General features: G+C 31.2%; 2 protein-coding genes and 1 long non-coding RNA gene across 6 annotated transcripts; 1 reads left to right on the plus strand and 2 right to left on the minus strand.

The window, feature by feature from the left end:
* The first annotated feature begins 43,072 nt into the window (after positions 1 to 43,072).
* LOC139898186 (uncharacterized) lies at positions 43,073 to 46,946 on the plus strand. The gene is made up of 5 exons (XM_071880912.1): positions 43,073 to 43,160; positions 44,305 to 44,641; positions 45,043 to 45,147; positions 45,548 to 45,595; positions 46,490 to 46,946. The coding sequence occupies exons 2-5, from the start codon at positions 44,378 to 44,380 to the stop codon at positions 46,727 to 46,729; spliced, it is 657 nt and encodes a 218-aa protein (XP_071737013.1). The 5' UTR covers positions 43,073 to 43,160; positions 44,305 to 44,377; the 3' UTR covers positions 46,730 to 46,946.
* Positions 46,947 to 51,521: 4,575 nt separating this feature from the next.
* On the minus strand, positions 51,522 to 54,344 carry LOC139898188 (uncharacterized). Of its 2 annotated transcripts, XM_071880913.1 has the most exons (7): positions 54,209 to 54,344; positions 53,777 to 53,888; positions 53,488 to 53,601; positions 52,729 to 53,007; positions 52,518 to 52,631; positions 52,100 to 52,172; positions 51,522 to 51,870 (listed from the first exon to the last, which is right to left on the minus strand). In XM_071880913.1, exons 2-7 carry the CDS (start codon positions 53,837 to 53,839, stop codon positions 51,833 to 51,835), a joined length of 681 nt encoding a protein of 226 aa, XP_071737014.1. In that variant the 5' UTR covers positions 53,840 to 53,888; positions 54,209 to 54,344; the 3' UTR covers positions 51,522 to 51,832. The 2 variants fall into 2 exon arrangements, with proteins under 2 accessions (XP_071737014.1, XP_071737015.1); XM_071880914.1 differs by lacking the exon at positions 53,488 to 53,601.
* A 366-nt stretch (positions 54,345 to 54,710) lies between these two features.
* LOC139898189 (uncharacterized) lies at positions 54,711 to 57,166 on the minus strand. 3 transcript variants are annotated; one of them, XR_011776910.1, is made up of 7 exons: positions 56,728 to 57,166; positions 56,556 to 56,617; positions 56,362 to 56,448; positions 56,152 to 56,227; positions 55,427 to 55,494; positions 55,195 to 55,252; positions 54,711 to 54,946 (listed from the first exon to the last, which is right to left on the minus strand). It is a non-coding gene; the product is annotated as an uncharacterized lncRNA (long non-coding RNA). The 3 variants fall into 3 exon arrangements; XR_011776909.1 differs by having other exon boundaries at positions 55,195 to 55,268; XR_011776908.1 differs by having other exon boundaries at positions 55,195 to 55,272.
* Positions 57,167 to 72,089: the final 14,923 nt, after the last annotated feature.

A 72,089-nucleotide genomic window follows, 5' to 3' on the forward strand; every position in this document is an offset into this window, starting at 1 on the left:
GGAAAACCAATTAAACCGACTATCTTATGAATGGGATAGATCATATAACTAAGAAATCTATTTCACAGGTATGTCTGTACAGTTTTTATTTTTATTTTTATTTTTAACCTTTTGATAATAAACGCTAATTTGTTCGCTAAAAAGTATTAAATTGGTATTGAATAAAATTAGGTTTGGCGACCGAAATTATTGATATCATTCAAAAATTTATTACATCACTGCTAAATTTAACGTTTATTCTTAAGGTATAAATATCTTTAAACAATCAACCCAAAATATTTCAAAAATTCGTCATGAGTTAAATTAGGTTTTGGAACCGAAATTACTTTACCGAAAAGAGGGGCGCATATTTTTGATAATATTTGATTGATTAAAGTGGGATAAAAAGCCAAAAAGATTTTTAATTTTATTTTTACCATGTTTTTAAAATTAATATTTAAATCTTAAATTAATATTGTAAACTTTGTAAAAACAATATATTTAAAATTGTAAATATTTGAAAAATTAATATAAGTTTGGTGTGAATTTATAATATGAATGTTTAAATTAAGTTTGTTGTGAATTTTTAATTTTTAAAATATGAATTTTTAATTTTATGCATTTCAAATTTTAAGTTTGGTGTGAATTTTTTAATATTAATTTTGAATTTTATATTTAAGTTGTGTGAATTTAAAAACAAAAATTTACTTTATCTCATTAAGTTAAAAATATGATTTTTAAAATTCGTCGTAAGTTGAAGACTAGGTCTTTGAACCGAAATTGCTTTACCCAAGGGAGGGACGAGAACTTTTATTATCATTATTTTTAATCTTATTGAATTAAAGTATGCCAAAAACATTAAAAAACCAAAAATCTTAGCTTTTAAAACAATCGCTACAAAAAGACAAATTTTAAAATTTTGTAGGACATCGATCCGAAACGACCTCGTCCTCAATAATAAGGAAAACAAAATTTTAAAAATTATTTACTTAATTATTTTATAAGTTAAAGATTATAAAAAAAAATATATATATACCAAACTTTGCGACTCGCGGAGTTTGGAGCTTTAATCTCCGCGACTCGCGGAGGAGTCGGATTACAGAAAAAAAAAATAACAGCTGAAACAGCTCAGTCCACAAAACCCACAGAAAAAAAAACTGCGAACATACTCCACAAAAAACCCGAAAAATACACCCCAATTTCACAATTTTTAACCGTTAATCACCAAATTTTTTACTAAAATCATGTTGAGAAGGATGCTATCTAGGAATTACTCAAGAAAAACGGTAAATTTCTACACCTAAACACCATTTAATCCGAAATTTGGTGTTCTTGAGCAATTTTTTCCCCAATTTGATTTTGATGCTTTTTAGTGTAATTAGGCTTAAATTGTTTATGTATTATGCTTGTATAACCTAGATTGATGCTGTTTAATATGATTAGAAGCCTTAAACTTCAAATTTTGAGTAATCTAGGGTTTGTGTTCTTGAGCAAATTTGGGGCTTTTTGATATAAACAGGTTATGGCCGATTTTTGTCATGAATTGTTGCTAAATTAAGTAGTGTAACATGTTTAGGTAGTTAAATGATCCAAACTTTGAGCCTAAACATGATTTTGAGAATTAAAGTGGATTTTTTCAAAGTCTAAAATTCATGAACTTGATTTTTAAGAGATAATGCCATTTGAGACTTGTTTAATTGCTAGTAATGATTATTTTGACATGTTATTTGAGTTGAATGCTTATGAACTTGGCGAACATTTTCGTATATGCTTATTTGAAAAAGTGTAGATTTGATAAAAATGTGAAAATGAGCTTAAGTTTGATATAAATTGATCATGTCATTGTAATTGTTTTGATTGATGATTTTGCTGACACTAATGCATATTTGGATGCACAAAAATTGTGTTTGATGTGTTTTGCAGACTGAAAGGGGTGAATCTTCATCCCAAGCCCGCAATGCTCCTGCTGAGAATGCAGAACAACAGGAGGTGGATAACTACTACAAGCAGGATATACCGCATCCAGTCATGACCTTTTCTGATATGCACTTGGAAGAGTTGCACCCGAACCTGAGATTTGACAGACTTTGGATAGATTATCCAAAATATCAAAGGGGTTTGCATACTCTTCATTCTAAGGTTGTTGAGGTACCGAGGGTCATAGAATGGGGACCCTTAGAAGCTGTAGAATTGGCCGGGCCAATTAGGGAATTACTTGTACAGAGGTATGGTAATTCTACTTTTAATGACTGGGTACGTTTATTCACCATGCGTAGACCTGTATATAAAGTATGGTGTGAAGAATTGTTATGTAGTATAGAGTTGAATGATCGGGTAGCTAGTTTAACCGATCGTTCTTTTATTAGATTTTTGTTAGGCGGTTCGATGTGCCACATGTCTTTACTGGACATGGCTCAGGCTTTACGTATATATACGCCTGAGGAGTTAGCATCTGCCGATTGTAGAGGGTTGATACTAAACGGTAGAAAGATAGATGAAAATTTTGATACACACGGTGTGTGGAGTCAAATGACAAGCCATCACCGTTTCAAAGGAGGAAATTACTCTTATTTGGATATAGATAGAGCCGAATTAAGAGTGATTCATAGGTTTTTAGCTAATTCGATTACACAAAGGGGTAAAAACAAGGAAAAGGTAAATGAACAGGATTTGTTTTACCATATGTGTATTCGAGACCCACAAAGCGCTGTAATATACCATATTGTGTGGGTTATTATTTATCAGCTATGGTTCGGGGGATGCGACAGCATAGCATAATAGGAGGTGGTATTTTTATTACTTTGATTGGTGAATATCTCGGTGTGGATATAAGTCGGGGGGGATTATTAGTAGAAGAACCAGAACCCCGCGATACTATAGGTTTAAATGTATACCATGGTGCGAAAATTTTGAAAAGGCGAAATAACACCGCAGTACCATACCATGGTAGACATCCACAGGTTGAGAGAAACCAACAGCAAGGTAATGTAGGAGGGGGGAATGAGATGCAAGAAATGCAAAGGTTTATAGCTTCTCAGGAGTACGAAAATGCTAGACAGAGAGCATTTGAAGATTGGCAAGTTCATCAGAACCAAATTATAGCTCATTGCCAACATATAGGTAGAAACTATATTCCTACACCGAAACCCATCTTCCCTCCCTGGTCTATAGAGATGCAGCCACCGTATCCTACGTATGACCCTGCCGAAGCATTCTATAGCACCTATGGTTATGCCTGGAACCCCTATTGGTACCAGTATCATCCCTAGTATACTTAGTTTTATTTATTTTGTAATTTGTAATGATTGATACGTTTAATACTTTTGTTAATATTGTAATAGTTTTTATAATTGTCTAACTTTTATTCTTAGATTTTAATAATTTTTGAATGTGGGGTAAATTACCAAACTTCAAAAATATGTATATATGTTTGCAGTTTATCTTATGTACACAACAGGGTAAAACAACGCATTTTCAAAGACTGGCATTAAGTTCAGCAAAAGCAACTAATTTTGACGACAAGATGCAAAATATATGTGAAATAACAACAAGACGGAATGAACAAATGATGTGCACCATTTATCATTCAGCAAACAAACGCCAATATATTTGGAAACTTTGGTAAAAATTTAATCATTTTCACACTAATCACCCTCAATAATTTAAATTGTTACTGATTTCTTGCAAATGAGGGCATTGCAAGATCTTAAGTGTGGGAAGGGGTTAAATTCTTTCGGATTTTAAAATTTTTATCTTAAACACTTGGTTACCATTAAAAATACTAGTAAAGCAGTAGTTGTATTAGAATCTACTGCTCTCTGATAAAAAAGAACAGCCCTAGTCTTATATACTAACTACCCATTTCTAGTAAAAATTTTCAAAATTTTCAATTAAATGAACTCAAAATCATGTTTATACATATTTATGAACGATAAAACTAGGTTTTAACACAGAAATTATTGTTACCTCGGAAAGGACATAAATTGAGAAACAAACTAAAATGTTAAAATTCATTTAAAATGTAATAGAGGACGATAAAAAGGAAAATAAAAGCCAAGTGTGGGAAAATTTACCAAGTTATCTTAAACATATGTCACATATATCTGTAACAAATAACTGAAAATACTTTTGCTTTGGACTAAACTAAACTATTTTACCCGATGAAAGAAAAGAAAAGGTGGATCTACAAGATGAATCAATTCCATCATTAAAAGGAAGTAAAGTCTTCCGAAAAAGACACGCGCTTCTTGATTTAGGTTATGAAGTTGTCGTCCAGACCAGCTGTAGGTTGACGAAAAATCTAGAAAAGTCATCACTAAAATCAGCAGGAAATCCACGGACCTCAGCATTAAACAGGGTCGCCAAGTGGTCAAATTTATCCTAACCATGAGAAGGATTTATCTTGTACAATGGGGGGGCACCATGCAAATTAGCTGGATAAGACTAATGAATCAGATCCCCAGAAAGGATAATCTCCTTAAAAATTAAAAATCAGCTTTTAAGACTGATATCACTCAATCCTTGAGATTGACCTTAAAGATTGAGAATTACAAACTCATGGAATTCAATGATATCTAAACTCGACCTTGAACGAGAAAATATTTTGATCAAAATTACAAACCGATTTGTTTTCTGAAAACCCTATTTTCAATGCGTTCATTACCATTGAACGTAAAATCCTAGAAATTCACCTGGAATTCATTAGGTCACCTGAACCAAATCGGGTGTCAACCGTAAGAACGGTGGTTGCATAGTGGTCAAAGACAGGACCTTGTGCCATACCGAAAAATCATAAGGGTGAGCTTTACTATTGATCCTACCAAGGATAGTAATTGAGTCCGACACGTTATAGACCATAATTAAAAGCATGTCAGGGGACATTGCCTTAACAGTTGCTTGTTCAACGCTTTCCTTTACAACCGGACGGTAGTTTACCGAAAGGTAATATACGGGACAAGTAAACTGGACGTGTTACTTTCCAAATACAAGGTTAGCAAGTGGGTGACACAAAACCGCAAGTTTTGAGCTAAAATTTTCAAATCTGAAACCCACCAAACCCACAAAAATATTTTGCAAACACCGGTAAAGGGTTATTCCGGAAAACTTATCTAGGGTAAAAACTAGATTTAATTTTCAAAAGATCAAATGTTTTCATAAAGATCCAATTTCCTTAATGGATCTAAATTTTTATAGTCATGTGGAACTGTAAACCATATCGTTACTACCATTGTTTATACCGCCGTATAGAAATCACTGATGTACAAAGTGTGAAGAATAAAGAAGTGATTCTAGTATTTCAAGACGATATTGCTTGAGGACAAGCAACGCTCAAGTGTGGGAATATTTGATAATGCTAAAAACGAACATATATTTCATAGCATTATTCCTCAAGAAAGACAAGCTTTTAGTTGCAATTGTTCTATTTACAAGTGATATTCGTTTAAATAATAAAAGGTGAAGACAAAAGACAGATTCGACGAATTGAAGACGCAAACGACCAAAAAGCTCAAAAGTACAAAAGACAATCAAAGAGGTTCCAATTATTGATAAGAAACGTCTCGAAATTACAAGAGTACAAGATTCAAAATGCAAAGTACAAAATATAAAATTGTACGCAAGGACGTTCGAAAATCCGGAACCGGGACCAGAGTCAACTCTCAACGCTCGACGCAACGGACTAAAAATTACAAGTTAACTATGTATATAAATATAATATAATATATAATTAATTATATTAATTATATATATATATATTATATTTATAAATAAAAACCGTCGGCAGAGAAAGACTCCAAAGTTGTGAGCTGTAATTTCAATCTCCGCGACTCGCGGAGTTTGAAGGCAAAAATGCCGAGAGTCGCGGAGCCCCAATTTCAGAAAATCCCTATAAAGCTCGCGCATTCTGATCGTAATCATCATCTTTTTTCTTCTTCTCCTCATACGTAAAATATATATATATATATTTATAATTTATATTTTAATTTTAATTATAATTCTAATAATAAGGGTATGTTAGCGAATGTTGTAAGGGTGTAAGTCGAAATTCTGTCCGTGTAACGCTACGCTATTTTTAATCATTGTAAGTTATGTTCAACCTTTTTACATTAATGTCTCGTAGCTAAGTTATTATTATGCTTATTTAAAATGAAGTAATCATGATGTTGGGCTAATTACTAAAATTGGGTAATTGGGCTTTGTACCATAATTAGGGTTTGGACAAAAGAACGACACTTGTGGAAATTAGACTATGGGCTATTAATGGGCTTTATATTTGTTTAACTAAATGATAGTTTGTTAATGTTAATATAAAGATTTACAATTGGGCGTCCCTATAAATTACCATATACACTCAATCGGACACGATGGGCGGGGTATTTATATGTACGAATAATCGTTCATCTAACCGGACACGGGAATGGATTAATAGCCACTAGAATAATTAAAACAGGGGTGAAATTATGTACAAGGACACTTGGTATAATTGATAACAAAATATTAAAACCTTGGGTTACACTCAGTCGACATCCTGGTGTAATTATTAAACAAAGTATTAAAATCTTGTTACAGTTAAAGTCCCCAATTAGTTGGAATATTTAACTTCAGGTATAAGAATAATTTGACGAGGACACTCGCACTTTATATTTATGACTGATGGACTGTTATGGACAAAAACCAGACGGACATATTAAATAATCCAGGACAAAGGACAATTAACCCATGGGCATAAAACTAAAATCAACACGTCAAACATCATGATTACGGAAGTTTAAATAAGCATAATTCTTTTATTTCATATTTAATTTTCTTTATTTAATATTTAATTGCACTTCTAATTATCGCACTTTTATTTATTGTTATTTAATTGCACTTTTAATTATCGTCCTTTTTAATTATCGCAAGTTTATTTTATCGCACTTTTATTATTCGCAATTTCATTATCGTTATTTACTTTACGCTTAAAATTAAGTCTTGTATTTATTTATTATTTTACATTTGGTTTTAACTGCGACTAAAGTTTTAAAATCGACAAACCGGTCATTAAACGGTAAAAACCCCCCTTTATAATAATAATATTACTTATATATATGTTTGTATTTTTATAAAAGTAAACTAATATAGCGTTGAGCTTTGTTTAAAAAAGATCCCCTGTGGAACGAACCGGACTTACTAAAAACTACACTACTGTACGATTAGGTACACTGCCTATAAGTGTTGTAGCAAGGTTTAAGTATATCCATTCTATAAATAAATAAATATCTTGTGTAAAATTGTATCGTATTTAATAGTATTTCCTGCAAAAATTTAATAACTATTTTATACCACTCCGCTACCACATCACCATCCAAGGATCCGTTGAAGCTAGATCCATTTTTCTCTTTTCCATTAGATTTATCCAAGGAACTTAAGGTAGTAATGATGTTCATAACATCATTCGATTCATACATATAAAGCTATCTTATTCGAAGGTTTAAACTTGTAATCACTAGAACATAGTTTAGTTAATTCTAAACTTGTTCGCAAACAAAAGTTAATCCTTCTAACTTAACTTTTAAAATCAACTAAACACATGTTCTATATCTATATGATATGCTAACTTAATGATTTAAAACCTGGAAACACGAAAAACACCGTAAAACCGGATTTACGCCGTCGTAGTAACACCGCGGGCTGTTTTGGGTTAGTTAATTAAAAACTATGATAAACTTTGATTTAAAAGTTGTTATTCTGAGAAAATGATTGTTATTATGAACATGAAACTATATCCAAAAATTATGGTTAAACTCAAAGTGGAAGTATGTTTTCTAAAATGATCATCTAGACGTCGTTCTTTCGACTGAAATGACTACCTTTACAAAAACGACTTGTAACTTATTTTTCCGACTATAAACCTATACTTTTTCTGTTTAGATTCATAAAATATAGTTCAATATGAAACCATAGCAATTTGATTCACTCAAAACGGATTTAAAATGAAGAAGTTATGGGTAAAACACGATTGGATAATTTTTCTCATTTTAGCTACGTGAAAATTGGTAACAAATCTATTCCAACCATAACTTAATCAACTTGTATTGTATATTATGTAATCTTGAGATACCATAGACACGTATACAATGTTTCGACCTATCATGTCGACACATCTATATATATTTCGGAACAACCATAGACACTCTATATGTGAATGTTGGAGTTAGCTATACAGGGTTGAGGTTGATTCCAAAATATATATAGTTTGAGTTGTGATCAATACTGAGATACGTATACACTGGGTCGTGGATTGATTCAAGATAATATTTATCGATTTATTTCTGTACATCTAACTGTGGACAACTAGTTGTAGGTTACTAACGAGGACAGCTGACTTAATAAACTTAAAACATCAAAATATATTAAAAGCGTTGTAAATATATTTTGAACATACTTTGATATATATGTATATATTGTTATAGGTTCGTGAATCAACCAGTGGCCAAGTCTTACTTCCCGACGAAGTAAAAATCTGTGAAAGTGAGTTATAGTCCCACTTTTAAAATCTAATATTTTTGGGATGAGAATACATGCAGGTTTTATAAATGATTTACAAAATAGACACAAGTACATGAAACTACATTCTATGGTTGAATTATCGAAATCGAATATGCCCCTTTTTATTAAGTCTGGTAATCTAAGAATTAGGGAACAGACACCCTAATTGACGCGAATCCTAAAGATAGATCTATTGGGCCTAACAAACCCCATCCAAAGTACCGGATGCTTTAGTACTTCGAAATTTATATCATATCCGAAGGGTGTCCCTGAATGATGGGGATATTCTTATATATGCATCTTGTTAATGTCGGTTACCAGGTGTTCACCATATGAATGATTTTTATCTCTATGTATGGGATGTATATTGAAATATGAAATCTTGTGGTCTATTGTTACGATTTGATATATATAGGTTAAACCTATAACTCACCAACATTTTTGTTGACGTTTAAAGCATGTTTATCCTCAGGTGAATACTAAGAGCTTCCGCTGTTGCATACTAAAATAAGGACAAGATTTGGAGTCCATGTTTGTATGATACTGTGTAAAAACTGCATTTAAGAAACTAATTTCGATGTAACATATTTGTATTGTAAACCATTATGTAATGGTCGTGTGTAAACAGGATATTTTAGATTATCATTATTTGATAATCTACGTAAAGCTTTTTAAACCTTTATTTATGAAATAAAGGTTATGGTTTGTTTTAAAAATGAATGCAGTCTTTGAAAAATGTCTCATATAGAGGTCAAAACCTCGCAACGAAATCAATTAATATGGAACGTTTTTAATCAATAAGAACGGGACATTTCATATATACATGTTAACTTAAGAGTTATTGCATTGTTAAACGTTAACATATATATATCGTTTCGATATTCTTAAGTTAGTAGTCTCATTTTATGTATATAATTTATTGTTAATATACTTAATGAGATACTTAAATATCATTTTATCAAGTTAGATATATATATATATATATATATATATATATATATATATATATATATATATATATACACCATTATATAACTATTACAAGTTATGATGTTCGTGAATCGTCAGACAAACTGGGTGGTCAAACGTTTATATAAAAACTCGTTTCAAATATTCAAGTCTTAACAAGTTTGATTGCTTAACATGTTGGAAACATTTATTTATGTAAATATTAATCTCATACATATCTATGAAAAATTTCGGGTCGTTACAGTTTTCAACTATTATAATCCGGTCATTTTATCTGTACGCCGTGGTCCGCTTATTAAAAAAAAGTATTGGCAGAACGTTGAGTTGATGCTACCCAAAATTCGATCATTAGCGATTCGCAAACAAGCACATCTTTTTATAGAATCGTACAAGAAACTTACAATAAATGTGGATACAGCATGCGGTTCGAACCAAATACGTGGCAAAATGGTCCAAACTTCAAAGTTAAGTTAAACTTTTTGCATTATTTATAACAATTTCAAAAAAAAAAATGGTCAAGTGGTTAATCGGGTGTCGACATCATAGCAGCAGCTCGTTCGGGATATAAGGACCAAACTTCACAAGAATTTGTTCACGAAGGTGTTTGACAAGTAAATTAAAGAAATCCTAAAGCTTTTGCGCCATAAGGTGTAATGGGATAATCATGAAGACGACTTGCACAAGAAACTTGCATAAGAAATTGCCCCGACCCTGTTGATGAAGAAGTACCAATTATTAATCTAGACCTCAATGATAATCGAATTTGGAGCATATATTAATGGATGATACCATACGTCATCCACCAGGTCGTGCATCTAGTCGCAAGAGCCAATGTAGTTCCAAATCATTTGATGTTACTTCCTCTCCTCTCGATGTTTGTCCGAAGATGTTGGTGTAGAAATAAAAAAAAAAATTGCTAGTACCATAATCAAAATATTTCATACCATTTAAGATGAAATTAATGTTTAGGACATTCAAACATACTCAAGCTCCAATTAATCCACATGTATCGATAAAATGGCAAATTTCGTTTAGGGCTATATGGTAAAATTCTAGTAGTGCAAGAAACTACGCCGTATATGTCTACTTGCCTAATTTAAGTCGGGACCACATCCTTCTTTGACAAAAATGGTCTAAAGAACCCAAAAAAGTCTAATCTATCTATTCTCATCTAATGAAAGTGTGCTTCGAGGGCTAATATTGTGAAGGTAGCCGAGTTGTTTGGTGGCTATAAACATACATATATTTCGACGCAATATCAGTTACATTTTATATACTTTTATCGCTTACGAAGGCATTCTATTCATATTTCACGAGAAAAACGAAGAAAGTATGCACAAGTAAAGAAAAGATGATAAAAGGATGATTTGAACCGAATATATATATATCAAGAATCGTTTATTTGGAATCGGGAAATGAAATTGCAAAAAAAAAAAGAAAAAATACAATTCGTGTATTCTCAAAATTCAGGGGTTAAAATTGAAAATAAGGAAATAGTTGAGGTGTCAAAGTTGAAAAATAGCAAAGAGAATCTTGCAATATAAAAGTCAAATTACACGAATCGTGTAATTATTTGTGTGCAAGAAGATAAATTACGCGAATAGTGTAATTAAGATAAGGAATACGCGAATTGTGTGACTAGCTACGGGAAACACATATGTACCTACGCGGAACGCGTAGTTCTCATACCAAAATTAGATTCTGGAGAACATGGGTCGGTCAAATTTTATGTATAATACTATTTCTTTTCAGCTGGATTAATTCTTTACAGAGATCTAGATCCACTTTTTAATTAAAAATGAAGATTCAGATCAAGGGAGATGCTATTTAATCAGTAACAGAAGTTAATATATGGAGTAGCTAGTGAGGACAGTAGAGTAGAGTAGGATAGTAAAAATTTTAAGATACATACTGTCCATTTTCCAACTCATTCTCATATGCTCCGTATCATTTATATTTATTTTCATTCCATACGATTATTGTTTCCAAGTTCAATTAGGATAGTTTCAATATTGTAAGGGTGGTATTGTTCGTGTGCACGGGTGCTGTCATTTCCATTTCTTACCATTTGCAATCAATAAATTGAAGTCTTTTGTAAGTTGTTCTATTTAATTTTTTCATTATTGTTATTATCATTTTTATTATCATTGTTGTTATAAGTATTATTAGTGTAGAATTATTTTTGTTATTATTATTATTAGAACCATTATCATTGTTATTATTGTTATCATGGTTGTTATTGTATATTTATATTTTTACTCCCGTCCTATTATTATGATTAGCTAGTTTACTCCTGTGTTTGCTTAGATGTAGAACCCCTCGATTATTGATTGTTATCATTTAGAACATTAAATTGTAACTTTGATTATTTCTAACATTGTGCCTAGCTAAAAGAACCATTGTTATACAATTAGATATTTAATCCTTATCACTTAATTTGTTAGATATAAATAGCGAAGGTTATTTCTATTAATATAGATTAAGCTTTAACACTAAAAGTGGTTTAGACGAACTTATGGATAAATTATTAACACCAATTTAGAAATAAGATTCGGTGGTTTGGATAATATTATAGTTCATATAATCGTGAAATTGTAAAAGGGAAACCGTTATGATTTAAGTTTTTGGCGAAAGTCAAAACTTGGCTACGTCACAATTTAAATAATCGTAGTATAGTTTGACTCGCTAAAATAAGATTTAATGAAAGTTAGATTTAATTTTAGTTAGTTAAGATTTTATATAAATTCGAAAGAAAATATATATAAAGTAAATATTTTAAGAATTACAATTGTTATTTTAGTCATTTTAGATATTGTGTTCAATCAAAAGATCCATTATTATGTAAATTTAATACTTAATCCCCGTCACATAGTTTATTGAATCATTTTGTTAAAGTTAAATTGGTGATATATAAAATATGCTTCAACACATTTTGTGATCTAGACAAAACGTAGGATTATATTCCTGACAAAAATATAAGAATACGGATTTGGTGATTTGGTGGTATTAAGATTTATATAGTCATGAAATTATAAGAAGGGAAACCATTTTAGTTTAGGTTTTAATGAAAGTTAAAACTAGGTTGAATCACAATTCGAATGATCAGGTATAGTTGATTTGTTAAAATGAGATTAGCGAAAGTTAAGTTGAATTTTAGTAAATCGTGACTTTATGAAATCGAAAGGTTATCACGAAGTTATATACTATATAATATTGTAACCGGACTTAACAACAATCCATAGTATAATGATTATGAATTGTCTATGATTCATATCAACGAGGGGGACGAAATCTAAGTAAATACATTTTCTTATATTTTTATTTCTTGTAATTTTTATTATTATTTTAATTAATTATATCCAAAACCAAAAACCAATTAAAACCCATTTTCTAGTATAATTAATTGTCGTTAAGTTCTTGAATACGCTTCTCCCTGTGGAACGAACTTGACTTGCCAATATCTATTACTGCACGATCGGGACCAGTTGCCCGTAGTGTGATAATATTTATTAAGCTAGTTTAGTTGTAAAATTTAAAGGTCGGTTTTATCACATCAACTTTTTGGCGCCGCTGCCGGGGAGAAATTGTTCATTCAGGAATTTAATTACTTTTAGTTATTTGATCCTTTCGTCGGGATTTATTTTCCTACGAAAGTTCTGTTTTATTTTTCTCTTTGTTCTTTTTAAATTTCAACTAGGTTCCAGTCATACTGTAATATGGATGATTTTGAGAATATGACCATGGAAAATCTTTTTAATGCCCAACAATTTAATCAATACTCTCAAATAAGCTTTGATGATAATTGGTGCGATTCATCTATTTTTAATAGGGTTGAAACTACATATATTTGTGAAAATTATGAAAGTTACCATTTGACTTGGGAATATGATTATCATATTTCCATGGATCAAATGGAGAGTTATGAATCCATGAACTATATATGGAATGAATATCAAGAGAATAACTCGAATCCAGATTTTTATTATCCAAACCAACCTTATTACGATTTCCCACAAAATTATCAACAATACCAATTTTCTAACCAAATGCCACAAAATTTTCAACAAACTCAAAATGAAGAAAATTACTCGTATGATTTTCAAAATATTATGATGAGTTTTATTGAACAAACTGAAACTAGGGAATTACTAAATCAACAATGGCAACAAAATCAAACATCTATTCAAAATCTAGAAAGAGAAATGGAGCATTTGTTTACTATTCTTTCGAAAAGACAATCAGACGATTCATCGTTTGAGTCTTCATATTGTTATCCTAACCCTATTTTACAGGTTCCAAATGAACAAACAGTTGAGGACAAGGTGCAAATTGAAATTGTAAATATAAATTCACAGGAACCTCTTGAATTAAAAGAATATGAAACCTCTATGATATATATAAATAGGATAAGTCAAAATGAATATGTAGTGAATGGAAAGAATAATGATGAGGATTCTAATTCCGAGGTCGAAGTGGTAGAACCGGTTATTCATACACCTGAGAACTTTTCAGTTTATAATAATTCACTCGGGTATAATTGTGATAATGAGGAGGTCGAGTTGATGAAATCATCAGGGATCATTAAGGATGAGGAGTTTAATATATTAAAATCACTTGAGGAGTCACCTTCTCATGTTGAATTCGTATATCCTCAAGAGGTTAACACTTGGAATACCTTGAAAGATGATCCATTTGGGCAGGATCCACCTAGGAGAATAAAATTTTTATTGCAACCCACACTTAGAGAAGAGTTGTGCATTGACTCTCGGGTTGAGTCATCCTTTTTCGGTCAACTGAAAAAAGATTTATCTGATATATTATATACCACCCGAGATGAAAATGAATGGCTCACTCTTCTAATTCGTGGAACTTTCTCCACTAATTTTACATGTCGTTCGATAAATATAGAGAAATTTGACCCCGCTAGGCAATAAAGTGTGGGGTCGAGTCGAGAAAACGACTTGTTGAAAAAAATCATGTTTTGTGTGCCTTTTATTCATTATGTGATTTATAATATTAAAAGTAAAAAAAATAGAGTGCATTTAATTCTTATTAAATTTGTGTGATTTTTAAAAATCTAAAAAAATAATATTTAATTTTTTTTTTATACATTAAATTTTAAAAATTGAATTTTAAAATTTATGAACGGATAAAGATTAGGCATAATAGCCGAAATTTCCGTTACCTAAAAGAAACATAAATTTTATAAATGATATTTTAAAATTCTAATTACTTACAGTTATATAAAAATAATAATTATAATTTTTTTATGGTGTGTTTTTAATTTATTATGCTTTTGTTTAAAAAAGACACAAAAATTTTAAGTGTGGGGTAAAATTTTTGTACTATTGAAGTACAACTCCATCTTGTGTGTGATTAACATGTTTGTTGACAGGTACTTATGATGATGATGCAATCGACATAACGAAACACCAGATTTATATTGTGATAAAGAGATTGGATATATTCATATGATAAGCATTTTACGATCTCCAATTGCTTAACAAAGGAAGTTCTAAATACTTTACATTTTTTGCCCTCTCAAATTTATACATTTTATCTGATTTTATGTAATGAGGGCATTACATAATCTTAAGTGTGGGGTGGGGATATATAAATTCTCGAGAACTTATAACTTGGTCATTTTTACGAAAATTTTGAAAAATTTTAAACAAATATACATAAGTTATTTGATTAAAACATCTAAAAAGAAAACCAAGTATAACAGAATTTATAAACCCATATGTTTAGAACCATTTATCACGTGTTTCTATAAAGTTTATTGCAGATATCATTGCTTTGGAATGTATAAACCTGTGATGACCCGAAAATTTTTGACCAAATTTAAACTTAATTTTTGTATGATTAACATTTTCGACATGATAAGCAAAGTCTGTAAAACTGAATCTCAAAATTTTTGAACTACTTTTATATATTTAAATACCCTTCGGTTGTTTTCGACGATTCGCGAACAATTATATGTAAATAGATACATATATACTATAACTTGAAAAGGTAACAATGTATTAATTGTTTGATACCGTACATTAAACTTATTGGTTTAAATATCTATTTGAATATATATGATAAGTTGAAATATTTATTATTAAAATTTATTTATAGATAACTTTCAAGGTGTATTTAAAAACTGATTTATATATTAAAAAGATATATACATATATATAATTTCAAGTTATTTAGTAAACGATAGTAACATTCATTTATTGATTCGATTGATATTTAGATAAGTTAACTAAAGCATTTAAGATGAACCAGTAAAACACTAATTTGCTACAGTATTTTCAAATTGCTACAGTACCCAAAAATGCTACAGTGTTTTCAAAAATCACTATTTGCTACAGTGAAATTGACTTTGCTACAGTGAATTGCTACAGTGTTTACATATACATATACATATATATATTTTATTTATTTATTTTGAAATAGTGTTTACTGTAGCAAAGTTACTGTAGCAAAGTAACTTTGCTACAGTAAACACTATTTCAAAATAAATAAATAAAATATATATATGTATATGTATATACTGCGAGACGATGATTTATAGAAGCAAATAACCAAAACACTTAATTGATTAAAGCTACACTTAGAGTGACATAGTTATCAATGATTAAATTTAATTTTTGATAAAGGTACACGTCACGTAACGAAAATTGCTAGTTTTCTAAGCGTACGTAAGGACGTTCGAAAAACCGGAACCGGGACATAAGTCGAGTGACGATGTACGACTTATCGAAACAAAAATTACAAGTTAACTATGCACGTAAATTTAATATAATATATAATTAATTATATAAATTAAATATATTATATTTATATTTATATTAAATAATTATGTCGACAAACAAAAAGTTAAAAGTTTGTGAGCTGTCATACCTTCCCATGCGATCGCATGGGAAATGGCTTGGGAAGCCATGTAATCGCATGGCACCCTTTTGCTGGCCACATCTATAAATTCGCGATTTCTGCTTCTGATTCAATTCATTATTTTTACTCCGTATTTATTATATTATTTATTATTATTATTATTATTATTATTATTATTATTATTATTATTATTATTATTATTATTATTAAGATTATTATTAATCTTATTATTTTTATTATTAGTGTTATTATTTTTGCGATACAAAAATAATAATGTACATAAAAAATTACGACGGTGTGCTGTCCTAGTAATTTTCAAAACAAGTTTCCAAGTGAGCTAGAGCCAAGGAAAATATGGGTTATTGCCAAGGAAATTATGGGTAATGTTCGGGCGTATTTTTGTGAATCAAACCTCGTGTTTATCATCTCCGATGCGTCTACGTGCTTTCCTGCAATATTGTATATCAATATTAGACAGTGAGTTTCATATGATCCCTTTTACTCTCTACATTTTTGGGCTGAGAATACATGCAAATGCTTTATTAACCGATATACAATATTTATATGGGTGAGTTATAGTCTCCCTTTTTAAATGCTTTAAATATTTTTGGGCTGAGAATACATGCAATTTATTTTAAACGCAATATGACACAATGATAATGCTAAAAACGAACATATATTTCATAGCATTATTCCTCAAGAAAGACAAGCTTTTAGTTGCAATTGTTCTATTTACAAGTGATATTCGTTTAAATAATAAAAGGTGAAGACAAAAGACAGATTCGACGAATTGAAGACGCAAACGACCAAAAAGCTCAAAAGTACAAAAGACAATCAAAAAGGTTCCAATTATTGATAAGAAACGTCTCGAAATTACAAGAGTACAAGATTCAAAACGCAAAGTACAAAATATAAAATTGTACGCAAGGACGTTCGAAAATCCGGAACCGGGACCAGAGTCAACTCTCAACGCTCGACGCAACGGACTAAAAATTACAAGTTAACTATGTATATAAATATAATATAATATATAATTAATTATATTAATCATATATATATATTATATATTATAAAACCGTCGGCAGAGAAAGACTCCAAAAGATGTGAGCTGTAATTTTAATCTCCGCGACTCGCGGAGTTTGAATAGGATTTCACCGCGAGTCGCGGAGCCCCAATTTCAGAAACTTCCTATAAAAGCAAACGAATTCTGATCGAAAAAACCACCAAATATATCCATCTCTCTATCTATACGATATATATATATATATATATAATTTATATTTTAATTTTAATTTTAATTATAATTCTAATAATAAGGGTATGTTAGCGAATGTTGTAAGGGTGAAAGTCGAAATTCTGTCCGTGTAACGCTACGCTATTTTTAATCATTGTAAGTTATGTTCAACCTTTTTATATTAATGTCTCGTAGCTAAGTAATTATTATGCTTATTTAAAACAAAGTAATCATGATGTTGGGCTAATTACTAAAATTGGGTAATTGGGCTTTGTACCATAATTGGGGTTTGGACAAAAGAACGACACTTGTGGAAATTAGACTATGGGCTATTAATGGGCTTTATATTTGTTTAACTAAATGAAAGTTTGTTAATGTTAATATAAAGATTTACAATTGGGCGTCCCTATAAATTACCATATACACTCGATCGGACACGATGGGCGGGGTATTTATATGTACGAATAATCGTTCATTTAACCGGACACGGGAATGAATTAATAGCCACTAGAATAATTAAAACAGGGGTGAAATTACATTCAAGGGTAATTGGTGTAATTGTTAACAAAGTAGTAAAACCTTGGTTTACACGCAGTCGATAACCTGGTGTATTTATTAAACAAAGTATTAAAACCTTGTTACAATTCGAATCCCCAATTAGTTGGAATATTTAACTTCAGGTATAATAATAATTTGACGAGGACACTCGCACTTTATATTTATGACTGATGGACTGTTATGGACGAAAACCAGACGGACATATTAAATAATCCAGGACAAAGGACAATTAACCCATGGGCATAAAACTAAAATCAACACGTCAAACATCATGATTACGGAAGTTTAAATAAGCATAATTCTTTTATTTCATATTTAATTTCCTTTATTTTATATTTAATTGCACTTCTAATTATCGCACTTTTATTATTCGCAATTTCATTATCGTTATTTACTTTACGCTTTAATTTAAGTCTTGTATTTATTTTATATTTTACATTAGGTTTTAACTGCGACTAAAGTCTTAAAATCGACAAACCGGTCATTAAACGGTAAAAACCCCCTTTATAATAATAATATTACTTATATATATGTTTGTATTTTTATAAAAGTAAACTAATATAGCGTTGAGCTTTGTTTAAAGATTTCCCTGTGGAACGAACCGGACTTACTAAAAACTACACTACTGTACGATTAGGTACACTGCCTATAAGTGTTGTAGCAAGGTTTAAGTATATCCATTCTATAAATAAATAAATATCTTGTGTAAAATTGTATCGTATTTAATAGTGTTTCCTTGCAAAAATTAATAGTATTTTATACCCCTCTACTTTGACATCAAGTATTTTTTGGCGCCGCTGCCGGGGAGAACTATCTTAAAAGCCGGAAGCGCAACGCTAATATAAAAAAAAATAGATTTTTAGTTAACTTTTATTAAAATTCGTTTTTGTAAAAATACGTGTTAATTATTCAAAAATATAAAAAGAAAAACAAAAATATAAGTATTTTTAAGATTTTGTTAAATATTTAAGTTTTATAAGTTTCTTTATTTTTATTTTAATTTATAAAAATATAACTTTTATTAAATATCTTTTATATATAGAAAAAAACAGAAAACAGAAAATAAAAAAAAAATAAATAAAGAAAAAACGCGTCGAATATTCAAACCTGTCAGCTGAATTCTGGAAACCCCGCGACTCGCGGGGTTTGATGCTTTAATTGCCGCGACTCGCGGAGCCTTTCTGACAGGCGACAAAAAACCCTAATTCAGCATTAATTACGGGTATTAATTAATTATTATTATTATTTTACCCTAATTATTATTATTATTATTATTAGTTTTATTTTAAGATTTACTTTTTATTTAATTTGTTTTATTTTGTTTAAATTAGTTTTATTAAATTGTAAAATTAGTAGTTTTATTAAATAAATAATATAAAAATAATATTTTTATAAAAATTGTACTTTTTACAACTTTTTGTATATTTTTATATTTTGTCCCTTTTTAATCGTTGTAGCATAATATTTGTATTTTTCTCTCATTTTTAATTTTAAACTTAGTTTTTGCCATAGTTATTTTTACTCCTAGATTTTTAGGCTTTGCCGTAGAATTCCTTAAGTGCTTTTTCTTTAGACTAAGATTTAGGTGCTTTAGAATTTTGCGACGCCTTTTTAAGTTTTAGTTTCTTTTTAAGTTATTTCCATTTGGGATTTAGTTTTTCCTGTAAGCTTTAATATTTTTAGACACCTTTTACTATGTATCAATTATCATTCCAATTAGTAATTTCAATTTGCGATTATAATTTTAAGTTAGTTGTAGTAATAAGATTAGGTTAGTTAAGTATTTTTAAGTTTTTATAAGTTTCTTTTATTTTTCCGTCACCTTTTATTTTTCAACCATTTTTTTTTCTTTTTCGACCTTTTGCGACGAACTCTTTTTCTTTCTTATTTCTCGCCATCCTAGTTTTTAGGACTTAGAATTTTTATTCTACTTCTTATCTAAATTTCTTAAAATTACGAAAATTTATTTTGAGTGATTAAATTGATAGACATCAAAATTTTCTGGTTCGTAGTAATAGTTGGATTTGTACGTGGACCGGGTTATTGGAGCCAAACAGTCCTCAATTATATTGAGACCAAACGAATCATGCCCCTCTGCTGCATCTTTTGGCTATTCGAAACGTGGGCAAAATCAGAAAAGTCTATTGATTGGATAACTTATTATAATTTTTCTTTCCTTTTAAAAACTAATAGGATATTCAGTGAATGCACCGAGCAAGACGTTCATCACCTTTTGTACGTTCACCACCTGTAACTAGATCAAGACATTTAGCAAATATAACCGCCGTTGATTTTTCTTTAGAATCGTCATCCAGTAGACCAAGTACTTCAGTTCAAATTTCCGATAATCCATTTTTTGAACCCGACCTCACAATTGAGAATCCGGAAAATATTCAGGAACGGTTCGTAGATCCTGAACCATTAAACTTTCCTCCGGAACCACCAATCATTCAAACAGAGATTGTTGAGGAACGAACTATTAAATCAGAATCATCTAGTGATACCGATTCAACAAATTCAATTATGGAGAATCTGGAACCTTTAAGTATGGAAGACCGAATGAGAGCTAAACGCACTGGCCAAGGTCACGCAATTACTCATCCAGACATTAATGCGCCAGATTATGAAATCAAAGGACAAATTCTACACATGGTGACTAATCAATGCCAATTTAGTGGTGCGCCGAAGGAAGATCCAAATGAACATCTACGTACCTTTAATAGGATCTGCACACTATTCAAAATCCGAGAAGTGGAGGATGAACAGATATATCTCATGTTATTTCCCTGGACTTTAAAGGGAGAAGCCAAAGATTGGTTGGAATCGTTACCTGAAGGGGCGATCGATACATGGGACGTTTTAGTTGACAAATTTCTTAAACAATTCTTTCCTGCATCTAAAGCCGTAAGACTTCAAGCAGAAATTGTTACGTTCACACAGAAACCAAATGAAACTCTATATGAGGCGTGGACAAGATATGGAAAGTTGTTAAGAGGATGTCCGCAACATGGTTTAGACACCTGTCAAATAGTACAAATATTCTACCAAGGATGCGACATCACTACAAGGAAAGACATAGATATAGCAGCTGGTGGTTCTATTATGAAGAAAACCGAAACTGATGCTTACAAAATTATTGATAATACTGCTTCCCACTCACATGAGTGGCACCAAGAAAAAGATATCATTAGATCATCTAAAGCAGCTAGAGCCGATTCTAGCCATGACTTAGATTCCATTTCCGCAAAGATAGATGCTGTGGAGAGACGAATGGAAAAGATGACTAAAGATATTCACTCAATACGAATTAGTTGTGAGCAGTGTGGAGGACCACATTTGACAAAAGATTTTCTCAGTATTGAATTAACAATGGAACAAAGAGAGAATATTTTATACATAAACCAAAGGCCTGGAAATAATTATCAGAATAATTATCAACCGCCAAGACCGATTTACAATCAAAACCAGAATTATAACCGAAATATTCCATACAACAACCAACAAGGTCCTAGCAATCAACAAGTATCCAATAATACTTACAATCAGCAAAGACCTAATTTTCAAAACAAACCACCACAACAAACCGATGATAAAAAGCCGAATTTAGAAGATATGATGACGAAGCTAGTTGAAACTCAAACGCAGTTTTTCACATCTCAAAAACAAACTAATGAACAAAATGCTCAAGCATTTAGAAATCAACAAGCTTCTATTCAAAATCTGGAACAAGAAGTAAGTAACCTAGCAAGGTTAATAGGTGAAAGAAAACCGGGAAGTCTACCTAGTGATACAAATGCTAACCCCCGGAATGAAACAGCTAAAGCTATTACCACAAGAAGTGGTACAACACTTAAACCACCTGAAATACCTGTAATTTCTGATGAAACTATTCCTACTCCACAAGAACCACAACCTGATCAAGATAAGGAAAAAGAACCGGTAGTTGAAAAGGTTAATGAAGATAACACAGTTAAGGATAAACCTTATGTTAAACCATACCAACCACCACTTCCTTACCCGAGTAAAATGAAGAAAGAAAAACTTGAAGCCGAGCAATCCAAATTTTTGGATATGTTTAAACAGATAAATGTAAATCTTCCTTTCATTGATGTGATTTCAGGAATGCCAAGATATGCTAAATTCTTGAAAGATCTAATCTCAAATAGAAAGAAAATGGAAGAACTCTCGGCTGTTACTATGAATGCTAATTGTTCAGCAGTGCTGTTGAATAAGATACCAGAAAAATTATCTGATCCAGGAAGTTTCACAATTCCATGTTTTCTGGGTAGTCTTAGTTCAATAGAAGCATTGGCAGACTTAGGTGCTAGTATAAATCTAATGCCGTATTCACTATACGCTAAACTAGACCTTGGAGAATTGAAACCAACCAGAATAAGCATACAACTAGCCGATAGATCAATAAAATATCCTAGAGGGATAATGGAGAACATGCTAGTTAAAGTTGGTACTTTAGTATTTCCAGTAGATTTTGTTGTTTTGGACATGGAAGAAGATTCTCAAGTTCCTCTCATATTAGGAAGACCATTCTTAAACACGGCTAAAGCAATGATAGACGTGTTCGGTAAGAAACTGACCCTAAGTATAGAGGATGAGAGTGTTACCTTTTCAGTTGATAGAGCAATGAAACAACCACAATCTGCAGATGATACATGTTATTATATTCAAACTATAGATGCACATGCAGAATTATTAGAAGAATTTCCAGAATTACAAGGAACAGGAGAATGTTCTTTAGGAGAAGGTAATGAACCAATTGATGAAGCTGAAATGTTAGCTACACTTATAGCTAATGGATATGAACCAACAACAGAAGAAATTCAAATGCTAAAAGAAGAAGACAGATATCGATATAAATCATCGATAGAAGAACCTCCGAAATTAGAGTTAAAGCCACTTCCAAACCATTTGGAATACGCTTATTTACATGGTGAATCTGAATTACCTGTAATAATATCGTCTTCTCTTACTGAAAATGAGAAATCACAACTCATTTCTGTGTTAAAAGCTCATAAACCAGCCATTGCATGGAAGATTCATGATATTAAAGGAATAAGTCCTTCGTATTGCACACATAAAATCCTTATGGAAGAAGGTCATAAAACGTATGTGCAACGCCAACGAAGACTAAATCCTAATATGCAAGATGTAGTTAAGAAAGAGATTATTAAACTGCTAGATGCAGGTTTGATATATCCAATTTCTGATAGTCCATGGGTAAGCCCAGTTCAATGCGTACCTAAGAAGGGTGGCATGACTGTCATTACAAATGAGAAAAATGAGCTTATTCCTACTAGGACTGTAACAGGATGGCGTGTATGTATTGATTATAGAAAATTAAATGACGCCACCAGAAAAGATCACTTTCCCTTACCTTTCATAGATCAAATGTTGGAAAGATTAGCCGGAAATAGTTACTATTGTTTTCTAGATGGATTTTCCGGATATTTTCAAATTCCAATAGCACCCGAGGACCAAGAGAAAACCACATTCACGTGCCCTTATGGTACTTTTGCTTACAAACGCATGCCATTTGGACTTTGTAACGCCCCTGCAACCTTTCAAAGGTGTATGATGGCGATTTTTCACGACATGATAGAAGAATGCATGGAAGTATTCATGGATGACTTTTCAGTCTTCGGTGATACATTTAAATCATGTCTAGTTAATCTGGAACGAATGCTAATTAGATGCGAACAATCAAATCTAGTACTTAATTGGGAGAAATGCCATTTCATGGTTAAAGAAGGCATCGTTCTTGGACATAAAATTTCAAAAGAAGGAATTGAAGTGGATAGAGCTAAAGTAGATGTAATTGCTAAACTTCCACATCCTACAAATGTTAGAGGAGTTAGGAGTTTTCTAGGACATGCCGGTTTTTACCGACGTTTCATAAAAGATTTTTCTAAAATTGCCACTCCTATGAATAAACTCCTAGAAAAGGATGCTCCATTCATCTTTTCAGATGAGTGTATCAAATCTTTTAATATTCTTAAAGAGAAACTCACTAATGCACCGATCATGATAACACCAAATTGGAATCTACCATTTGAACTAATGTGCGATGCAAGTGATTTTGCAATGGGAGCCGTTTTAGGACAAAGGATTGAAAAACGATTTCAACCTATATATTATGCTAGTAAGACATTACAAGGAGCACAAACGAACTATACAACTACTGAAAAAGAACTCCTTGCTATTGTCTTTGCTTTTGACAAATTTCGATCATATCTCGTTCTAGCAAAAACGGTGGTCTATACCGACCCCTGCTCTTAGATACCTATTTTCAAAACAAGATGCTAAACCAAGATTAATCCGTTGGATTTTACTCTTACAAGAGTTTGATATTGAAATCCGAGATAAAAGAGGAGCAGAAAATCTCGCCGCTGATCATCTTTCTCGTCTTAAAAATCCCGAATTAGAAGTTCTAAATGAATCAGCCATACAAGACAACTTTCCTGATGAATATCTATTGAAGATAGATTATAAAGAAATCCCATGGTTTGCAGACTATGCAAACTACTTAGTTTGTGGATTCCTTGAAAAAGGATTATCATACCAAAGACGAAAGAAATTCTTCAGTGATATAAAACACTATTTTTGGGAAGATCCACATCTGTTTAAAAGTTGTCCCGATGGAATAATACGCCGATGTGTATTTGGAGATGAAGCTAGTAAAATATTAAACCATTGTCACACAGGACCAACAGGAGGGCATTATGGGCCTCAACTAACAGCAAGAAAAGTTTATGAAGCTAGATTCTATTGGCCTACAATTTACAAAGACGCACACCTTCTTTGCAAATCCTGTGATGCATGTCAAAGGGCCGGAAAAATAAGTCAACGTGATGAAATGCCACAAAATGTCATCCAAGTATGTGAAGTATTTGACATTTGGGGTATTGACTTTATGGGTCCATTTCCAAAATCTCATAATAATCTATATATACTCGTAGCCATTGATTATGTATCTAAATGGGCGGAAGCACAAGCTCTCCCAACTAACGATGCACGAGTTGTAGTCAACTTTTTAAAACGTCTTTTTGCAAGGTTTGGAACACCGAAAGCTTTAATAAGTGATCGGGGTACTCATTTCTGTAATAATCAACTTGAGAAAGTTCTTAAAAGATATGGAGTAACTCATAAAATCTCCACCGCATATCATCCACAAACAAGTGGACAAGTTGAAAATACCAACCGAGCTTTAAAACGTATTCTAGAGAAAACCGTAGGATCAAATCCGAAGGAATGGTCCATTAAATTAGAGGATGCACTCTGGGCTTTTAGAACAGCCTACAAAACTCCAATTGGAACCATACCTTTTAGACTTGTTTATGGAAAAGCATGTCATCTTCCAGTAGAAATTGAACACAAAGCATTTTGGGCTTTGAAGACATGTAATCTTGATTTACATGAAGCCGGACGTCTACGATTAAGTCAACTAAACGAATTAGAAGAATTAAGACATGAAGCATACGAAAATTCGTTAATCTATAAAGAAAGAACGAAGAAATGGCATGATAAAAGAATCAGAAGTTCAAAAGAATTTAAAGAAGGAGACAGAGTTCTTCTTTTCAATTCACGATTCAAGCTATTTCCTGGAAAATTGAAATCAAGATGGTCTGGACCATTCATAGTCAAAAGAGTTTTCTCATACGGAACGATAGAATTAATAAATTCAAATGGGATTGAATTTAAAGTTAATGGTCATAGAGTTAAACATTACATACATGGTCCGATGGAAGTCGACAACGAAGTTAACCACAATTTCGACACCACAGCTAACTAAGTGTGGGGAGAATCAAGTCTTTAAAGGATAATATGTATTTCTGTTAGAGTTAGATTGTCTGTTTTCGTGTAGTTCTCGAAAATGGTACCCGAATGGTCTTTCCCTAGCAGACCCTAAAGAACTAGTCTTCTCCCCCCATTCTGAATTTGTATTTTTTTTTAGGTTTTTACAAAATGAAGACTGCCTGTGAACTAAACCATGGTCTAATGCTACACGCTTTGATCACTAAAAGAAATAATGACATACTACCGAGTGAAATAGTATCAGTAATCAGAGAAAGAATGGACGGAGTTAGAAAAGAATCCATATGCGAAGATAATAAGTTACAATTTGGTAAAGGAAAATCAAAATCCGCAGCGAAAAGAAGAGCACGACACCTAGAACGATGTCACAAATGCGGAAAATGGTCACATGGAGGTAAATGTTCAAATAATCAAACCTATTCAAATACCGAATTTGTTACTTTATACAGAGACGGACCGTTCATATGTTTAGAAGAAAAGACACTGAATGCTCGAGGTTACGCCTATGTAGCCATGGAAAACTAATTAAACCGACTATCTTACGAATGGGATAGATCATATAACTAAGAAATCTATTTCACAGGTATGTCTGTACAGTTTTTATTTTTATTTTTATTTTTAACCTTTTGATAATAAACGCTAATTTGTTCGCTAAAAAGTATTAAATTGGTATTGAATAAAATTAGGTTTGGCGACCGAAATTATTGATATCATCCAAAAAAAAAATTTATTACATCACTGCGAAATTTAACGTTTATTATAAGGTATAAATATCTTTAAACAATCAACCCAAAATATTTCAAAAATTCGTCATGAGTTAAATTAGGTCTTGGAACCGAAATTACTTTACCGAAAAGAGGGGCGCATATTTTTGATAATATTTGATTGATTAAAGTGGGATAAAAAGACAAAAAGATTTTTAATTTTATTTTTACCATATTTTAAAAATTAATATTTAAATCTTAAATTAATATTGTAAACTTTGTAAAAACAATATATTTAAAATTGTAAATATTTGAAAAATTAATATAAGTTTGATATGAATTTATAAATTTTTAAATTAAGTTTGGTGTGAATTTTTAATTTTTAAAATATTAATTTTTAATTTTATGCATTTCAAATTTTAAGTTTGGTGTGAATTTTTAATATTAATTTTGAATTTTATATTTAAGTTGTGTGAATTTAAAAACAAAAATTTACTTTATCTCATTAAGTTAAGAATATGATTTTTAAAATTCGTCGTAAGTTGAAGACTAGGTCTTTGAACCGAAATTGCTTTACCCGAGGGAGGGACGAGAACTTTTATTATCATTATTTTTAATCTTATTAAATTAGAGTATGCCAAAAACATTGAAAAAACCCAAAAATCTTAGCTTTTAAAACAATCGCTACAAAAAGACAAATTTTAAAATTTTGTCGAAGGACGGACTAGGACATCGATCCGAAACGACCTCGTCCTAAATAACAAGGGAAACAAAATTTTAAAATTAATTACTAAATTGTTTTAATAAGTTAATGATTATAAAAAAAAAAATACCAAACTCCGCGAGTCGCGGAGTTTGGAGGGTAAATCCCCGTGACTCGCGGAGGGACTAAAAATCAGAAAAAAATATAACCGAACAACAGATCAGTCCCAACCCCAAAACAATAAAAACACAGCGAAAACTGCACGCCAAAAACCCGAAAATCACCCCCAAAAATCCCAATTTTTAACCGTTAATCACCAAATTTTTTGCTAAAATCATGTTGAGAAGGATGCTATCTAAGAATTACTCAAGAAAAACGGTAAATTTCTACACCTAAACACCATTTAATCCGAAATTTGATGTTCTTGAGCTATTTTTTCCCCAATTTGATTTTGATGCTTTTTAGTGTAATTAAGCTTAAATTGTTTATGTATTATGTTTGTATAACCTAGATTGATGCTGTTTAACATGATTAGAAGCCTTAAACTTCAAATTTTGAGTAATCTAGGGTTTGTGTTCTTGAGCAAATTTGGGGCTTTTTGATATAAACAGGTTATGGCCGATTTTTGTCATGAATTGTTGCTAAATTGAGTAGTGTAACATGTCTAGGTAGTTAAATGATCCAAACTTTGAACCTAAACATGATTTTGAGAATTAAAGTGAACTTTTTCAAGTCTAAAATTCATGAACTTGATTTTTGAAAGATAATGCCATTTGAGACTTGTTTGATTTCTAGTAATGATTATTTTGACATGTTATTTGAGTTGAATGCTTATGAACTTGGCGAACATTTTCGTATATGCTTATTTGAAAAAGTGTAGATTTGATAAAAATGTGAAAATGAGCTTAAGTTTAATATAAATTGATAATGTCATTGTAATTATTTTGATTGATGATTTTGCTGACACTAATGCATATTTGGATGCACAAAAATTGTGTTTGATGTGTTTTGCAGAATGAAAGGGGTGAATCTTCATCCCAAGCCCGCAATGCTCCTGCTGAGAATTTGGAACAACAGGAGGTGGATAACTACTACAAGCAGGATATACCTCATCCAGTCATGACCTTTTCTGATATGCATTTGGAAGAGTTGCACCCGAACCTGAGATTTGACAGACTTTGGATAGATTATCCAAAATATCAACGGGGTTTGCATACTCTTCATTCTAAGGTTGTTGAGGTACCAAGGGTCATAGAATGGGGACCCTTAGAAGCTGTAGAATTGGCCGGGCCAATTAGGGAATTACTTGTACAGAGGTATGGTAATTCTTCTTTTAATGACTAGATATGTTTATTCACCATACGTAGACCTGTATATAAAGTATGGTGTGAAGAATTGTTATGTAGTATAGAGTTGAATGATCGGGTAGCTAGTTTAACCGATCGTTCTTTTATTAGATTTTTGTTAGGCAGTTCGATGCGCCACATGTCTTTACTGGACATGGCTCAGGCTTTACGTATATATACGCCTGAGGAGTTAGCGTCTGTCGATTGTAGAGGATTGATACTAAACGGTAGAAAGATAGATGAGAATTTTGATACACACGGTGTGTGGAGTCAAATGACAAGCCATCACCGTTTCAAAGGGGGAAATTACTCTTATTTGGATATAGATAGAGCCGAATTAAGAGTGATACATAGGTTTTTAGCTAATTCGATTACACAAAAGGGTAAAAACAAGGAAAAAGTAAATGAACAAGATTTGTTTTACCATATGTGTATTCGAGACCCACAAAGCGCTGTAAGTATACCATATTGTGTGGGTTATTATTTATCAGCTATGGTTCGGGGGATGCGACCACATAGCATAATAGGAGGTGGAATTTTTATTACTTTGATTGGTGAATATCTCGGTGTGGATATAAGTCGGGGGGGATTATTAGTAGAAGAACCAGAACCCCGCGATACTATAGGTTTAAATGTATACCATGGTGCGAAAGTTTTGAAGAGGCGAAATAACGCCGCAGTACGATACCATGGTAGACATCCACAGGTGGAGAGAAACCAGCAGCAAGGTAATGTAGGAGGAGGGAATGAGATGCAAGAAATGCATAGGTTTATAGCTTCTCAGGAATACGAAAATGCTAGATAGAGAGCATTTGAAGATTGGCAAGTTCATCGGAACCAAATCATAGCTCATTGCCAACATATAGGTAGAAACTATATTCCTACACCGAAACCCATCTTCCCTCCTTGGTCGATAGAGATGCAGCCACCATATCCTACGTATGACCCTGCCGAAGCATTCTATAGCACCTATGGTTATGCCTGGAACCCCTATTGGTACCAATATCATCCTTAGTTTACTTATTATTTTTTTTTATTTTGTAATTTGTAATTATTGATATGTTTAATACTTTTGTTAATATTGTAATCATTTTTATAATTATCTAACTTTTATTCTTAGATTTTAATAATTTTTGAATGTGGGGTAATATACCAAACTTCAAAAATATGTATATATGTTTGCAGTTTATCTTATGTACACAACAGGGTAAAACAACGCATTTTCAAAGACTGGCATTAAGTTCAGCAAAAGCAACTAATTTTGACGACAAGATGCAAAATATATGTGAAATAACAACAAGACGGAATGAACAAATGATGTGCACCATTTATCGTTCAGCAAACAAACGCCAATATATTTGGAAACTTTGGTAAAATTTAATCATTTTCACACAAATCACCCTCAATAATTTAAATTGTTACTGATTTCTTGCAAATGAGGGCATTGCAAGATCTTAAGTGTGGGAAGGGGTTAAATTCTTTCGGATTTTAAAAATTTTTACTTTATACACTTGGTTACCATTAAAAATACTAGTAAAGCAGTAGTTGTATTAGAATCTAGTGCTCTCTGATAATAAAGAACAGCCCTGGTCTTATATACTGACTACCCAATTCTAGTAAAAATTTTCAAAATTTTCAATTAAATGAATTCAAAATCATGTTTATACATATTTATGAACGATAAAACTAGGTTTTAACACCGAAATTATTGTTACCACGGAAAGGACATAAATTGAGAAACAAACTAAAATGTTAAAATTCATTTAAAATGGAATAGAGGACGATAAAAAGTAAAATAAAAGCCAAGTGTGGGAAAATTTACCAAGTTATCTTAAACATATGTCACATATATCTGTAACAAATAACTGAAAATACTTTTGCTTTGAACTAAACTAAACTATTTTACCCAATGAAAGAAAAGAAGAGATGGATCTACACGATGAATCAATTCCATCATTAAAAGGAAGTAAAGTCTTCCGAAAAAGACACGCGCTTCTTGATTTAGGTCATGAAGTTGTCGTCCAGACCAGCTGTAGGTTGACGAAAAATCTAGAAAAGTCATCACTAAAATCGGTTGGAAATCCACGGACCTCAGCATTAAACAGGGTCGCCAAGTGGTCAGATTTATCCTAACCATGAGAAGGATTTATCTCGTACAATGGGGGGCACCATGCAAATTAGCTGGATAAGACTAATGAATCAGATCCCCAGAAAGGATAATCTCCTTAAAGATTAAAAATTAGCTTTTAAGACTGATATTACTCAATCCTAGAGATTGACCTTAAAGATTGAGAATTACAAACTCATGGAATTCAATGATATCTAAACTCGAGCTTGAACGAGAAAATATTTTGATCAAAATTACAAACCGATTTGTTTTCTGAAAACCCTATTTTCAATGCGTTCATTACCATTGAACGTAAAATCCTAGGAATTCACCTGGAATTCATTAGGTCACCTGAACTAAATCGGGTGTCAACCGTAAGAACGGTGGTTGCATAGTGGTCAAAGACAGGACCTTGTGCCAGACCGAAAAATTATAAGGGTGAGCTTTACTATTGCTCCTACCAAGGATAGTAATTGCGTCCGACACGTTATAGACCATAATTAAAAGCATGTCAGGGGACATTGCCTTAACAGTTGCTTGTTCAACGCTTTCCTTTCAACCGGACGGTAGTTTACCGAAAGGTAATATACGGGACAAGTAAACTGGACGTGTTGCTTTCCAAATACAAGGTTAGCAAGTGGGTGACACAAAACCGCAAGTTTTGAGCTAAAATTTTTAAATCTGAAACCCACCAAACCCACAAAAATATTTTGCAAACACCGGAAAAGGGTTATCCCGGAAAACTTATCTAGGGTAAAAACTAGATTTAATTTTCAAAAGATCAAATGTTTTCATAAAGATCCAATTTCCTTAATGGATCTAAATTTTTATAGTCATGTGGGACTGTAAACCATATCGTTACTACCATTGTTTATACCGCCATATAGAAATCACTGATGTACAAAGTGTGAAGAATAAAGAAGTGATTCTAGTATTTCAAGACAATATTGCTTGAGGACAAGCAACGCTCAAGTGTGGGAATATTTGATAATGCTAAAAACGAACATATATTTCATAGCATTATTCCTCAAGAAAGACAAGCTTTTAGTTGCAATTGTTCTATTTACAAGTGATATTCGTTTAAATAATAAAAGGTAAAGACAAAAGACAGATTCGACGAATTGAAGACGCAAACGACCAAAAAGCTCAAAAGTACAAAAGACAATCAAAAAGGTTCCAATTATTGATAAGAAACGTCTCGAAATTACAAGAGTACAAGATTCAAAACGCAAAGTACAAAATATAAAATTGTACGCAAGGACGTTCGAAAATCCGGAACCGGGACCAGAGTCAACTCTCAACGCTCGACGCAACGGACTAAAAATTACAAGTTAACTATGTATATAAATATAATATAATATATAATTAATTATATTAATGATATATATATATATTATATATATTATAAAACCGTCGGCAGAAAAAGACTCCAAAAGATGTGAGCTGTAATTTTAATCTCCGCGACTCGCGGAGTTTGAAGAGGATTTCACCGCGAGTCGCGGAGCCCCAATTTCAGAAACTTCCTATAAAAGCAAACGAATTCTGATCGAAAAAACCACCAAATATATCCATCTCTCTATCTATACGATATATATATATATATATATAATTTATATTTTAATTTTAATTTTAATTATAATTCTAATAATAAGGGTATGTTAGCGAATGTTGTAAGGGTGTAAGTCGAAATTCTGTCCGTGTAACGCTACGCTATTTTTAATCATTGTAAGTTATGTTCAACCTTTTTATATTAATGTCTCGTAGCTAAGTTATTATTATGCTTATTTAAAACAAAGTAATCATGATGTTGGGCTAATTACTAAAATTGGGTAATTGGGCTTTGTACCATAATTGGGGTTTGGACAAAAGAACGACACTTGTGGAAATTAGACTATGGGCTATTAATGGGCTTTATATTTGTTTAACTAAATGAAAGTTTGTTAATGTTAATATAAAGATTTACAATTGGGCGTCCCTATAAATTACCATATACACTCGATCGGACACGATGGGCGGGGTATTTATATGTACGAATAATCGTTCATTTAACCGGACACGGGAATGAATTAATAGCCACTAGAATAATTAAAACAGGGGTGAAATTACATTCAATGGTAATTGGTGTAATTGTTAACAAAGTAGTAAAACCTTGGTTTACACGCAGTCGATAACCTGGTGTATTCATTAAACAAAGTATTAAAACCTTGTTACAATTCGAATCCCCAATTAGTTGAAATATTTAACTTCGGGTATAATAATAATTTGACGAGGACACTCGCACTTTATATTTATGACTGATGGACTGTTATGGACGAAAACCAGACGGACATATTAAATAATCCAGGACAAAGGACAATTAACCCATGGGCATAAAACTAAAATCAACACGTCAAACATCATGATTACGGAAGTTTAAATAAGCATAATTCTTTTATTTCATATTTAATTTCCTTTATTTTATATTTAATTGCACTTCTAATTATCGCACTTTTATTATTCGCAATTTCATTATCGTTATTTACTTTACGCTTTAATTTAAGTCTTGTATTTATTTTATATTTTACATTAGGTTTTAACTGCGACTAAAGTCTTAAAATCGACAAACCGGTCATTAAACGGTAAAAACCCCCTTTATAATAATAATATTACTTATATATATGTTTGTATTTTTATAAAAGTAAACTAATATAGCGTTGAGCTTTGTTTAAAGATTTCCCTGTGGAACGAACCGGACTTACTAAAAACTACACTACTGTACGATTAGGTACACTGCCTATAAGTGTTGTAGCAAGGTTTAAGTATATCCATTCTATAAATAAATAAATATCTTGTGTAAAATTGTATCGTATTTAATAGTGTTTCCTTGCAAAAATTAATAGTATTTTATACCCCTCTGCTTTGACATCACACAAGTACATACTAAATTCTACACTGAGTTAAACCGAAAATCCCTTAGCTTTGGTAACTAGTAGCTGCCAGTACATAGGATATGGACTGGTGGGCGCGAATAATTGTATATAGATCCATAGGACTTGACATCCCCGTCCGAGCTAGAGCGCTAGCCTTTTAACGGACGTATGTTATTTGAGTTTAGGACACGTTGGTTTGCTTGTATTAAAACGAATGGGGTATTTATCATTATAACGTTAAAGCTTAGTTACCAGGGTGCTCTGTTATGTAGAATCTATTGATAAACGTTTCTGGATGAAACAACTAAAATCTTGTGATCCACTTTTATATACAGATTATGCGAATCACTAAAACTATGAACTCACCAACCTTTGTGTTGACACTTTTAAGCATGTTTATTCTCAGGTTTCTAGAAGTCTTCCGCTGTTTGCTTATACGTGATACAAGATATGTGCTTGAAGTCATACATGCTATATACAAGAAACTTGCATTCACCATGTACCTTATTTTGACTGTATTGTCAACAGATGTATTATTGTAAACTATTTAAATGGTGATTATCTATACGTAGGAATCATCAGATGTTAAAAACCTGAAATTTATATATTCATTTATGAAATACCTTTTCAAACGAATGCAATGTTACAAAACGTATCATATAGAGGTCAAAACCTCGCGATGAAACCGGTGAATAACGTGCTGCGTCAAAAGGGATTTTGACCGGCCGTCACAAAACCTGATTGTAAGGACCCGTCCTAATGCATCCGGACTAAGTCCATATCGATTATAAATGATTCACAACAGTTGATTACATCGCGAGGTACTTGACCTCTATATGATACATTTTACAAACATTGCATTCATTTTTGAAAAGACAATCTTTCATTACATCGAAAGTTGACGGCATGCATACCATTTCAATATATCTAACTATAGTTGACTTAATGATAATCTTGATGAACTCAACGACTTGAATGCAACGTCTTTTGAAATATGTCATGAATGACTCCAAGTAATATCTCTAATATGAGCACATGCACAGCGGAAGATTTCTTTTGTACCTGAGAATAAACATGCTTTCAAGTGTCAACCAAAAGGTTGGTGAGTTCATTAGTTTATCATAAATAATCATTTCATAATTTTAATAGACCACAAGATTTCATATTTCCATTTCTCATAAATAAACGTCCCATGCATAGAGACAAAATATCATTCATATAGATTGAACACCTGGTAACCGACATTCACAATTTGTAAACAAGAATATCCCCATCATTCCGGGATCCTCCTTCGGACATGATATAAATTTCGAAGTACTAAAGCATCCGGTACTTTGGATGGGGCTTGTTGGGCCCGATAGATCTATCTTTAGAGTTCGCGTCAATTAGGGTGTCTGTTCCCTAATTCTTAGATTACTAGACTTAATAAAAAGGGGCATATTCGATTTCGATAATTCAACCATAGAATATAGTTTTGATCACTTGTGTATATTCTGTAAAACAGTTATAAAAAGTTGCGCATGTATTCTCAGCCCAAAAATATAAAGGGTAAAAAGGCAAATGAAACTCACCTAATGTATTTTGTAGTAAAAATACATATAACATCATTGAACAAGTACAAGGTTGGCCTCGGATTCACGAACCTAAATTAATTATATATATTTATGTTGGTCAATATTTGTCTAATAATTTAAGTCAAGTCATAGTGTACCACAATTCTAATGCTCGAGACTACTATGCAAAAGTCAACAAAAGTCAATTTGACTCAAAATGGTTTCCAAAAATTTATGCATGATTACTATATATTTTAAATATCGTCGTTTTATATTTTTAAATATTTTTAAATATTTTTAAAAGATTTATTAGAGTAAATAACATAATTCATTTATTAATAAATAAAATTATTAAAATTTATATAATAAATTATACTCTTATGTATATTAGGTAATAAAATTTATAAGGTTTATAAAGACAATATGATAAGTATTTTTAACGTAATTATATTATACGTAGTAAAATATCTTTGTATTACACATTTATTTGATAAAATAACATTGATAATAATAATAAGTAAAAATCGTATTATTTTGTAATAATAATCATTATTATTTTATTAAATAAAATCAATGTCTATTTTTACTAAAATGATATTATGACAAAATGATAATTCAAATTATGATTTCTCTAATATTTACGATACTTTTTAAATTTTATTTAAAATGATAATAGTAATGATATTTTATAATAACCTTGACATTTCTATTAAATGATACTTTTTGTTAAAATAAAGTTTTAATACCAAAGATACTTTTAATAATAATAAAAATTAACAAGAACGATAATTTTATCTAAATCAATATCTTACTATATTTTAATTTCATCATGATACTCATACTCATTATTTCCTAATCAATTTGTTAATAGTTTTTAAATCGTCTTTTATATCGCGTTCATTCTAATGATAATAATAGTAATTATAATAATTAAGTGTTACTAGTAATAATGAATATTATGATAGGGGTAATTACTAATAACTAGTTAAATGATATAAATAATAAGAATAATAATAATACTAATTGTAATTTTTAATGATAATAACGATAGTAATAATAATTATTAATGGTAATACCTTTTATTAATAATAATAATAATAATAATTAGATAAAATTTAGAATGACGATAATAACGACGATAATAATAATCATTTTTAATAATAATACAAAAATTCATTTGACGATAACTTCTATTCCATCCGTCAAAACCCTTCGGTATCTAAAGGAAAAGTTCTTAATTTTTCGTTAGCTTTCCAAGGACATGCATATCTTATACCTTATCTTAACCGCAGGTGTAACTAACTTCAAGATTTAGCCTATCCTATCTAAAGGCAATATCAAAAGTACAAGCATGCATAATCCTATTTTCTCGAGCACTAGTCAGGGATACACTATTAATGTGTAAAAATTAATTTGCAAGTACTCACGTATCAATATTGAGGTTCAATATTGCAGGAAAGGTACGTAGACGCAACGAAGATGATAAACACTAGATTGACCTCACGAGCATACCCATGATCCATACCCATAACCTCCATAGCTATAACCCATAATTTCCTTAGCTATAACCCATAATTTCTTTAGCCCTATCCTACTCCATAACTAGTTTTGAAAACATTTGGGCAGAACCTCGTCGTAGTATTTTAGGTATAATAATAATAATATCACTCTTAATAATACTAATACTAATAATAATCTTAATATTAATAATAATAATAATTTAATTAATGTAAAGGATAATACTCCGTAAGAAGAAAGAATAAGAAATGAATCACAAAATGAGTCGAATTCGATTTTAAAGACATGTTAGCCACCAACCCCCTCATTTGACTAATCTATCTTGCCGACACCATTTTCTCTACATGTAACACATATAACACGTTTTATTTATTAATTAATATATAATATATTAAATCTTTAGAATTAATTAAATATTATATTATATTTACGTGCGTAGTAAAAATGTAATTTTTATAAAAATGACACGGGCGTGGTCTCTCGACTCATGTACCACTTTCGGTTTTTCGAGCGCTCGTTCATACGTTTAGATAACTAGCCTTTTACGTTATGCGACGTGTACCTTTAATAATAATTTGACTTATTTATCAAAAAATTTCTTTATGAAAATGTATCTTATAAAATTTGAGTGTCGTGGTCATTTGCTTCTATAAATCAGTGACTCGTTGTTTACGAAATTATGTAATTTTAAATTGGGACATTTTTTATGACTAAGTTATTTATTTCGAAAAATAAATTTGGGACAATATATAATATATAGTTTTTCAAAATTAATAATATTCAAATTTATATATCTTGAAATTGCCTAAATAATAAGAAATATTATTTCGTAACATTTGTATTTTTAAAGTTTAAAATTGATATACTTTATTTATATAAAAACATTTACAATGATATTTTAATATTCCAATTACTTTATATTCCCAAAACATTATATTTCAAAGGTTATATTAGTAGAAGTTGTTATGTCATAAGACGTTCTTAAAAAGTCTATTATATCGAAAAGACGTTTTCGTTAATGAACGTAAAATCACCTATGAATTATATCAGGTTTCAAGGTTTTAACTTCTAGTTTAAAAATGACTCGTAGGATTTAGTCTAAAGAAAAAATCAAACGTAAGGAATCATCTTAATGTAAAATGTCGATTTATTTAACTTGTCAATATCTATTTTCTAATTTACCTATATTTTCTAATTTTACTTTCACAATACCTAATATGAAGGTTAATTAATTTATCTTATCAAAAGTTACGAGGCAATTATTGTAAGGCATATATTGAAATTTAACAGGACTTTCTACCAATCTGACTAGCTCTCGCTACTTGACACTTTGTCCTTACACGAAGATCACTTTACAATTTATTCCGAATATCGTTAAAAAGAAAATAGATTTCTTAAATCAAAGTGGACCTCTTAACAGAGACTCATAATCATAATTCAATGTATCTGATAATTCAATCATTTGATCTTATCTTCTAAGTCCATCGATAAATATTTTGAAACAGATGTAATCATGTAATCTAATATTTTGTTTACGTTTCAACTTATAATATATATACACATATTCATATATAATCATATTCGTTTAATGGTTCGTGAATCGTTGGAACTTAGTCGAGGTTGAATGAATGTATGAACATGGTTTAAAATTCCTGAGATTTAACTTAACAAACATTGCTTATCGTGTCGGAAATATATGAAGATCAAAGTTTAAATTTGGTCGGAAATTTCCGGGTCGTCACACAGATTATCCAATTGATGCAAGTAATAAAGGATGATTCAAGTCCATCCTTAAAGGAAGTAAAGTCTTCCAAATGTCGTTTTACTTGGTATAGCATACTTCCTAAACTATATCATTTCATACTAATATCATATCACAATATAAAAGTACCGTGGGAAGAGAAAGTCTTGAACTTTCAACCCGAAAATAAACTTGGTAGGGTAAATCCGAATCGCTATCCAGTGCAAGACCGATTACGGTGTATAAGCTGGAGCAGGATCTGTCCCGCGCGATAGTTTAGTCTTCGCAGTTTTAACCCTTGAATTTAAATGTACAAATTGTCATAAAAGGCCGATAGAAATATCGCGTCAAGGGGCGCCCGGTAAAGAGTTCCATGATACTACAATCATGGGGGCGGATAGCTTGCTAATCGCCGACTGAGACTTCGGTTTTCAGTTACCCTCAATCGGAATTTGAGGTTAAAACCGTAAAACGTGTCTAGTGTAAAAACTAGCATGACATTTTTAAAAATCATAAAACGTTTTCACAAGGTCCAATTTTCCCTAAGGATCCAAATTTTTAATTATTCTTGAGACTTAAATCACGAAATTTCAACCTTGTTTCTGTTGTCAGAATTTCATTTCGTGTGGTGTTTGTGTGATCCAATAAATATCGTGTGATGTTTTCATTTCAATTCATAAAGCGTGTGTTTTCAATTCATGTGGCGTATGTGTGTGATTTAATAATTGATATGGAAAAATATGTAGTATTTCGAGTCTACTAAAAAGTGTTATTGCTTGAGGACAAGCAATGTTTATGTGTGGGGTAATTTGATATTGCTATAAACATACATATATTTCGACGCAATATCAGTTACATTTTATATACTTTTATCGCTTACGAAGGCATTCTATTCATATTTCACGAGAAAAACGAAGAAAGTATGCACAAGTAAAGAAAAGATGATAAAAGGATGATTTGAACCGAATATATGTATATATCAAGAATCGTTTATTTGGAATCGGGAAATGAAATTGCAAAAAAAAAAGAAAAAATACAATTCGTGTATTCTCAAAATTCAGGGGTTAAAATTGAAAATAAGGAAATAGTTGAGGTGTCAAAGTTGAAAAACAGCAAAGGGAATCTTGCAATATAAAAGTCAAATTACACGAATCGTGTAATTATTTGTGTGCAAGAAGATAAATTACGCGAATAGTGTAATTAAGATAAGGAATACGCGAATTGTGTGACTAGCTACGGGAAACGCATATGTACCTACGCGGAACGCGTAGTTCTCATACCAAAATTAGATTCCGGAGAACATGGGTCGGTCAACTTTTATGTATAATACTATTTCTTTTCAGCTGGATTAATTCTTTACAGAGATCTAGATCCACTTTTTAATTAAAAATGAAGATTCAGATCAAGGAAGATGCTATTTAATCAGTAACAGAAGTTAATATATGGAGTAGCTAGTGAGGACAGTAGAGTAGAGTAGGATAGTAAAAATTTTAAGATACATACTGTCCATTTTCCAACTCATTCTCATATGCTCCGTATCATTTATATTTATTTTCATTCCATACGATTATTGTTTCCAAGTTCAATTAGGATAGTTTCAATATTGTAAGGGTGGTATTGTTCGTGTGCACGGGTGCTGTCATTTCCATTTCTTACCATTTGCAATCAATAAATTGAAGTCTTTTGTAAGTTGTTCTATTTAATTTTTTCATTATTGTTATTATCATTTTTATTATCATTGTTGTTATAAGTATTATTAGTGTAGAATTATTTTTGTTATTATTATTATTAGAACCATTATCATTGTTATTATTGTTATCATGGTTGTTATTGTATATTTATATTTTTACTCCCGTCCTATTATTATGATTAGCTAGTTTACTCTTGTGTTTGCTTAGATGTAGAACCCCTCGATTATGGATTGTTATCATTTAGAACATTAAATTGTAACTTTGATTATTTCTAACATTGTGCCTAGCTAAAAGAACCATTGTTATACAATTAGATATTTAATCCTTATCACTTAATTTGTTAGATATAAATAGCGAAGGTTATTTCTATTAATATAGATTAAGCTTTAACACTAAAAGTGGTTTAGACGAACTTATGGATAAATTATTAACACCAATTTAGAAATAAGATTCGGTGGTTTGGATAATATTATAGTTCATATAATCGTGAAATTGTAAAAGGGAAACCGTTATGATTTAAGTTTTAGCGAAAGTCAAAACTTGGCTAGGTCACAATTTAAATAATCGTAGTATAGTTTGACTCGCTAAAATAAGATTTAACGAAAGTTAGATTTAATTTTAGTTAGTTAAGATTTTATATAAATTCGAAAGAAAAAATATATAAGTAAATATTTTAAGAATTACAATTGTTATTTTAGTCATTTTAGATATTGTGTTCAATCAAAAGATCCATTATTATGTAAATTTAATACTTAATCCCCGTCACATAGTTTATTGAATCATTTTATTAAAGTTAAATTGGTGATATATAAAATATGCTTCAACACAATTTGTGATCTAGACAAAACGTAGGATTATATTCCTGACAAAAATATAAGAATACGGATTAGGTGATTTGGTGGTATTAAGATTTATATAGTCATGAAATTATAAGAAGGGAAACCATTTTAGTTTAGGTTTTAATGAAAGTTAAAACTAGGTTGAATCACAATTCGAATGATCAGGTATAGTTGATTTGTTAAAATGAGATTAGCGAAAGTTAAGTTGAATTTTAGTAAATCATGACTTTATGAAATCGAAAGGTTATCACGAAGTTATATACTATATAATATTGTAACCGGACTTAACAACAATCCATAGTATATTGATTATGAATTGTCTATGATTCATATCAACGAGGGGGACGAAATCTAAGTAAATACACTTTCTTATATTTTTATTTCTTGTAATTTTTATTATTATTTTAATTAATTATATCCAAAACCAAAAACCAATTAAAACCCATTTTCTAGTATAATTAATTGTCGTTAAGTTCTTGAATACGCTTCTCCCTGTGGAACGAACTTGACTTGCCAATATCTATTACTGCACGATCGGGACCAGTTGCCCGTAGTGTGATAATATTTATTAAGCTAGTTTAGTTGTAAAATTTAAAGGTCGGTTTTATCACATCAGTGAGATCATTGATGTGGATGATTCGTCTTCATCTTTGGGTAATGTTGGGTCATTTTTCGTTTTCATTAAATCGTCTAAAGTCAAACACATACATGATTTGGTTATTGCTGACTTAGGTGATAAAATTTGTTCGAGATGAGAATTATGGGTGTCGAAAATCTCTGATGTCGATGTTTTAAATCGGGTTTTATTTCGTAAATTTGATCAACGTTTACTTGAGACCACTAATCGCTTCGTAGTTTCTAGTGGAACGTTGGTGGGTAATGAGCTAGAGCATTCTGTGGGAGATGTTTCGACCAAAAATCATGTTGTTTTGGAGTATCCTGCACACATCGACGTAGTTAATAAGAAATTAAAAGGCCCATGTGATGAGGTCGTTGTTTTTTCATCGGTTGCTCCTGTCGATTCTCCTTCAGTTGACTTGAATGCTCCCTTTATCGATCAGGTGGATCCTACTGTTTTTAATTCAAGTTTGAAGTTTGGCAACATTGGTGAGGTTACCCTTGATGACTCATCCATACAGGCTCACGTAGTTCATGATGTGGTCGATAATTGTGTTGGTGCTCCTTCTGTTGAACCCGTTCCTTCTACTTCTGCTTCTGCTTCACTTGGTGAAAACAATGTTATATTTCTTCCATTGGATTCTAGTAAAAAGCTAGGCAAGAACAAGGCGAAGAAGGTTAAGGATTCGTATATGCTTAGGGATGAAGAGGAATTGGACAGGTCGATTGATGATGTTAAGGAGTTCGTGCTTCAGAATGAAGAAGATCTTGTAGATTCCGATAACAAAGGTCCCGAGTTATTAGAAGTGGATCGGAACCTCGATTTTTTCGAAAGTCTTGAGAAGGAAGGCTCTCTTCCTACTCCCGTACCGGGTGTTAAGATTGGTAACGCTTCGACAAAGGTATCATCATATGCGATTGAAAATCGGGGAGGCAAGAAATTTAATCGTTTGAAGGTTGATGGTGTGGTTGTTAAGCCGATCATAAAGACTCGGAAAGGTAAAGGTAAAGGTAAAGCGGTTGTCGGGTAGTTTTTTGAGCGGATTTGATTCGTTTCTATGTTAGTAGTTTTTGGTTAGATTTGGATTTTGTATTGGTTGTGCTTATTGATTGTATTCCGTGTGCGTTTTAGTGTTACGGTTGCTTAAGGTTCGGGCTTAGTTAGCTTAGACTCTTTGTTTAACGTTAGGGAACGTTTATTGTTTCCGAGCCTTGGTTTGCTTTATCATCGATTGTACAGTTGTTCGTCTTTATCATCGATTGATGAAAAGACTTTGTTAAATGTTATCGTTATTTTAAGAGGGGGGGGGGATCTATTCTCATCTAATAAAAACTTTTAATATTTTACTTTTGCTTAATTGTTTCTTCTACAACATAATAATAATAATACAGAAAGATAAGACCGGTGGGTTGTACCAATTTCGGTGCTTTCTCCGCACCAAATTTTCAGGTAATCACAATTCTCATTTCTTTCTTCTTTAATTTGTTCTTAATCACTTTTATTTGTTCATTTATTTTCTCTTCAATTGTTATTATTATAGTTATGATTTGATCCGATTGATCAATTTTCACATCAGTTTGCCAGATTTTCAGTTTGACTTTGATTACATACACAATAATCACTTTAATCGGGTTCCTAAATTTCGATTCTTCGTACAAATTATATATATATAGTTATATACCAGTGACTTTTTCACTTTTAATATATCAATTCGTTGTAACCAGTGGTATGTGATTCTTTGTCGTTCAAAAGAAATAAAAGTTGAATATTTTGAATCCAAACATTAATAAAAACTTGGGTTAAGTATGTGATAAAGTATTAAACTTTGCACAAAATTATATTCTTTGTATAAAACGGTGAAAGTTTAGTGGAATTGGGTATTGTTGTTGTTGTTGTATAAAACGGTGAAAGTTTTCCATTGTATATAAACTGTTAATTAAATTTATCAAAATGATCAATGAAACTGTAAATGGTTGCTATTATATTTATGTTTGACCTTGAAATCTCTAGTTATGACTCAAGTTCAATCCCACTACACTTTCGGGCCTTGCCTTTAAAAAAGAAAAAAGACTGATCAATGAAAGTAGCCGAACATGAAATTTTTTTCACCGGGGGCGAATTTTTTTTAAAAGCGTATCAACTTTGTTTCCGCAAAATATGGAGACTTTTGTGCAAAATAATGAGGCAAAAAAAAAAAAAAAATCACTGGAGGCAAAATAAAAAAATCCAAAATTTTTGTACTAAAAAGTACAAACTGACTGGGGGCGGGTGCCCCACTTGTCCCTTACTAGTTTTGCCAATGATTAATGATATTTTCGTCAGGTAAATGGTTATGTGGCGTCAATATAAGCTATCACATCATCATAAACGGTGTCATGAAACCGGTTTAAAACTTAAGGGTCAGATGCATATGATTGAAAGTGATATGTACGAGAGAAAAAAAATCATGTTGGACTTGTAAAATCGAATTTTGGCCCTAAAATTACAGGAAAAAAGAATATTGATTGCATACTCTGAATTTGTGGCTATGTAGCTTGGTAGTATTGGTGTATTGGAAATCTTTATCGACTAATAACTAATCATTTTCTTGTAGGTGAATATTTACTAGTTGACATTAAGAATAGTGTTTATTCTTTAATTGTATAAATAAATCAAAGTGTTAGTAAATGGGGTCGGAAGGGCCTTCAGGAGTAACGTTTCACGTGACGGGGTTTAAGAAATTTCATGGAGTTTCAGATAATCCAACGGAGACAATTGTTAGTAATTTGGAAGAATATTTGAAAAGGAACAGTTCGTCTAAAGGGGTGAATATCGGTAGTTGCACAATTCTTGAAACTGCGGGCCAAGGTGGTCTTGTTCCTTTGTATCAGACGTTACATTCTGCAGTGAGCAAGGAAAATCAACAATCGAATTTCTCAAAAGTTATTTTGGTCAGTTGGTTTATCTTTTTAATGAAAGTATTGTTGTTGATACGGGCAGAAATGGGCTGGGATGGATTGGGTTGACCCGAAACATTATATGCAATATTATAATCTCTAGAAATAATCAGTTGGTTTAGCTTGATATATGATGTTATACAGTAAGAATGTTTAGACTGAAGGGGAATCAATTTTTCTTTTTATTCTTTTTTTATTTTATTTTATTATTATTTTTTAATTTTTTTTTAAAGTGAAGGGGAATCAATTTGATGAAACTTTAGCACGAATGCACGATCATATGCTTATTTTTATAATTATGGCTATGGCTATTGTGTGTGACATATGATGTAATATGTAAGAAAAAATGAACATAAAATTCCAATTTTTGAACTTATTTTACATTTAAATTTCAGTTGCATTTTGGAGTTAATAGTGGGGCCTCGAGATTTGCTATTGAGCATCAGGCAGTAAATGAAGCAACTTTTCGATGTCCTGACGAGATGGGATGGAAGCCTCAGGTGATATTTGTTCGTTAATATCATTTTATTATTCTCTAAAACTTTGAAGATAGGTGCTCAGATGGATTGGGTTTTTGGGTCAAAGCGGGTTTTGGGTATAACGGGTAAACTTCAATACTGGTTAAAATAGACCAGAATGATCGACCAGCAAACACTTTTATTATTTTCTTTATCTGATTATATTACATATCATCACAAAAAGTATTTTTTTTACATTCCAATATAATCGATTTTGATTAAGATTTGTGAAGTTTTATACCCTTCAAATGCACTTCATACAACTAAATGACCTGTCAGATAATAAAATATCGACCCACTTACCCGTAAGTAAGTCAAATGTGCTGCCTATATTATTTTCTGCTATTATTAACTCCTCTGTAATTCCATTCTTTTACTGCAGAAAGTTCCTATAATACCTGCAGATGGTGGAGTTTCAAAAGTACGAAAGGTATAATCACATCAAATTTCACATACTCTGTCATCCTTCTAGTTTTAATTTTACTGTCTCATTTGAACGCTTTATCAATTTCAAAGTCACGTTTCTCATTTTATGTATACCTATGCATTACGCACTAGTTTTTTTACTGTAAAATACATACAACATATGGATAGAAATCCAATCGAACTGTGAAATCTCATCTCACATATAAGCCTAGCTATAATGTTTGGGTAAAGTTACATGAGCAACTTTGACTAGTTTAGCCAATAGAGGGAAAAACTTAGCACAAGTCACACTGGCACAATGTGAGTTTATTTTTTTCTTTTGAAGGGTCCAACATGTTAGTTTTAGAAGGGGTTGTTTACTTTTTTCTGAATTTGCATATGTTTCCATTTGCCTCTGTCTAATTCTATGTCTCTTAGAAACAGACTAATTTTTATATCAAGTGGCAGATTAAATGATAAAGAAACAACAATTTCATTTACTAACTTAAGAGATGTACCAAAACAAAAACAGATCATTAAGTGGAATGTAAACAGGTTAGCCTAGTTGGAAATGTGTCGAACAAGTTAAAAGATTCATCTTTGGACATGATCAAGTGTAAAACTTTATCTTAGTACGTTAGTAGGAAATGGGTCAAACAAGTTAGGTGATTCAGCCATGACATAATCGAGCGTGTGGCAACATCCTAAACCGTTGTAATCAAAATTGGGCCTTCATTAAAATACCATACGGAGTATTTCTTTTATCACCCCGACCCGAAGCTTTTTGAACAATTATTCGAACAGCCCAACGCACTTGACCCGTGCATTACCCAACCCGCATGACTCACCACATTTTCTTATTATATATTCTCTTTAAACTTGACTATCTATGATAATAAATTGCTATTTGTGGATGCAGACATGTCTTCCTGTAGATGAGATGACGAAATCCTTAGCAAAGATGGGATACGATGTGGTAACCTCAGATGATGCCGGACGATTTGTGTGCAATTACGTTTATTATCATTCACTAAGATTTGCAGAGCAAAATGGAATAAAATCTGTGTTTGTACATGTGCCGCTCTTTCAAACGATCGATGAGGATACGCAAATGCGGTTCGCAGCTTCTTTATTGGAGGTACTTGCTTCTTTATATTAACTAGATTAGACTACTGTTGTGTTGTCTATCTGCTTGTTGTTCATGTATTTATTCATCCTTAATTTGAAATAATTTTTATTTCCTCTTTGTTATCATGTTGGTATGTCCAAAAAGGTTTTCTGTTTTATTTTAATAATAATCTGGTTACATTGTATTCTGTTGGACTTGTTTGTGTTTTATTTTATGTAATCAGAAGCTGTGAATATTTGATTTGATAGTTTGTTGTATCTATATGTTTGTGTGTACTGTTTAGTGGTTATTGGTGTTGTACACCTTTTTCATGTTGGATAACTTTTTTATTATTTTAAATTCTGGTTGTTCTTGGAATTATAAAAAGGAGACTTACACCCTCAAAGTAAAGTGTGCGTATACATAGAGATATATATTCAGTTAATCACATTGAACCTTTCTTTGTAACCAGTTTAGAGTTTGTCTCAGATATCTGGATAGTTGACTAGTTGTAAACTGTATTCAACAAAGTTATTGATTCCGCTTTAATTAACTTTGCAATTGCAATTATTTGAATAGTAATTAATTAATGAATTACGTTGAAATTTATTTATGTTCTCATTTTAACCAAGTATATATATTATATATAATATCGAAAATATTGTATTTATCCTCCTACAATAAATTTGTTAGTTTGGGACGAACAAAAACCTGGAGTAACTTAGATGTAAATATGGTACAAGTTTAATCTCGAGAATCTGTGTGGATCGTGATTATTTTGATCCTACAATGACTGGGTTTACGAAAATTCACTCCGGTATAAAACTCGGTATAAAACGCAGACGATTCTTGTCTTGAAATCAAAATCAGGATTCAATGTAGCTATGTATGGACGGGTCATGATTCTTTTGCTAATCGTTTTAATCGTCTCTATCATTTGGAAGTTAATAAACACCACACGATCGCTGATAAATTGGTTACAGGGTCATGGGGTTGGACTTGGAATCGTCCAGATTTATCCGGTAGGAATGTCTCTTCTCTTCAGGCTATTCTAGAAGAACTCAGTAATGTTCGGTTGTCGGAGGACGAGGACAAATGGTCCTGTTCGATTTCAGCAGATTCTGTTTTCTCAGTGAAGGGTGCGAGGGTTCATATGGATCGAGTTATCTTACCTTCTTCCAATATTCCAACGATTTGGAACAAAATTATACCCAGGAAGGTAAATATTTTCTTGTGGCGCTTTATTCATGATTATCTCCCTCTTCGTTGGAATCTTTCCACAAGGGGATTAGATATCAATTCTATTATTTGTCCCGTGTGCAATAATGGTGTCGAAGATCGCTTGCATTTGTTCTTTGGGTGTTCTTTTGCTTTGGATGTTTGGCGTAAAATTAATTTATGGACCGATTGTAACATGCCTCATTTCAATTCTTGGGAAGACTTCAAAGGTTGGATCGACGATGAAAATTTGGCCCCCAATTCTAGAATCAGACTTGAGACTATTGTTACTACACTCTTATGGGTCTTGTGGCGTTTCCGGAACGGGATAGTTTTTAATGAACTTTTGTGTAATCGAGCTAACTTAGTTGATGTAATCTTTTTGTATTCTTTTAGATGGCTTAAATATAGAGGTCATAGAGTGTCTAATTGGCACTCATGGCGTCTATTCCCGTTGTAATTTCTCCTTTAGCGTCTTGCTAAGGAGCGTTTTTTATATATTCCTTTTTGGCCGTTAAAAAAAAAAATGTAGCTATGTATGTGTTTTCTTGCTTGTTGATATACATATATAAAAAAATGCCACCAAACACAGCGAAAACAATTTTTATTACACTCTTGTCAACGGTACCAGAATTTGGGTGTTGCCCTTTAGACCGAACAACGGGCACGACCTTTTGACTCTCACAATTTAAATATACTAGTAAGTTAGATTGCGTTCGATAAAATTGATAAAAAGTTAAATGTACAGTTTGAACTAGATACTAAATGATAAAACCCGTTTAATAATCAAATGTACACAATGAATGATGTTAAATTACTATATTAACATTTTTCATGAATAACTAAGAATATAAAATTATTTGATTCGCTCTAAAAGCATTCGGCAAGACTTATTGAGTCGACAGCAAGCGTCGATTTATTGGCGACTTGACTAACTCTTAGATCCTATATTAAATTTCAGACATAATTAAAACTCACGAAAATTTGATTTTACCATTTTCATGGTGTTAATTTTATTTTATTTTTTAAAAAAAATCCTACTTATTGGTCGGAGGTTCATTCGGAATCAATCTCTCTATCCGTCGAATAGAGAGATTGATGACTTTCTCTACTTTTGAGAGTGTTTTCACTCTGGGCGGGTGCAGAAATGACTTGTCTTTATTCTCGGATAGGAGAAGGATTATCTATATCTCACATCCCCATACACCGCTTATATGGTATTGGGTTTTCTTGTTGTTGTAATTATTTGATAAGTGTTAATGTGTTATACAAATCAAATCATTTAACATATGTCCATGTACGCTAAAATATAAAACACCCATCAGCATAAAAAAAAACTTGTTTTTGAACATAAATTTCAATTGTGCGTATTCTCAAGTATAACATTTATGGAAAGTCACCTTCACTTGGGAAAATGATATAAAAACTGCCCTAATGTGGGACAAACCAACGACAAACTGCCATAGAGATCATCCACGTCACTCAACCAATTTTTAAGAATACAATAAAATATTTGTAATACAGATTTCATTTAACTTGTCACACTTTATGTATATTATTACTAAACTTTTTGAAAAAATCAAAATATATGGCCATGATGGGCTTTGCCTAACCTCAAATGAAGAAACCGATAGTACCTTGCTACCTTAATGACATCGAACATAAATCTAAACACTTCTTGTCATACTTAATAAGTAGAGATCGATCGAAGTAAATGTAGTGATGACATTTCGAATGCAAAAATTAGGTTGGAAGTACATAATAACTTAAACATTTTATCTCGGTGTATACTTCGCGAAAAACCTCATTGACCATTCGAGATTACATTGAAAAAAGATGGAGGTGAATTATGTACAAAGATACAAATTAAGCACATTACATCATGGTTGAGATTTGAAGAATGCATCAATTTGGTGAAGGCAATGCAAGAGCATGATGATGAGGAGGGTGAGTCGAGTTGACCAAAATTGACCAAAGTACATGCACATCTTCATATGGACATGACTTCACATCCTCATATAGTATGTATATCCCTCTACCTGTGAAATCAATATAACCATGTTTCATTGACTAATAAAGATCAAGATCCACTTAAAGATTAGGATAAGTTATCTAAATGCAGCCTTTGGGGGTATCATTAACACGCATAAAGAGTGTTGTACATAATCATTAATTTCTCAATGACAGTTCCAAAGGTTGTATTTAGAAAATTCAAGATAGAATGAAATCATGAATCCAAATATGATAAAAAAAAAAAAAAAAAAAAAAAAAAAAAAAAAAAAAGATTGTAAGAAAAACGTGGCTAACCAAATCAAAACATGCTAGTAATGAAGAAACTAACAATAAAAAACTGACGTTAAACAAAAATGTAATGAAATTTAATCACAAGGTGACTTTGTTAACTTAACGATATACTTGAATACTTTAATGGATAATAATAATAAAAAAAGGTCAAGAAACTAACGACGAAAACTAGAATGAGAGTTGATTACGAGAACATACTCTTGTGATGGGCAGTGTGGAGCTTAACCCATAGTTTCTTGAGTGGACGAAAGAGGGATTGAAGCCACCCCATTTGAAGAAAAAAAGAGATAAAACCAAATGTTGAAGTTAAGGTTGGTGAATTCAAGAGGGCACCTAAGAAGGGTTGAGCTGAGGTTGCTTAAACATGGGTGAATCAATCAATTTTATATATTACTTAGAAAAATGCAATACTCATTTGCATTTCCCTTGAAGGCCAATCATACACTTTTTCTTATAGGTGTAGTGTCACTGTTATTTTGAATACACTTTTTCACTTTCTAGTAGAAGAACCCATCTTACCAATTACCTTTTCCTTTTACACTTCCCTTAACCCTTCTATCTTTTCAAAACAACATAATAATTTTGGTATTATGTTTTATAGGTTTGTAAACTATATTTACCAAATAAAACGATTGAACGTTTTTATTTTTATCACAAGTATATATTGAGGTGGACAGGAGAGAGGGTAGTTAATGAAAATTACCGATCAATTTCAGTAGTATTGTTGTTTAAAGAGGATGAACATGAGGTTGATTCTGTCTAATGTTTGATATTTGATAATCTAGAAATGTTGAAGATCACAGACTACGCAATAATACATTGAGAAATTTCATACAACGCTTTTTAAATTTTCATCAAATTCAATTTATGGTGACGTTCCCTAACTTTTTGTACTATCACAAAAAGCGGGAGAACATCACCGTGAACTCTCACAAAAGTGAGAGAACGACACTCGTGAACTCTAACAAAAAGCGGGAGAACAGCACCGCGAACTCACAAACTTGAGAGAACGACACGTGAACTCTAAGTGGGAGAACGACAACAATTGAGTTCGTTCACATTCACTAGCATTTGCATTCGCTCTGTGTGAGTGCAAACTTGTTCAAAGCCAAGTAAAGAGGTACACGAATAACATCTTGGCCACTGAGGAAGCATACTACTTCTCACGAAAAAAGTTCGAACGCTTGAGAACGATTGGTGTAAAATGCAATTTAAAAAAATGGCGTTGTCGTTGTAAAAGTTTTATAAAAAGTGTATTTTAATCAAGTCCCTAACAATAATAATCTATTTAATACAAGTAAACAAATGACACAAGCTAACGATTTAGAAAGCTAACATCTGTTGCTACTTGATAGCCTCAAACGATATGGATCATTAACCCTGACAAACCGAAGATAATACTTTACTGCTCTAGAGATAAAATCATGGCTAAAGTACTCAATGCCCACATGATATGTAAACTATTCAACAACAAAGATCTGAATGTGTTCAGAGCATAAATACAATATTAATGAATTTACCATCTAGCAGATGAAGGCCAAGGTTTTTCATTTGAGATACTTTAATCTAAAACTGGCGAGTCGTAAAGCACATTGTTGGTGTCTTGTTCCAGCATCATATAGATCATGGTTATCATCCAATCATGGTCCGTTTTCTACCTCGTAGTCTCACTGTCACAAGTTTATAAGCAATTTCATAAACAATATACAAAATAACTCTTATGCTAATATGACCCAAATTTAAATACAAGAGTTGATACCCAGTTAGTTTAGCAAGTGCATTATAAGCTAAGAGATCACTGGATTGAAACTTCCACGCGCGCGCGCGCACACACACACACACACACACAAAAACTGCATAATGTGAAAGAATAAGTGAAATAAGATTATACGGTTATACCTTGACCGAGTTTGTTAAATGTGGATGACCATTGCTTTGAAGACTTCTTATATGCCGCAAGTATCTTATCCATCTGTTCAAGAACATAAAACAACGGTTACGCTAAATTATGGGGTAATGTGTATCTTCGTAAGTTATGGATTATTAGGATGCGTGTTTTGATCGTGATTATAGCGACTTGGAAAAAAGAATCAACCAATCATTTGATTAAAGTTAATAAAAAAGTGATTATACATTTATGTCAATGATCACTCGTCCTACACAAATTTCTTACTTGCATAATGTGTAAAAACAAATATCTACTCGAACACTTAAAACTGAGTATCGGGATCTTATATCAACTCAATTTTGATGCACATCTGAAAACAATCTTAGTGCAATTTAGATAAAATAAAGTACTACATAGTAACTGACTTACCACATTTCCACATGAAGAATGCATCGAGAGCAATGCGCGTTCCAGTACATACAAATCAACAGCTTTGTCTTCTGGAAGGGTTGATATGAAGCCCAAACCAAAATCGATCAACACCTGTTTAAATAAAGAAAAAGAGACTATTAACCCTATATTCAAACTTTAAAAAAAAAAAAAAAAAGATGGATAACGAAATTGAACAAAGTTCAAGTACCAGCTGGTTGTTACTACTACGCCATAACATATTTGATGTGGTCAAGTCCCCGTGAATGACTCCACCATCATGTAATTTCCCGATGACATCACCAATCTGCAACGCAATGTCATCCATCTTTTCTTCAACAACTCCATGCAATCCAAATTCAAGAAATATATCTTTGATTGACGGACCTTCAACATACTCAAAAGTTAGTGTATGTGATTTCGGGTCTACCGCGTAAAGCACGGGAGTAGTAACTCCAAGCCGTCTAGCCTTTGTCATACACCTAGCCTCCTGTGCATTGTGAAAACATAAATAAATAAAAATATCATAACAACCAGGTAACGTCTTTTTGAACATTATAAGTATAGGTGGCAAGATGGGTAGTGTGGGAACTGATCAAAATACATTTGAGTTGAAACGGGTCAATTCTTAGTAGGGTCAAATGGAGTCAGGTTAGGTTGACCAGCAAAAATGATCAGTCTATATAAGATAGTGATTATAACTTTTAAGAAGGTATTACGTTAAGGAATGTTATCACAATTACAATCTAAACATTTTGAGTAATGTTTAGGCAGATTATGTGCATCAAAAAAGAGTTCAAGCAATTTCAGATCGTTTGACATGTGCTGCCCATTCCCTGTTTACCGAAAGTAATCATCTGACATGTTTTTAAAATAAAACAGCCGAATCGACCACTTCTGAAGTTAATCGGTCAAAAATGCATCCTATAATATAAAATTAAAAATAACAATCATCAATCAGACAACAAACCCCATTTAACCGCTTGATTGTGAGCTTTGCATCTAAAGTCGGGTGCCTGTACTTCTTCGAGAATCGTTCCTTGATAATCGACTTCCTTCCACAAAATGTTGACTCAAAAACTCTCTAACACACATCAATCAACAAAAAAGGAGAAAATGATTATATATAAGCATATAAGTGTCTCAACAATATCATATACAGGTGGTAAAATTAATTACAAATCCAACGACGCGCTACAATAACTATACTACTTAACACCGCAAAGCATTATGAGATAACAATTAACAAATAAACTCACAGCTTCAGCTCCTTGCTTTATCAGAATCAAAGAGCCGCCTTTGCTGTTTGAATCAGTATCCATATTTCTTTAACTTGCAATTACTTGAGTTTTGCTTCAGCTAAATGCAGTTCTAAATTCAAAAAATATAGATACAAACCATTACACATATCATAATAATCAGACTGTACTACTACTGCACCATCACTATATACTGATTTGCACTTCAAATTGCATCGAAGCTTATAGAGTTAGTTGCTCTTTACAATGTAAGATATAATTCTCTCTTGGTAATTTCATCGAACAGGTTGTTTGCATTACAAAACTTGAAGTATGTTAATAAAAAGATATAATAGACAGCCTACATAATAATATGATGCTTTATGCAGCTTGCAATTACTAATGAAAGAGTATGAAACCTGGAATCGATAAAACCCTAGAAAAGTAGCGTACCTTATGAGGGCGTGCAAACGGGCAAGACGGCTGAGGGATTTATATTTTTGAGTTTCTTTTGGCTGTTTTTTATTTTTATTTTTTTATTTTTTTTTCTAATCGGGGGTAGTAAAGGGTTAATGATCCGTATAGTCTATCTAATCTAAGAGGAGATGATAGGCGGAGACTAAATATTTATCCACGCACACTTAATTATTAATTTAGTGTCATTTTCTTACTTACGATAATGGAAGTGTAACTTCTTAGATAAATTTAAGGATATATTTGTATGCTTTATGATAAAAAATGTGTATAAATCAAAAGTTAGTGTGTGAGTATCACCTCTCATACTCTAAGGCTATCAAGATATGGTAAATTGTTTTATTTTTGTGTGAAAATTGTTGCAGACGTGTACTTTGAGAAAATACTAGTTTAAAGACCCGTGAAATCAGGGGTTGATAAAAGAAATATATAAAAGGGGATTTTAAAATAAAGACATACATTATCATTAAATCGTTTGTGTTTACTACTACAAAAGAATGTTCAACACAAAAGACTTAACTAACAGTCAACATGAAAGAAGGTAGATAAACAATTGTATATACTTATTTTATAACTTGAGCAAACTGCTGCTTGACATCAGTTGAAACAAACTGCTTGACTAAATGTTCCATCATTTTATCATCACCCAAGCCATCAACACCACCTGATTTATAACCCGCTATAGATTTCAAATCCTTGATGGTCTCCTTGGTCCATCTATCCACATAAAAACAATAAAGCATTTTTAGTACGAAAAAAATATTGAGTACTTTCCAGTTTTCAATGCCAAAAATCGTATATATTCTGCGCAAATATATAGTATAAGTAGTATGTAAAAGAAGATGATAATGACTCAATAAGTATGATAGCAAAATAAGTTGGTCCCAAGTACAACAACGTTAATAGTACTACAATAAAATAAAATGACATTATTTTTATCAATAATATCGAGAAGCCGAATATACCTTGCCTTAGCATCAAAGATTCTTGACTTGGGAGCGTGTAGTTTGGTCTAGATAAGTTCTGCAACTACAAACACCTAGCTTTATGCATACATCAACATTAAGCCCACAAATATAAGAAATTTTAAACACATAATGACCCATGAATAACAAACTCAAATCAATGACATGTAGTGCAAAATTAAGTTTCAAATGTGCAATGTAAGGGAGTAAAACAGATGATAAGAACTCATACCTTCTATCAACACATGCACTCTTTAATAAGGGGGTAACTCAGAGTTCTTTTATAATATCTGCTCCAAACTGTAATGTAAGTTTAAAAAAAAAATATAATTATTTTTACTATTTTCTTAAAATATTAAAACACCATGGTTGCATAAAAGCAATATAAGCAACAATAAAGAAGAATGTGCAAACGGCCAAGTTTTTGAAACCACGACAAAGCATGAAACCTTATTAATACTTGCATGATGACGAAATCCAATCTCGTATTTGAACCATAATAGAAAACTTCGAAAATCACTTTTTTAAGCATGTCCATAACAGCAGAAACAATAAAAAAAAAAAAAAATGAAGATATATTATACATAGAATAGTTAATCACAAAATGACCTTCTAAATGACAATATAGGCATCCATATAAACTCTAACTTTATATACTTGTATTTGTATATAATACACATTAACTTCAAGGTGTTTTGTAACAAAGTGTCAAAGTGTTCTCAATCTTCGGATGAGTATGCTTCTTGTTGTAAATTGATAACATAACTAACAACAAACCAATTTCAACCAAAATGAGAGCTGCCAACTTATAAGATGTCTTTTTTACGCAAGTCAAGTACTAAAGATTTTTCTTAGATAATGAATGTTCATGACAAAATATTCATGAGATAATATTGAGACATTTAAACCAATTTACCAACAAACCACCCCCAAAGAGAATCTTCCTAAAATAAGTACCTGACTTGTAATTGCCACTGTCATATGGCAGAACTCCTTTTGCAAAATGGATTTGTGAAGTGAACTCTCAGGCTTTCTACGCAAAGTTTTCCAACACTATTAAAGTAAAATCTAAATAGATAGACGACTCGGTGCAATGTGGTTAAAATTAAAGGTAGGCTGAAAAAAGTAAATAGAATAATGAACACATTTGGATAGGTATTAACTTACTTTAACGTATACTGCACTATATGCTTCAATTCTGCAAAAATTAAAAAACCAAAATCCAATAGATTATCATATGCTAACACCATTGACCTGCAAGTTGAAAAATTAAGGTGTATGAAAAACCAAGTTTAGGAACAACCCATATAAGTACCACTAATACAGTTAAGAACATATATAATTTCAAATATGTTGCTGACCTCATGAAAACTCTCTCTTCTGCCACTCCTCGAGAAACATTGCAATATACTGTGAAATAAAACTGACAGAGAAAAATACCATTTTAAAACCGAATTTTATTCTATCCATCATTTAACAGTCATGCCATAACTTTAGATAAATGTTTAGATACTAAAACATAGTAGATCATACCTCAGGATGCGATTAGTTGCTATAGGTTCATCTCTCAACCGCACAATTATTACCACCCACGAGTTGAATCTCTTTCGGTCATTTCATCAAACACCATGCGTGCGTTCAAACCCACGAGTTTACCTTTTTTATAATACATTTTTTTTTCTCGAACTAACGAAAGGTATATAGAAGATGGAGGCAGGAACAACTTTGTTTTGACTTAATAGGTGGCTGAAAGAGAATGTAGACTTAAGGTTTTGTTATACTTCCTTATCGTTCAGCAAACATTGTGTACAACCGTAATTGTCTTCTACAACCTAATCAAATTAATTGTGAATCAGTTTGCAAAGTTTCCTTATGTGATTGTTTGGTAATCGTTCCTTAACCTGGAGAGATGAAGAGTTAGAAACACAATAATCGGGGATGAGAGAGGTGAGGGGTTCTTTCAATCTGGGGGAAAATTCTTTGGATAAATATTAAGCCGTGGATGAGGGCGGAGGCGTGTTTAAGTACATTTTTTTTAATTGTAAAATAATTATGTTTATGACATCATTAAGGGCTCTCATAATTTTTCTTTATTTTATTTTATTTTTTTATTGAATGAAATAGTCTCATTTATGACATCATCATGTTAGAATTTTAATAGAAACTATAGAATAGATAGATAGAAGATACTTTTGAGTTATGTGGCAAAGTATGACTAGAAATTGAGTATTTTATAATAAATATAAAAATAGAGGATGATATATCCACTCAGTAAATTGATATATTCACACGAAATACCTAATATACTCTTAAATACTCTTAAATGATGTGTTACATAATTCTTATGTTTGAATTTATTTAAGAGTATTACTGGAAAATATTGTGAAACATGATCTATCAAACATGAAATTGAAAATATATCACTACCCATAAAAATAAAGTGTTAAATATTTTATTGATATCAAAAGCCTGATTTGCCTGTTAAAATTGTAACTAACGCCACAATAGCTTCAAATTTGAAGCCCCATAACAACTCTTTAGAGAATTTTTTCGAAGTTGGATCTACGTCGGAAAATCGGGTGTTGGAATTGGGAGGTCACGGCCAGTAAGACATGGTCTAATAGTTAATACTCATCTCCGTCTTATTCTTATTACAAGTGTCCGATTTTAAAAAATCTCACTAGCTTCATTTTTTCACTAATAAGATATCCTTTTTCGCTATATCCACTTTTGATTAGTTGAAATACAAAGTGAGCGCTTAAAATGGTACGTCCCATTACAATATTTTACAATATATATACTTTCTCTGTTTCAATCTAATAGTTCGTAGACGAAAATATCATTAACGTAGTGTATTTTTTATTTATTTTACAGATTTATCACTTACCTTTTACCTAACTTATTACTTTACACATGTAAAATGAGGGTAAAAGAACTTCATCAAATTTTATTCGGATCTCTTTTTAAAACGGACTATCAAATAATTATTTAATGACCCATTAAAATTGATGTAATTAAGGCCACTACTTGATGTGAAATCAATTGCTGAACATGAATATACTATAATTAATTCAAAAATCCATCAATTCGAGCTAAATTTTATGAAGAACATTAGCGTGACGTCATGAAAAATAACTTCAGGAAAAAACAAAATTCAATCACAAATTCTTAAAATTAAACTTCAAATCTGATCATAATCGTATCTATAATACTCAATGCACCTACAGAAGCTCAAATCAATCCATAACATCAAATAATTTGCAAAATCATTGATTAATCGAATAAATTCTAAGATGTTGAACACCTTAATCATCAAAATAACTTCTCTAAATCGGGGGGGCTGTTTTTGTTTGTTTAGTGTGCATGTCATAACACAAATCTATACTACCGATTATATACAAGCCTATGGGGTCACAAACTTTAGCATTTAGACACCAATTATTATATATTGTTGTTATATAATTATAACCTATAGTTCAAAAAAGAAAGTAAAAGTATAGTTTAGTTAAATATAATTTAATTAAACAAAATGCTCAATAAGTTTTCGACCACAAAATATTATGTGTGTTTATTTTAATGGAGATAAAATAAATAAATATATGAATCTTATATTGAGTACAGTGAATTTGACAAACAATAAAGGGGATGTGACCTTTTGACTTTTTGTATTTTGGTCATTAGCTGGTTACGACTTTTGCTCCGCAAATTTCGCAATAAAGAAAGAAGTTAATTAAATGGTTTGTGGGCTAGTGCAATACAAATACATAAATATAGAAAATGATTTTCAATCATGCTATGGGTCTGTGAAGGCAGATTCATTCATCACCATAAAATTACTCTGTATATTAAAGAAATAAGGGATGCTGTCCCATGTGATTTTTAGCAAGAAACAAAAGGGATTTCTTCCTTTTCGATCAAAACATCATCGCAATAAAATTAAAGAAACCAATTTTCTTTGCGAGTATTTGAGCATTACAAAGAAGTAGATCAAAGTCGGTTGTGATTCTATTCTATTATTAAGTAATATATATATATATATATATATATATATATATATATATATATATATATATATATATATATATATATATATATATATATATATATGTGTGTGTGTGTGTGTGTGTGTGTGTGTGTGTGTGTGTGTGTGTGTGTGATATTACTTTCGGGTTATATATATATATATGGACTAGCATCCAGTTGGTGTTGGTTAACAAGCTGTGTGGATCAACCATAGAGATATTCATACTCTTTGAATATATGTTTCTACTTAGACGTGGACAATTGTTTCTACCGTTCTTGCATCGCTCGTTAAAGGTATATCTAAACTCTAAATTGTGAATTATTTACTTGACAATGATTAGTGGTGTAATTGGATCTTGTTGGGATCGTTAATCGTGTGAATGTTTTACTTGAAAGTTTATAATAAAATAAATGATGTTTATTTTAAAGTTAATAAAAGATGTTTATTTTTCATGTTCCGCTGAGTTTTTTAAAATTTAAATGTACACACGGTTTTCCATCAGTGTTATCAGAGCCGCTTTTACACCGTTTTAATTGTCGTGTGACTATTCTTTAGATTTAGCTTTGTGGTGTATTGGTGAAAGTCGAAACCTTTTTGGTTTTTAAAGTCAACGCGGTTGATTTAGACTTAACCTAATGACGCACAAATATGATTGAAAGAATATCTCTAATTTAAATTGTAGATTTAATTATTATGGCTTGAATATTTATTATAATTGTTGATTGCTGTATTCTATGGTTGTACACATGCATTGTAACCATGGACAAGCCATATGTAGGTTTTAATAATGTAGTTATTAAAATTATGATTGCACACATAGCCCATAATGCCCCGACCTATGTATGATTGTTGTGATTGTTGATTACAACAATATTATGTCATGTTAATTATTTATTTTATTAGAAAGACCATTTTGAAGCCAAAGTTGTATTTTATTTATTTTTCAATTTCATAGTATTTATTTATGTTTATACTAAATTGTAAAATTATTAGATTAGTTATATTTTTTAATTTTAAATAAATGTAATAAGATGAAGATTGAAGATATAGATGCAACGTGAAGTTTGAATTAGAAGATGGCGAACAGGTCAAGTTAACAACGATGGCGGTTGTCAAGTTTTTCACTTGGTTATTGAATCAAGTGGGAGTTGCGATATTACCCTTAGTTTGACCTATTGATCCCATGTCGGCTCATGGGATCAAGCATAGGATTTTTGGGCTAGGCTATGTGTGTGTGATGCATGGTTGTGTTTTATTTTATGCATTTATATTTAATTGTTGATTATAATATATGCTAAATGTTTTTGATAAAAACATCAAATAAAACCGGTAATGAGTTTCAAGATTAAAATTGATGATTTTAAAAAGTTAAACTCTAACGAGTTTAAAGTTAAATATTTTTTGAAACTCAAATAATATATATGGGCAACATCTTTTAAAACTGTTTTAAAACGATACACAATGTGTATTTGTTATTTTTATATATAAAATAAAATAACAAACTAGACGCATAAACACGATTGACATATATATAATTGGTTAAAATGTTTTTTTTTAACTAACAGTGTAGCGAATCTTGTATGCATGCATTATTCGTTGACATGAACGTTTTCTAAAATACCCATCAAATTTAAGTCATGCCATCCAATGAGCTTGCAAACACTCCTCGTTATTTTTCTGATCTAGTGAGACTAGGCTGAATTATAGCCACGAGGTGGATTTTTCGATCTAGTGGGACTAGCGTGAATTTCCACTGTTCCCAAATTGGACGACTTAATCGTATTCACGGTGAGACCTGAGTTCGAGGCAAGGATGGGACTAGGGATGGCACCCGCGGATCATGGGCGCGGATCCACTACATCCATCACCTGCACCAGCGGATTTTTTGAGGATCCATTAGTCCGCGGATCTTGGTTAACGGATTTATTTTTAGATCCATGCCCGTACCCACGGATATTCGCGGGTTGCGGGTTTACCCGCGGATCTTATCCATGAAGTATATATGTAAATTAAAAGTATTCAAAAAACAAAAATAAATATCATTATGAAATTCAAAATGACATGAAAAACATCATCCAATCATATACCCATGTTTATGATATAATATAATGAGGAAACGTATATTAATTATACTTTTCTTGCTAATATATGTGAAGCTACAATGTTTAACAATTAACAATCAAAATTTAGTAGCTATAACTAATCATACAGTAGGTTGACGAATTATTAAAATGATAGGTAAAAATTAGATTTATTAAGATAGTCTAATAAACGAAATAATCGATAACATGCTTTGATTATATAATACATGTGATGTGTAGTTGTGGGATGCTCTAGTAACTAAAAAGTTCGATACCACAATGATATGAGGAATGTAAAAACTTATATGGAGTAAATTATTACCTATTTTCCATTTATTCTAGGTGGCGTTTTTCACATTTAGAACGAGTATATCCGCGGATTATTCAAACGGGTATTACGGATTTTCGGATCGATTTTACCCGCAACGGATCTATTACATCCATCACTCACCTGCGACCCGTCAGCGGGTATAAGATTACATCCATTGCCCACCCACGGGTAAATTTTTTTGATTTTATCCGCCCATCACGGGTGCAGGTACTCGCGGATCTCGAATTTTTTTAGATCCATTGCCATCCCTAGATGGGACAAACATGCCATTAGATAATAGTGGTTTGTTGGACTACATATATCTCTAGGTCCCATAAAGATATAAGAGTTGTGCTTTTAATGCAATTGGTACCCGCTACCTACCAATAAACTCCATAACTGCTAGCTGATCAACAGATGTGGCTATGGAACCTCTATGTGGATCTTAGGCTTTCGTAAATTAATTATTTTTTAAAATATTATAAAAACTTGGGTAGTTAATTTATTAAAGCTCAATAAGTTTTAGACCACAAAATATTATGTGTGTTTATTTTAATGGAGATAAAATAAATAAATATATGAATCTTATATTGAGTACACTGAATTTGACAAACAATAAAAGGGATGGGACCTTTTGGCTTTTTTGTATTTTGGTCATTAGTTGGTTACGACTTTTGCTCCGTAGATTTCGCAATAAAGAAAGAAGTTAATTAAATGGTTTGTGGGCTAGTGCAATATAAATACATAAATATAGAAAATGATTTTCAATCATGCTATGGGTCTGTGAAGGCAGATTCATTCATCACCATAAAATTACTCTGTATATTAAAGAAATAAGGGATGCTGTCCCATGTGGTTTTTAGCAAGAAACAAAAGGGATTTCTTCCTTTTCGATCAAAACATCATCGCAATAAAATTAAAGAAACCAATTTTCTTTGCGAGTATTTGAGCATTACAAAGAAGTGGATCAAAGTCGGTTGTGATTCTATTCTATTATTAAGTAATATATATATATATATATATATATATATATATATATATATATATATGTGTGTGTGTGTGTGTGTGTGTGTGTGTGTGTGTGTGTGTGTGAGTGATATTACTTTCGGGTTATATATATATATATATATATATATATATATATATATATATGGACTAGCATCCAGTTGGTGTTGGTTAACAAGCTGTGTGGATCAACCATAGAGATATTCATACTCTTTGAATATATGTTTCTACCTAGACGTGGACAATTATTTCTACCGTTCTTGCATCGCTCGTTAAAGGTATATCTAAACTCTAAATTGTGAATTATTTACTTGACAATGATTAGTGGTGTAATTGGATCTTGTTGGGATCGTTAATCGTGTGAATGTTTTACTTGAAAGTTTATAATAAAATAAATGATGTTTATTTTAAAGTTAATAAAAGATGTTTATTTTTCATGTTCCGCTGCGTTTTTTAAAATTTAAATGTACACACGGTTTTCCATCAGTGTTATCAGAGCCGCTTTTACACCGTTTTAATTGTCGTGTGACTATTCTTTAGATTTAGCTTTGTGGTGTATTGGTGAAAGTCGAAACCTTTTTGGTTTTTAAAGTCAACGCGGTTGATTTAGACTTAACCTAATGACGCACAAATATGATTGAAAGAATATCTCTAATTTAAATTGTAGATTTAATTATTATGGCTTGAATATTTATTATAATTGTTGATTGCTGTATTCTATGGTTGTGCACATGCATTGTAACCATGGACAAGCCATATGTAGGTTTTAATAATGTAGCCATTAAAATTATGATTGCACACATAGCCCATAATGCCCCGACCTATGTATGATTGTTGTGATTGTTGATTACGACAATATTATGTCATGTTGATTATTTATTTTATTAGAAAGACCATTTTGAAGCCAAAGTTGTATTATATTTATTTTTCAATTTCATAGTATTTATTTATGTTTATACTAAATTGTAAAAGTAATAGATTAGTTGTATTTTTCAATTTTAAATAAATGTAATAAGATGAAGATTGAAGATATAGATGCAACGTGAAGTTTGAATTAGAAGATGGCGAACAGGTCAAGTTAACAACGATGGCGGTTGTCAAGTTTTTCACTTGGTTATTGAATCAAGTGGGAGTTGCGATATTACCCTTAGTTTGACCTCTTGATCCCATGTCGGCTCATGGGATCAAGCATAGGATTTTTGGGCTAGGCTATGTGTGTGTGATGCATGGTTGTGTTTTATTTTATGCATTTATATTTAATTGTTGATTATAATATATGCTAAATATTTTTGATGAAAACATCAAATAAAACCGGTAATGAGTTTCAAGATTAAAATTGATGATTTTAAAAAGTTAAACTCTAAAGAGTTTAAAGTTAAATGTTTTTTGAAACTCAAATAATATATATGGGCAACATCTTTTAAAACTGTTTTAAAACGATACACAATGTGTATTTGTTATTTTTATATATAAAATAAAATAACAAACTAGACGCATAAACACGATTGACATATATATAATTGGTTAAAATGTTTTTTTTACTAATAGTGTAGCGAATCTTGTATGCATGCATTATTCGTTGACACGATCGTTTTCTAAAATACCCATCAAATTTAAGTCATGCCATCTAATGAGCTTGCAAACACTCCTCGTTATTTTTCTGATCTAGTGAGACTAGGCTGAATTATAGCCACGAGGTGGATTTTTTGTTCTAGTGAGACTAGCGTGAATTTCCACTGTTCCCAAATTGGACGACTTAATCGTATTCACGGTGAGACCTGAGTTCGAGGCAAGGATGGGACTAGGGATGGCACCCGCGGATCGTGGGCGCGGATCTACTACATCCATCACCCGCACCCGCAGATTTTTTGAGGATCCATAATGTCCGCGGATCTTGGTTAACGAATTTATTTTTAGATCCATGCCCGTACCCACGGATATTCGCGGGTTTACCCGCGGATCTTATCCATGAAGTATATATGTAAATTAAAAGTATTCAAAAAACAAAAATAAATATCATTATGAAATTCAAAATGACATGAAAAACATCATCCAATCATATACCCATGTTTATGATATAATATAATGAGGAAACGTATATTAATTATACTTTTTTTGCTAAGATATGTGAAGCTACAATGTTTAAAAATTAACAATCAAAATTTAGTAGCTATTATTAATCATACAGTAGGTTGACGAATTATTAAAATGATAGGTAAAAATTAGATTTATTAAGATAGTCTAATAAACGAAATAATCGATAACATGATTTGATTATATAATACATGTGATGTGTAGTTGTGGGATGCTCTAATAACTAAAAAGTTCGATACCACAATGATATGAGGAATGTAAAAACTTATATGGAGTAAATTATTACCTATTTTCCATTTATTCTAGGTGGCGTTTTTCACATTTAGAACGAGTATATTCGCGGATTATTCAAACGGGTATTACGGATTTTCGGATCGATTTTACCCGCAACGTATCTATTACATCCATCACCCACCCGCGACCTGTCAGCGGGTATAAGATTACATCCATTGCCCACCCGCGGGTAAAATTTTTTGATTTTATCCGCCCATCACGGGTGCAGGTACCCGCGGATCTCGAATTTTTTTAGATCCATTGCCATCCCTAGATGGGACAAACATGCCATTAGATAATAGTGGTTTTTTGGACTACATATATCTCTAGGTCCCATAAAGATATAAGAGTTGTGCTTTTAATGCAATTGGTACCCGCTACCTACCAATAAACTCCATAACTGCTAGCTGATCAACAGATGTGGCTATGGAACCTCTATGTGGATCTTAGGCCTTCGTAAATTAATTATTTTTTAAAATATTATAAAAACTTGGGTAGTTAATTTATTAAAGCTCAATATCGAAAATACTAAATTGAATCTTATATCTGTTGTAGATGTCAAATAATCAAAAAGTAAACCAAAACACACTTCCTTCTTTGTTGGAGAAGGATAAACTCAATGTTCAAACTTCATAGACTGGCACTGCAACCTGAGAATTGTTCTCAAGCATAAATGGAAGTTGAACAAAATTTAGAACCCTTTATCCATTTTTTCCTGCTGTGGCAGTTGCTGCTGCTCAGCAAAATACTTATCGGATGTTGTTCGATGATCAGGAAGAAATAGGATGGAAGGGTGAAAAAGAATAAGTCGAATACTTTGTGGAAGGGATATGGTAAATCATTTGCCAGTGATAGTGCTCCAAATGAACATATATTTAGGCACAATATCCTTCAAATATGTAAAGCTTTTAGTTGTAATTGTTCTATTTTTATGTAATATTCGTTTAAATAAATAAGCGCGAAGACAAAAGAAGAAAACGACGATTTGAAGACGCAAATAACCAAAAAGCTCAAATGTACAAGATATAATTCAAGTGGTTCAATTTAATGATGAGAAACGTCTAAAAATTACAAGAGTGCAAGCCGCGAAACGCAAAGTACAAGATATCTCCGCGTACGAAAGGACGTTCGAAAATCCGGAACTGGGACCTGAGCCAACTATCAACGCGCGACGGAACGTACCTAAAATTACAAGTCAACTATGCACAAGAATATAATATAATATAATATAATATAATATATATATATATATACATATATATATATATATATATAATTAATATAAATTATATATATTTAAATAAAACGTCGGCAAACTAGAAAACAAAGTGATTGAGCTGGATCTAGATGGCCATGCGATCGCATGGCCTTGCTGCCTTATTCCCATGCGATCGCATGGCAGGGAAATGGTGGCCAAGTCTATAAATTCAGCATATTTCGGACGAGTTTTAACACATCCTTTTCTTTTCCTTCTCTGTAACGAAAACATATATATGTATTTATAATATTAAGTTTAAATTAAGTTTAGTAATAATTGGGTTAATGTAAGAAATGTTGTAAGGTTTTGTAAGTCGAAATTCTGTCCGTGCAACGCTACGCAATTAATCACCACTGTAAGCTATGTTCTTCCTTTTTAATTTAACGTCTCGTAACTAAGTTATTATTATGCTTATTTGAGCCAAAGTAATCATGATGTTAGACTAAATATTAAGACGGGGTTATTAGATTTTGTACCATAATTAAGGTTTGGACAAAAGACCGACACTTGTGGATATTGGACTATTGACTATTAATATATAGGGGGTATTGTCTAATCGAATGACAACTCATTAGAATCTGTCGAACCTATCTTCAAATTAGTTAATCTAATAATTATTAAAATGATTATGTATGTTCTATTTAGTGACGTTTATACGACATCTTTTACGATCATTTAATTAATTATTTGGGTTGGGTAATTGATTATTCATTCTGATCAAGTGGGTAAATTAATATTCATATCTCATTAAAACAGGGGTGGATTACATACAAGGATAATTGGTGTAATTGTTAACAAAGTATTAAACCCTTGGATTACACGCAGTCGATAACCTGATGTAATTATTAACAAAGTATTAAAACCTTGTTACAGTTCGAATCCCTAATTAGTTGGAATATTTGACTTCAGGAATAAGGTTAATTTGACGAGCATTTTATAATTATGACCGATGGACTATTATGGACAAAAAACCAGATAGGTATCAAATAAACCAGGACAAAGGACAATTAATCCGGGTAACAATTAATTAAAATCAAAACGTCAAACATCATGATTACGGAAGTTTAAATAAGCATAATACTTTTATTTCATATTTCATCGTACCTTTATTTACTGTCATTTTAATTACTGTAATTTACTTTATCGCAATTTAAATTCTGTCATTTATATTATCGTCATTTATCTTTACGCTTTATTTAAAATCGACAAACCGATCATTAAACGGTAAAACTCCCCTTTTATAATAATAATAATACTATTATATTACTAATATATATAAATATAATTATTTAAAAATATAGTGTACGCAATAAGCCGTCTCCATGTGGAACGAACCGGACTTACTAAATGTGACGGCCCGGAAATTTTCGACCAAATTTAAACTTAATCTTTATATGATTCGACATGATAAGCAAAGTCTGTTAAACTAAGTCTCAAAATCTTGAACTGTTTATATGAATTCATTTAACCATTGACTATTTCCGACGAGTCACGAACAATTGGGTGTAAATATAAATAAGTATGTATATAATATTTTAGAAATTAATAAAGTATACTTTATCATTTGAATTAAAATACACAAATAATATATTAAAATAATTAAGTTGTTAGTAAAATAAATATATATATGACTTCTGTAATATTACATGTATATTGCAAAATACATAAAATAATTAAATATTTAATATGTAATACATTAGATAACTAGTAAATGTGATAAAGTTAATAACTTGTAATAATAACATATTAAATGTAATTACAAGTTAGAAATAAATGTTATAGTCATTTCAATAGTAATATCAAAATTATTATATAAAAAAGTGAAACTTGATATATATAAATTGATACAGTATTATTATTAATAAAAATTATCATCATTAAAAATCATCATTATTATTAGTTCCATTATTATTATTATTATTAAAATTGAAAATGTATATTAAATATTAATGTTATAAAATTAATCTTATCATATTTTTCCTTATATATCTAAAATACAGATATACAAATACAGATTTATATAAATACAATTAAATATATAAATTTCAGTGATATATATATATATATATATATATATATATATATATATATATATATATATATATATATATATATATATATATATATATATATATATAAACAATTATATAAATAGATATATAAAAATCAAATATACATAAATATAATACAATGATATATACAGCTATTATTATTATTACATATACGGTTATATGCAGATGGTATGTATCCAGTTAAATATCATAATCATCTTTAAATTATTATCTGAATCTGATATTAGGATCTTTGTTGTACAAATTCCATATGAGATAAATAACAGTTTTATCTTTTTCCTACTTTATTTCTTCTACTGCTGTAGATTGATTCCTGTATCTAATTTGTTTATGTATCGAAAGCAACTGAGCAAATTGTGACAAATTCTGTTAAACATCAGTTTCACTTTTTATTTTTTGTATTATTATGTATTGTCTGTTCTTAAGTTCCTGAGATATATAGGTCAACCATTTTTTTTAAAGACAACAATTAATCCTTATAAACCACCTTAATCACAAGAATACTCCCATCATCATCAATTCTCGATTAACAATTCCTGCTGCTATTTTTTTCTTTCAAATAATTAATATTGAAACAGGTATGGTACTCTGTACGTATTTTTTAGCCAAAGACAGAATTCGAATCAATTTACAAAATCTAAAAATGTAGTCTTGTTAGGAATATTTTACTCAAACTATCTGCACAATCTTAGATTCCAATTCTTATTATCGAGTGTTAATTTTGGAGTCAAACTTTTGTTTTCAAAAGTCAACCCATATGTTCTTCGTAAAAATTCGAAATCGTTTCATGTTTTAAGTAAAATTAAGTATACAGAAAGTTTTTATATACAATTTAGAATTTTTTTCATTTTTTATGTATAATCTAAAACGTCCTCAATCTTGAAATCAATAATTTTTTTTAAACAATAACAGCGACAACAGCTTTTTATTCATTTTTTTTTCTTTTTCAATCCAAGGTATTACTTATTTATGGTTCTATGTTGAGTATTAAATCCAACAATCGAATTCTGTATACGAGTAACTTGATATGTTGGTCAATTAGTTAGAAAGGGAGGAGGATCGATTAAGTACTTGGAGAAGAAAGGGGATGAAACAGAAAAGGGATTTAAATAAATGTACATGGATTTTAAAAACAGAAAAACGTGGATGGAGGAGTGGTTTGAGTGTTTGGCGGGTTAGCAAGGGGTCTTGGGTTCGAGTCCCGTCCTAGACAGTTTATCTCTTTTTGTTTCTAAGGTATAATTTGATATTTATTATTATTATTATTATTATTATTATTATTATTATTATTATTATTATTATTATTATTATTATTATTATTATTATTATTATTATTATTATTATTATTATTATTATTATTATTATTATTATTATTATTATTATTATTATTATTATTATTATTATTGTTATTGCCATAATAAGTATTGTTATTAGTAACATTAATACTATTATGATAACATTGTTAATATTATTAATTAAAATGATATTGTTGTGTTAGTATCACTAATATTAATGTTATAAGTATTATTAACATTAACATAACTAATATTGTTATTATTATTATTGTTATAATTATTATGATAATGATAATGATAATTATTATTATTATTATTTTTTTTTTGAACGGCAAGATTGCATCAGTCCGGACCGAAGCCTAGTCATCATTTGCACACACACACACGTTCGGATAGGAAACCCGAACCATGGTCACAGGGATCCGAACCCTTAAACCATCCCGAGGGGCAGGCGGGCCGGACCTTAGTCCCGGATCGGGTCGGTACAACCTTCCCTTTGGGCTGACCTCAATGGAGCCTATTTCAGTCCATGTTTAATTTGGTCATTCAGAAGCCAGGTTCGAACCCTGGACCTCTTACCTGGCGAGGGTGTTAAACACCACCGCATACCACTCAGGCAAATGCCTCGGTGACTCCGGCAAATGATAATTATTATTACTCCTAATATTTAGCAATATCATTATTTTAATCAAATAAAGAGTATTATCAAATTCGTATAAGTATCATACAATTAGGATTATAGTTATTATTATTATTAACAAAATTATTAAGTCTAATATTTTTATTAGTAACATTAGGAATTATCATTATTATTATAAACATGATTATAATTATTAGTATTATCATCATTAATATTAATATTAAGATTATTATAATTACCACTAACATGATTATAAATATTATCATGAAGATTACTATTAGGTAACTACTAAAATCATTATCTTAACTATCATTAAATAGTAAAGTTAATATTTTTATAGTTATTGTCATTAATATCATTATTAGTATTATCACTAATAGAAATATTAACATTATTACTTCTATTAGAAAACTTAAGTATTATAATTATTATAATTTTACCATATGTAATATTATTTTAGTATTATTATAATTTCTATTTTTCAAACAAATGATATATATATACTTAATACGTATAACATAACAAAATTTATAATATACAAAATGAAAATATGAAGACAAGTACATATTATTAATAAAAATATGACATAACTAACAAATTCATATATATACAATTGTTCGATTGCAATTATGTGTATTAATATATATAAATGATATAGGTTCGTGAATCCGAGGCCAACCCTATACTTGTTCAATGTCGTCATATGTATTTTTACTACAAAATACAGTATGGTGAGTTTCATTTGCTCCCTTTTTAAATATTTTACAATATATATATTTTTGGGACTGAGAATACATGCGCTGCTTTTATAAATGTTTTACGAAATAGACACAAGTAATCGAAACTACATTCTATGGTTGGATTATCGAAATCGAATATGCCCCTTTTTAGCTTGATAGCCTAAGAATTAGAGAAATGGCCCCTAATTGACGCGAATTCTAAAGATAGATCTATGGACCTTGACATGTCCCATTCGGGTTACGAATGCTTTAGTACTTCGATTATCATGTCCGATGAGAGTCCCGGAATAATGGGGATATTCTATATGCATCATGTTAGTTCAGTTATCAAGCGTTCACCATATGAATGATTTTTATCTCTATGCAGTTTGCGAACTGCCTGATATGAGATTATGTTTATGAAAAACTAAAATATGAAATCTTGTGGTCTATTAAAATGATGGAAATGAATGTTTATGATAAACTAATGAACTCACCAACCTTTTGGTTGACACTTGAAAGCATGTTTATTCTCAGGTATGAAAGAAATCTTCCGCTGTGCATTAGCTCATATTAGAGACATTACTTGGAGTCATTCATGACATATTTCAAAAGACGTTACATTCGAGTCATCGAGTTCATCAAGATTATTATTAAGTCAATTATAGTTGGAGGTATTATGAAATAGTATGCTTGTCGCCAACTTTTGATGTAAAGAAAGCTTGTCTTTTAAAAATGAATGCAATGTTTGTAAAATGTATCATATAGATGTCAATTACCTCGTGATGAAATCAACTATTGTGAATCGTTTATATTGTATATGAACGGGGCATTTCAGTTGGTATCAGAGCGGTGGTCTTAGCGAACCAGATCTGCATTAGTGTGTCTAACTGATAAGTCGTTAGGATGCATTAGTGAGTCTGGACTTCGACCGTGTCTGCATGTCAAAAGTTTTGCTTATCATTCGTGTCGAAAATCATCTACTTATTATCCTTAGGAAATATATATATATATATATATATATATGTATATATATATATATATGTATATATATATATATATGTATATATATATATATATATATATATCCTGCTTATCATTCCCAGTCTAGACACATCTTACTG

Source organism: Rutidosis leptorrhynchoides, chromosome 3, assembly GCF_046630445.1.
Source record: "Rutidosis leptorrhynchoides isolate AG116_Rl617_1_P2 chromosome 3, CSIRO_AGI_Rlap_v1, whole genome shotgun sequence".
Classification (NCBI taxonomy): Eukaryota; Viridiplantae; Streptophyta; class Magnoliopsida; order Asterales; family Asteraceae; genus Rutidosis; species Rutidosis leptorrhynchoides.

What these genes read in the sequence shown, in the direction of transcription:
- LOC139898186 (XM_071880912.1), top strand. Translation starts at nt 44,378, where the DNA reads ATGGGGTCGGAAGGGCCTTCAGGAGTAACGTTTCACGTGACGGGGTTT. An exon ending in ATTTCTCAAAAGTTATTTTG is followed by an intron (nt 44,642 to 45,042) that starts GTCAGTTGGTTT and finishes TTTAAATTTCAG; the next exon opens with TTGCATTTTGGAGTTAATAG. An exon ending in AGATGGGATGGAAGCCTCAG is followed by an intron (nt 45,148 to 45,547) that starts GTGATATTTGTT and finishes CTTTTACTGCAG; the next exon opens with AAAGTTCCTATAATACCTGC.
- LOC139898188 (XM_071880913.1), bottom strand. Translation starts at nt 53,839, where the DNA reads ATGGATACTGATTCAAACAGCAAAGGCGGCTCTTTGATTCTGATAAAG. An exon ending in CAATCAAGCGGTTAAATGGG is followed by an intron (nt 53,008 to 53,487) that starts GTTTGTTGTCTG and finishes CACAATGCACAG; the next exon opens with GAGGCTAGGTGTATGACAAA. An exon ending in GTAGTAGTAACAACCAGCTG is followed by an intron (nt 52,632 to 52,728) that starts GTACTTGAACTT and finishes TTATTTAAACAG; the next exon opens with GTGTTGATCGATTTTGGTTT.